This window comes from Panthera leo, chromosome B1 (genome assembly GCF_018350215.1).
Source record: "Panthera leo isolate Ple1 chromosome B1, P.leo_Ple1_pat1.1, whole genome shotgun sequence".
Taxonomy (NCBI): Eukaryota; Metazoa; Chordata; class Mammalia; order Carnivora; family Felidae; genus Panthera; species Panthera leo.
In genome coordinates, this window is record NC_056682.1 from 22,235,090 (window position 1) to 22,307,178 (window position 72,089).

The window sequence follows — 72,089 nt, forward strand, 5'->3', positions numbered from 1 at the left end:
AAAGTTAGGCTCAACTTGCCTCAAAATGTTTTCCAAATTAATAATTGAGTTTGATTTTTCATGCATGTAATTGTCACTTAATAACTCTGCACCAGTATACCCTTGGTGCTCTGGCCTTCGGAAAGAGTTTATTTTAACTCTTCCAAAACTAACTAATTTACTACCACATTATAGCTTATGCCTTGGGAGAAATCTGGATCATCATGCATCCCAATGACTACGTTATGTATTGCCAGAGCCAATGATGGATAGTTAAATTCCCTGTCTTCTCCCAGCAAGGCTATTTTGAAAGGAAGCTATGAGAAAAACTACCAATAAATCAGAAATTGCTTTTTTTATAAATAAATAAAAGTGTTTGTTACCCATTTTCCATTTACCATGTAATAAAATCAAACTTTATCATTCTTACTTTTTAGTTTTCTATGTAAGTGAGTGTATATGAGTTCTGTTTTGTTGAGAATTTGTATGATACCTGATACAGTGACAACCATACTGGTTACACATTTCATTAGAAGTGCCGCCATTGTGAAGTTCAACTAGAGTTGAAAGGATACCATGTCAATTGCCATTACATTTTGATGGTGGCAGTTAAAATGTTAAGAGAAACATTTTACCAAATGTTGTCTAACTTTAAAGATTTAAGTTACATTTCCCCTAATTTAAATGTAATTCGCGTATAATACTTAATAGAATTTAATAGTCAGAAGGGAATAGTCTTTACCCCTTCACTGAACTTAAAGTTTACAGCTAATTAAGGAGAGTTTAAATTCAAAGTATATTTCACAGGAGAATTTCTCAGAACATGGCAAAGAGTATTACAAACCCACATTTCTAATTTCTGATTAATCCTTGTTATGGTTTGACCGGAAACCAAGAGCTGAAAATATAAATACATTTTTAAAACAGCACCACTTATAAGTATAGTCACAAAAAACTAAATACCTAGGAAAAGACTTAAACAGATATATGCAGTTAAGTAATATCTTTATGAAGAAAGAGAGAGGGGGAGAGAGAGAGGGAGATTTTTACCCGTGGAATATAATAAAACAATTATAAATAGATTAAATGTTCTCTGCAGGACCTAGAAAAACACTATGTTTTATTCCAGGTGAAAAAAGAGAATGATTTCCTATCCAATGACTACTGTTTCAGGCAGTGGCTTATATGTACTTTGATGCCAGAGAGATTTGGATCATATCCAGGCTCCAGAATATGACAGCTACATGACAATGAACAAATTACCTACATTCTTTGAGCGTAATGCTCCTTCTATATTTTGCGAATCTCTTATCGTCCTCCCATTGTCCTGGTAGGAAAGATCTGAGCTAGCAGATGCCATGTGCTTAATACAGTACTTTGGACATGACAAATACTGAATTGTAATGAGTGTCAATCGTCTTCCTTTTTGCCTCGTGTGACTAATGTGAGTTTTCTGCATTCGTCGAGGAAATGTGATTCTATTAGAGAAAACGTGAAAACAAACCAGGATTTATACAAAATGCTAAATATAGTAAATAAATACTAAAACGGCAAGGAAATAACTAGAATGTGAACATGGACAAGATCCATGACAGATATTATATACAAGGAGTAACTTAGTAGCTAGAAGGTAAATAGAGTACATAATAGAACAAACTTGACTATTTATTCTGGATAAACGACCAAGTCACAAATGTATGACCTCTAGGTCTCTAAATCAGCCGTGTATTGGCTACAAAGAGTATGGTTCCTTCTGGCTCATTATGTGCCCTGTCCAAAAAATGCGGGTAAAACTCAGGCCTTTTTTATAGTTCAGTTAGGAGCTCCAGTTGTTAGTAAGTACAATTGCCCCCGTAGCTCTCTGAGAGCGAGTATGTGTTGGCCACAGGCATGTTCCTTCTGTTGGACCCTCTTACCTAGTTCTTTTCTGAATTATTTTTCTGGAAAATTACAATTTTGAGGAATTAATTCCATGATATTTTTTTTAAAAAATATTCTAAGTGAGGCCTATAGAATATTAAAATTTTGTGTAAGAAAGTAAAACATAGGATGAAATAAATAAACACATTCAGAACGTATGGGACCTCTATGTGGCTGGGATATTTTGAAGAGAAAATACTCTTCATAGTCAGAAGTATTAGTCCTAAACACACACAAGAAAAGAATTTGTAACATACACAGTAGAGGTTTACTACGTATCAAACATTTTGATGTCCATGATGAAAAAGGCAGATTCCAAACTAAAAATATAGGTCTTGGAAAATCTATTTCATACAAATGACTAAGAATATATGAAATATTTTCAACTGAATTAGGTTATAAGATAAATAGAATAGAAATAAAGTACCATTACAAGTATAGCATTGGCAAATGCGAGTAATAATGACAATACCCATTTTAAGGATTAGGCTTCTAGAAAATTCTTAGCCCAACTTTTCCATTTGGTAATGTGGAAATAGAATAAAAAATCTTAATCTTAATATTTGATGAAGCATCTGTAGATCTAAATGCATAGTCAGAAATGGTTAAAGCATTATTAAACTATAAAAATACTCCCCAAAGATTTCTTTTTTAATTATACAATTTTAAGTTCCTTGAAAGTACAAAAAAAAAAATATTGATTGGTTAATTAAACTATTTCCTTGCTATAAAATACAATGCAGGTATTACAAATGATATTGTAGAAATTTATTTTGCCTTGGAAATACTTGATTACAACGTGGTACTAAAAAGAATAAATGTATTATGATTTTATTTTATGGTAATCTCAACATGTTGGAGTGATTATTTCCTGGTGGTAGGATTATAATTACTGTTTTCATCTTTCTGTGTCACTCTGCTTGATTTGAGTTTTTCTGAAATATAAATCATTCATTCTTTTCGTCCTTGATTTTACATGTTCTAACATATACCAAATTCTTGCCCTTAAGTAGTTCTTAGAGTTTCTCTTCTAATTCCTTATTTTTTATTTTTTGTCTATTACAGAGTAAATAATATCAGGTAAGGCAAGTCTTCATTATTTTTTACTTTAAAAATATTTCTGAATGGTTTCTGATTCTTACTCTTCCAGATAACTTTATGGTTACTTCATAAAGTTTAAAAAAAAAAAAAAAACAATTATACACCAAGATGTTTCATTTCTAATCTAATTAGGAAAGTATTATAAATGTGGTACCTTTGTAATATTTACTCTCTTCAAGTACGTGGAATGCTTCGCTAATATTTCAATCCCTCTTTGAATAAGTTTTGGGACTTTTCTTATTTTTTCTAGAATATATCTTGCAATCTTGTCATCACTTTTTTTAAATTGTTTAATTCATATTGCAATTGTGAATTCAATCATTTACCTTAACATTTCTAACTCATCCTAATAGGTAATATATTTTGTTTCATCTTGAAAAAAATAAAAAGAAAAATCATACAGGGCTATTTTTTACATAAATGGAGGGAAGTGCTGTGACAATTTAAGTAAAAATACTCATTTCACAATTTAAGAATTAAATCGTGGAATTATTTGCCCACAGTTATGTATAGTTTACTGCCTAATGTCAGTAGACTGTAAACATCTGCCTCCATGACTTTTCCTAAACTAAAGATAATCGTTAACATATAACTAATTCCTAATTGAAAAAAAAATTGAAAACAAAACACGCTCTAATTATATTGTGCTTCCAATCAACTGTTTCCAGTGATGTTTTAAGCAACCGTTAGTAATCAAACACATCTGAAGGAATTGTATTTCAGTTTTGTTAGTCTCCAGCTGTCATAAAAATGTGAAGAATTATTACTATATCAATTTTAGGAAAAGAGAGATGTGTGGCCAGAGGCTGGAGATCCAAATGGCCAAAAAAGGCAAGAAATGCGTTTGGCTTGCTGGGAGGCCATCACTTCCTCAGCACAACCGATGAGCTGCCAGCAAATGTCATAATGAAACATGCCAGTACCTCCCACAGCCTTAAGCTGTAGACATCTTTTTCATCTGGCTTTCCATGGAATTTTGAATAGACCATTGCAAGACAAATTGCGCAAGCCTTTGTGTTTCCTTTTTATTATCAATGTGGTTGTTACATTTACAGAGAAAAAAAAACCTTTTATACAACATAAAGCACTTTTTTGTTACTTTCAACTAATGTTTTATTTGTTTTGCAGGCAATTCATCCTAAATTGAATATAGAGAGCCTAGAGTGCAATGGAAGAAATAATTTTGTCCAATTGCCAATTAATCAATAGTTAAAAGCACTTGAGCAGGGAATTGGCCAAACCCTCCAGTCAGAGGAAAGGGGGCGCCTTCTTTATCATACAAATGAAGACATTTCCCATTGAAGAAGACAAGTCAGAAAATGAATAGGCCTTATTGTCACATTACCCAGATCATTTAATTTTGTTTTCTCCTGTCTTATAAAATTTGTCACAGAACAAGTAGGTGACATTGGATGTTTGTTGGCTGCTGCTGGTAGCTTAACCATCACCGTGATTTAGAGATTCATCTATAGCATGATGCTGTGAAAAATCAAGCAGATCCCATCACTTCTCCTCCGTCACTGTCTTTGCATTTTAGTCTCCTTACTTATGTGGACTTAAATTTAGCAGAGATACTATTTCCAAGGTCAAGGAGAAACCGTCAAGATGTGATTTTGCATTTGCATAGAAATAAGTTGATTTCAACAGTTGTTCACAAGCACAACAAAAACTTTGGGTAAAGTGAGATGTCATCTTATACCAGGAGATGAATGTGGCCACAGTCTTATTATAATTCCAAATATAATTCGTATTCTGCCTAAAGCAGCTAGTGTCTTGTCTGTCATTAAACTCTGTTCTCATATAATCAGGAAGCGTATCTTTCCAGTGTCACACGGGCTTGTAGTGGTACCCTTGTCTCTCGAGCACTTGAAGAATGTTGTGGAATTTAATAATGTTTTGGAAAAAGTCCAAAGCGATGGGGATACAGGTAGAAGAAATCATATATGTACCTCTGTCCTTTGTTTTCAGACTGCATACTGTAGATGATATTGCTGTCACTGTGTGCAGGTCTGGTAAAAGGCCAGCCGAGGATGACAGGCAGTCGTGTCCAGTTGCAAACAAATGATGACTGATTTTGCTGCCTTATCCAACTGGTACTTAGAGTGTCCTTTCTTTTTCTTCCCTTCCAAGATTTACCCACAGTAAACCACCAATCTCTATGAGGCCTGTGGGCTGTGCTGTTCTGTTTGCTCCTGTTAGATGTGAGTTCTTATGGCAGCTGACATTGTGCCTTGCCTTATCGCCTTCTGGGGCTCCCTTTGCCCACCTTGTCTAAAGTAATGTCATCGTACCTGCAGTACAGCAGCCGGTTATGCCTCCTTTTGTCGTCTATCCTCCACCCCTTCGCACGAGTTCTGTATTTCACAGGAATAAAAAAGTGACTTTACTGCTAATAGAAGGGCTGTGTTCCAGGAATTCATTTGTAGGGAATCTACCTGGAACTTAAAAAAACTTTTAGGACACGGCTCAGAGCTGAAAAACTTCTGGGTTGTCCTTATTTTTGCCAAAATCGTCATCATCGTCGTCAACACAGACATATAATGGAGTGTTTACTTTTTGAAGGAAGATACTGAGCTAAGGACATTGCCAGAATCATGTCATGCCATTTTCTCCCTCATTAATAAGTAAGTAAGTAAGTAAGTAAATAAATAAATAAATAAATAAATAAATAAATAAACAAAAACCATAAAAGGTGAGAGAGGAATGATAAGGAAATTTGTAATTAGTGCACATGACTATCTCTCCTGGAGACATAAAAAAATATTGGTCGGCATGAAGGACAGAATTATGCACAGAGACCTAAATAACCTTTTGAGTTGTTAGAAATACAAATGAAATTACTAATGGAAGCAAATTTTTTCTTTTTTTTCCGTACCTAGATTTTCTCCTCTTTAAAATGCATATGATAGTAATAGTTTTTTCATAACCTTGTTTAAGATTCAAATAAGTTAATACATTTAATATGCTTACAATATTTCCTGGCATATAGTAATCGTCAGCTATTTCACTGCTTTATTTGGAACATGTAGCCCTCTATCTTTCAGATATCCGAAGGAGAACCCTAAGCACCGGAATTTTCTCTAAGTGATATATTTTAAGTGTTGTTAGCTAATTTTCCTTCAAGTGTAGGCACAAAGTTTTTGTATGTATTTGCTCTCTATATATCTTTATGCTCAGGCTCACTTTTAATATCGTTAGCTCAGCTCTACCTACAGAATGCTCTACTCATTAAATGAATGTTATGGTGGCCACATCAGCAATAATTGACATCTTGTAGAAGTTACAGTATTATTAAAAACTATGTGTGATCATCAAAATCTTCAACAGGAGTTAAATCAAATTACTTAGCAGCTAATGTATCTTTGCTTTGAGAAAGCACATGGCTAAAATATTCTGAGCTTACATTATTCTGATTTATTTTGCTGGAAACAAACAGTGAACCAGATGTGAATGAATTTGAATGGAGAGTCGCTTTAAGATACATCAGAATGTAGCAGAGTTTCCAGTTTTGCTTAAAAATCCCAGCGTTGCTGACAGCATCGAACATTTTGGTATCAAATGTGATATTTGAATCAAATGTGGATATTTATGTGGAAGAATAAAGTCCAGTAACACAGAGATTATAAAACACAGAGAGCATTTTTGGTGAATAAGATGACTGCTGTCTCATGGACAAAGTGGGCCATTCCAGCAATTTTACTTTGATATATACCTTTTTTTTATAGTAATATAAGTGGAATGTTAGATAATAATTCACACAGAATCATTTCTATTAAGATTAATATAAAATATTATTTAAAACATTCACTCTAATCGTCCTTACTAACCATCACTTATGTTTTAAACTACTTATGTATTAATTTTCATACTTTGAATAAGTAATTTTTTGAGATAAAAAGAATATTCCCATGCCTAGATTGATTAATAATTCTTTAAATTTCTGTGTGTGTGTGTGTTTCACCCAATAGATTTATGTTTCAGACTTGAAATAAAAATAGTTCCAATAATATGATTAAGAGAAATTTAGCTGGTTTTGGAAAATTCTCATCCATTTTCCCTTTGATATTGCCTTTCTCTTAAAACTCCAATAAGGAGTATATTAGACATTTTATTTCTAGTGTCTATTGGCAATTTCCACTTTCCTGCCCAATCCTACTCCTACTGAATTCTCCTTAATTTCTTCAGATAATTCTTTCTGTTCGGTCATTCTCTATTCAGCTGTGTCTCATCTTCTGTTGAATCTAGCTATAGAAGCTTTTTTTTAAATTTCGACCACTGCAGTTTTCATCGGGACTTTTTTATTCTTTTCATATATGCCTGTTCTTCCTTGATAATCTAACTGCTACCTCATATGCTACCTTACATTTTTATACATAATTATTCTACACAGCAGGTATTTATTCTCTGACACTTTCATCCTCAAAATTCCTTTGTGGGCCTGGTCTGTTGTTCAGTGTTTGTGCTGATGCTCACTCTTGGAGGCTGGCCTCCCCGTGTTCCTGGCGAATCTTGCGAGCTCATGTTTGCTTGTTTTCAATCTTTGTGAGCAGCGAATAGCTGTATTGGAAATGTTCTCTTTCAGAAAAGTTTTGTGGCCACTTGTGCTGGAAGTCAGGGTACTTCAAGTCAGAAGTCTTTGAAGGAGAATCATGGCAGAACGTTATCCTTCTTCTAGCGCCTTCCTGTAATGTGGACTCTCGGGTTAGTCCCTACATCTGGCTATTAGCCAGGGCTCAGTGTTTGTGTTGGAGCAGCATTTGTGATCAGTCCATCTTAGCTGTCTAGCCTCCTTGTTGCTGACCGCCACCGAATCCAGTTTAGGCTCATAGTTTGTTTCATATTTCATTTGTCTTTGGAGGAGGTCTTTGGAGATCTTCCTGCTGGTTATATGTCTCTAAGAATGAGAGCAACCGAAGGACTTCCTGGTTTCCATTTGTTACACAGCAGAATTCTTCCATAAAATCACATCTATTGGGTGAGCGCCATTGGACACTGTACCCTAAGGAATGACTGTACCAAAGAGCCAAGTCCTTCTGCAGGACCAATTTCTTCATGCCTTTTCTTGCCTGGATCTCTCTTTCTCTTTGCCCCATTCACCCATATCCCTTGCGGCTGAGACTGTGTAAGTCATGGCAACACACTATGCACTGGTGGAGACCAGTTCTTCAATAATCACGACAAAGTGGTATTTCTATTTGGTTCCATTCCACTGGCCCACCTTTCCTTGGAATTAAGCTTCCAGAAGTATTGTGTTATAAGCTAAATGTGCTGATATTCATGTAATACCACTTTATACTTTATAAAAGTGTATATATATTTATACACTTATGCTGATGTTAGCATAATACCCCTTTACACTTTACACAAAACACATTACCTACCAAAAAATACAAGCCATCTATTTATAATTGGAGTAAAGAAATGCTTGACTTTTGCTTACATTATGGCTTCCATCAGGATATAAAGAACAGCATATATGCAGTAAGGATGAAGGAAAGTTTCTAGAATTCTCATGTACCTATTTGGGAAAATTGAACTTAAATTTAATAAAGGTGTCACATTGATTTCATGTTTAATCATATATATACTGAGCTTTTTCTATTTTCCATTGTTTTGTGGCTTCATGACAGAAAAAAAAAAACCAATAAAGTGAAAAGACAGCCTTATTGAAATTACCTATGAGAAAAGCAACTATTTTTGAGCCTCTGTAGAGATTTTCAGAATCTTCCTACCTCTTCTTAATTTTCCAGAATTTTGAAGACATTAGTTTTGTAAACTGCTTCACATCTTGGTAAAATAAAGAGTTTAATAAAAAGAGACATGATACATTTCTCTGAGGAATGGTAACAAATAGGATATAAGTTAAATCTATCTGAGAATAAAATAAATAATTAAATGCCTTTCAGATAATAAAAGGAGATGAAAATATGTATTTTTGTAGCAATTCATAACATAGTGTTGAGTAAGTAAAAAACTAGAGACCCATCTTTGAATAAATGCATGCTCTTTAGAAAAGAAAATCCATGAGGACTTTAAGAGACAAAACAGAGGAACATAAGGGAAGGGAAACAAAAATAATATAAAAACAGGGAGCGTGCAAAACAGAAGGGACTCATAAATATGGAGAACAAACTGAGGGTTACTGGAAGGGGTGTGGGAGGGGGGATGGGCTAAATGGGTAAGGGGCATTAAGGAATCTACTCCTGAAATCCTTGTTGCACCATATGCTAACTAACTTGGATGTAAATTTTAAAAAATGAACAATAAAATTAAAAAATTAAAAAATAAATTAAAAAGTTAAAAAAAATCCATGATACAAAAGGAGCATATCCAATGTCTTGTCTCAAATCGTATTCCAGTACCTAAGCTGTACAGAGACATTTTTTCAGACATATTCATATTTCCATTGGACATTTTTCATAATGTGACTCAACATTCAGCATTTACTCTTATTCTCTATAGGACCAAAAGGTACAACTAACGAAACAATATAGCTTCATTCTCTTCCCTAGAAAATTTGGTACCTTCTACCAAGGTCACACTCAACTCCCATGACTAGTGATATTACAGAATAATGGTAACCACCGTGGGGAGACCGAAACAAGTATGGTGCTGTTAAAACCAGGAGAGCTGAAGTACATTCCATTCTTTCATTTCCAAGGAGTTTATGACCTGCAGATGAAAGTGTATTTAATCATATGGACGGACTTTAGTGCCTATTGAAATGGATGATAAATCACATGCTGGGGGAATACGAAGAGAAAATCATGAAAGACAGGGGCTTGGGAAACTTGAAATAGAGACATCAGATAAAGAATGAACTCATAAAGGAGACAAGAAAAGAAGGCCAGAATTGTTGATGAATTCCTGGAGCATGTGGTGTCACAGAAGTCAACAGATGTGGCAGAAGTGTTATAACTCTGTGAAATATTGTAAAATTACAAGTAAGGACGACTGGAATGTTTGAATAGGGATTGGCTGTATGTAGCTAACATTGACAAGAGGCATTTAGGTGAACAGTGAGGATAGAGGCCAGGTGGCAGTGAGCTGCAGAGGGACACGGGGGTAGGAAAGTGGCAAGTGAGCCAGTGTGTGCAACTCTGGAGAAATCTTGGATCTCAGTTGGAGCAGAAAAAAGCCTGACAATAAAGAATGCAGAATTAAGAGGAGCTAATTTCACTAGTACAGTCAACAAATGTTAATTAGTTGTCTGCTGTGTTCCAGGCCATCTTCCATGTAATGGGAATACAACACCGAACAAAATGGAGAAAGCCTGTCTTCACGTGGAGCTTGCGTCCCAGTGACGGGAGACAGACACTAACTAGGTGAGTAAAACACAGAATGTTTTATCCGGTGATAAGTGTTAATGAGAAAAGCAGAGAAACGAAGAGTAGTATGAAATGACAGTGGAGACTGGGGAAGGGTCTCACTTAGCAAGTGGCTTTTGAGTGAAGAGCTGAAGGAAAGAAGAGAACAACCTTGTGGCTGTTGGAGACAAGCATCGCGGTCAGAAGAAAGTTCACATACACAGTCCCTGAAAAGCGAGTGCATCTGCTGTCTTCCACCAACAGAAAAGTGGCTACTGTGGCTGAAAGGAGGGCAGAGTAAAAAGCAAGATCAGACACACAGCGCAGAACATGCACAAGGCCAGCAGTCCATTGAGTCACCGTGGAAGATTTGTCTTTTACTCTGAGACAAGAAGACATTGGAGAAGTGACACATCAAGACTTACATTTAAACAGAGTCCCCAGCGCTGTGGTGTCAGGGATACTCTCCTGAGGCTGGGACAGAAAGTGGGAAGACCAGGTGGGAACCTATCTCAGCAATGAACAGAGAGACAGGATTCACCAATAGAATGGATGAGTCTTTTGGGGCTCCTGGCTGGCTCAGTCAGTGGAACGTGAAACTCTTGATCCTGGGTCATGGGTTTGAGCCCCACACTGGGTGTAGAGATCACTTAAAAATAAAAATTGAAAAAATCTTACCAAAAAGAAAAAAAAAATGGATGAGGCTTTTGAGAGAAAAGGAAGAGTCAAGGGTGGCGTAAGGTTTAACATCGGTATAGAAAGAATTGAGTCATCATTAAATAAAACGTGGCTGGTTGAGAGGGAAGCTGGTTCAGGAAGGGATTAGGCAATATCTGGAGCTCAGATTTTGTGAATCAAAGATGGCTGTTAGACGTTCACGGAGACACATCAGTTTGACTACTATTGGATTTGTGGGCCTGAATTTCGAGGGACACAAGGGCTGGGGCATAAGTGTAGGGCTTTTCAGGTTGTGTATGACGTTTGAAGCAATGAAATTCGATGAAATCACCTAGGGAGTAAGCCTAAGTAAAAAAAAAAAAAAAAAAAAAGATCAGTAACTGAGTCCAGGATTTTACAGAAGTGAGAGGTTAACACATGAGAAGGAAGTAGCCAAGGAGTACAAAATTCGAATAACCAAAAGGCAGGAGGGAAGTTAGGTGACATGATATCCTGTGAAGGCAGTGTGTCAAAAGGGGCAAAAAAGGAGATACCTGGCTGGTCCAGTCGGTAAAGCATGATCTAGATCTCAGAGTGTGAGTTCGAGCCCCACTTTGGGTGTAGAGATTACTTTAAAAAATTAAATAAAATGGTTTTTTTTTAAAAGGCAAAAAGATTAAGTATATCAAATGCTATGCATTGAATGAGGTGAAGACTAAAAAATGGCAGTGGCTTCGTTGACTCAGATGCTACCTTTATCCTTGAGAAGAGCAGAGGTTGGTAGAATGCAAATTCGAACCATATAGTTACTGTAAACAAGAGATTGGCTTAAAAAAGATCTGTCATCATCAAGCATTCACATGCTCTTAAAACAGAGGCTAAAACTGAGCATTGCTAATAGGAATAAAACATGATAAACCCTTAGGAAGACAATTTGTCATTCTTTTGTAAATGTGGAGATGCCTATACACTATCCCCCTGCATTTCCCCTCTATCTTCTAGTTACATATTCTGGGCAAATGTTACCAGGAGACATATACGAGACCCTTAGTAACTGCCTATTCTTAACAGTCCCCAGCTAGAAAAAATGAAAATGCTCATTGAAAGGAAAATGGTTAAATAAATTAGGGGTTAATTTACACAAAGAAACAACAGTCTTCAGAGAATGAATGAATACATAAGAAGCAATATAGATGATTCTTAGATGATAATACCGGGGAAAAAAGGCAAATCTCTTAGAATCGTTTCTATTTAGATATATTTAATAAATTTAATAAAGTAAAAAGTATGAATGTTAAGGTTATAAAACTACAAAGAAAGTAATTAAATTATAAACACAGCATTCATGATAGGGTTTGCACCAAGGAAAAAGAGAAGCTTTTGGAACTGGAAAAGCACACATACAAAATTTGAAAGATAATGGTAATGTCTATTTGTGAACCTGCATAGTGAGTATATATGTACTTATGACTACTGTACCTTACTTATATCCTCCACACATGTTACAAACATCTACTCAATATCTTTTCAAATAAAAGTAAGTCCTTAGCAATGTGTTATCATTTTTCATAAAATAGATATAATTTATGTATAGGTCAATTCCCTATGTCATATAATCTCATGGTTCCATGTAGTTCCTCTTTATTACATTATAATAGTTATAATTCTACATTAATCTGCATAAATCTTTTGTTACTATCAACCCCTTTAGATAATATATGCCACAAAATCCAAAACTGGAGCTTTTAATCCTCTTTTTATCATATGTATCGCATTTAGTAGACTTGAAATAAATATTCCTGCATATATATGTATATATATATATATATTGCATATATATCTTACATTGTATGTATTATATATACATAGAAATGTATGAATGAATGAAATACTAACCTGCATAATATATTCATCTTAAAATTCCTCCTAATTTATGACTCCATGTAGTATTTTAGGGCTTAAAGGTTAAATTGTTTGCTTTACTTGAATATGCCCTTCATCTCCCCATAACCACAGTGTAGTTCAAGTATATGTGGAAGTTTTTATAGATGCTGCTGAGCAAAGCAATATACTTTCCGTCTATCTACTCATTTATTCAGCAGTTCTTTGCCAAGTTACCATAATGTGGAGGTCTGCATCAGGGGTGCCTGTGATGTGGTAGTGAAGCTAAATTTTAAAGGAGAGAGCCACACACAAATAAATTGATAGGAAAAGTTCTATAAGTGTTCAGCGTGGTAGAAAAAAATCAACAAGGCAATGGGATGCAAAGAACCTGAGAAGTCAAGAGCAGGAAGGACTCTTCTGGCGGGTTGTCAGAAATGCTTATATTTGAGGTAAGGCCTGAGTGAGGAAGAGAGAGCAGCCATGCAAGGATGTAGGACTACAGCTCAGAAAGAAAGGATACAAAAAATGTGGCAAAAATTAGGTCGGTGAATTCCAGGAGCGGTAAAAGGCCATATGCCTAGAGCAGTCTTAAGTGACAATAGTGAATGGCACAGACAGAATGGGCTGCATAGGTTTTACAGACATGATGAAAAATGAGGAAGATGTCCTAATTGCAGTGAGATGCCACTGAAGAATTTTAAGTAGGGAAATGACATGCACAGAAGGGACTATACGGGCACAAAAGAAAATGTGCTCGAGTCACATTTTTGGGAAGAGAGCATGAGAATGACAGTAAATCTTGGTTTGTTAGGGTTTGTCCAGGCTTATCCACATTTTCCCAGAAAAGTTACTGATATTTCCCATGCTGGGAAATAAATTTCCTGTTTTTTTTTTTAATTTTTATGTTATCAGTCACATATTGGTGAAACTTTCTAAGACATTTGTTAAAACTTCGCAGTGCAAAACATTTTCTTTTCCTTCTCTTCTGTGAAAGATGGAGAATAATTTTGATGAGAATGACTTTGGTATCCCTCCACCTGGAGATAAAAATGATTCTTGGTGCTAGATCTCTTTCTCAATTCTGCTCCAGTGTTAGGATTTTATGAATTATATTATTTCACATTAGGTTGAGACTTATGAGACAGTTCATAACTTGCTTCAAGAAATTATCCAAATGGACTATAAATCATCTTTATTATCCTCACAGTTGCTGCTGAATTGTTTAGATAGGAAAGGAGTATCAGACTCTTGTATTAGCTTGGACAAAAGTGGAAAGGCAATAAAATGCCCAGAAAAGGACCACAGAGGAGCAATAAAGTTGTGAGAAAAATGACTAGGGTTTTGTTATTCATATTTGCTGTTTGGGCATCCGGTGCTTAGAAGCAGATGAGGGGGCCTTTTTTTACAGGCAATAAAGTATTCAAAACCATCACGTTGTAAACGTTAAACCTGGAAGTACTAGGTATTCTTCCTTCTCTGCTGCTTCTCTTCCTTACTTTCCTTCACTAACATGTAGCTCGGGCTTTATCTGCTTAAAATGGAATCAGGAAAGGAAAAGCAAATACGGCGTGAGGTAGCCTCCTTCCACCACAGCAATGAACGGCACCAAAACTGCGGGCATTAAAATCTGGAGTATTTAAAAATCTCAGCGATCCAATCCAACTGGAATTTTCTAGGAGCCAAGCCACACGCACATGCTCTTGGCAATTTTTGATGTTTTGCTATTTACATATCCACTGCAGTCGGAGTAACCTAACTTCTCTTCTGAGTTTTGAATATTGTATCTTTATTGTTCTAGTCTAAACTATAAAACTTACGGATGTAGGGTCTAAAACACAAGCTATTTGGAAATAAACCGTGAACGTAGTTGGAAGTGCAAGAGGATAATAGAAATATCACCCTCCGTTTGCGCATCCTACAAATAACCCTTGGGTTTTGCTTGGAAATAATTGTTCTATTCCCACTTTCATTCCATTGGCACCACCATTTTCCTGCTGAGAGGGCACCTTTTCAGAACTTTCATTTAGATTCTGGAATGGCTTTACCATTTGGAAATTAACTGAGTGTAAATGATTATTTTTCAGAGAAGTCAATCTGAAGTGGGAATTATCTTTCTAAAACATTTTTTTTTCTGATCAGGTCATTGCTCTCATTAAAAAAAAAAACTAACTAAAAATCAATAATTTCCAGTTACCCACATGGCTGACCCTCTTACTCTGTTGTATATTATCAAATCATTTCACAGACCAGTCATTCTACCTTTAACTTCTGCTCCTACCCCCCAGTCGGCACCAAGTTCAGTCACGTGCATCTTGCATATTTCACACTTTTGCCCATTTATTTCTCTTCCGATGCTTTAAGACCATGATAAATGCCCTCCTTTCTTTGAAGCCTTCCATGATCGTGGACCCCAGGGAAGCATGACTCTCTCCCCCTGCCATTTTCCATAACACCAAAATTCAGGAAGGTAGCACTAACCTTCCTTGAGCACAAAGCACCAGCTTTGTGACAGAATTAATCCCCAGGACCACACCGTGTGGAGTAGACTCTGTTTCTGCCACCCTACTGTGAAAGCCATTGAGAGTCAGACATTTAAGAGTTAGACTCAGAGCATTCAAAAAGTTAAGCAGCACTATTAGGAGAGGGAGCCATGATTCACCATCATCACTTAACACTGAGGCCATGCCCTGCACAGTTTCCATTATGTGGTCTTACCTGTCATACCTTATTACGGTTCTTTTTATAGTCCCCTCAGTAGGCTCACTTAACATATCTGGCTGCAAAGAAAGGCCCACGTAGCTGTATCTGAAATGTGTAAAGTTCTAAATTATCTCCAAAGTCCAGCAAACCTTTTACCCCAGGGCCCTGCAGCCAGCTCAGCCAGGATCACTCTTGCTGCTCCCAGGCGAAAGCTAAAAGAGCCAACTTCCACGACCCCTTGTCTCACCTGGCGTCCCGTGAGGCTCAGAGCCACCCAATGATCTGCTGGGGTAGGGCTGGCCAGAGGTGGGCCTGATCTGCCTGAACTGGAACGAAGGGGTGGGGGGTGGCCAGTTTTCCCCCCCAAACCTCCCTTTTTAAGCAAGTTTTCCAGGCAATTCTAAATGCCTCCACCTGGGCAGAGAGGAGGGAAGGAACATGAGAATTTGCAGAACCCAACTGGTGCTGGGTGATTAGGAGTTGGCCAACTGTAAAAATAGCAGTCACTCTTCCTCTCGGCCAAGGTCCACATCCACCCAGGGGCATCCTCGCTTGCCTCTCCTCTGTGCCCCATCCTCTTGCCTGGGGGGCATACCTCTGCTCTCTGCATTTTCTCTTGGCTCACCACGTTGCCGAACTTCCACATAAGACTGCATGGAGTCGGGGGGAAGGAAATAAGTCCTTGTGTTTCCATGTTTGTGAAAGAAGTGGCCTTCTCAACTGAAGGGTGCGGGGTGGGAGCCTCTCGTGACTGGGCTTTATTCGTCTGTTCACAGTCCCTGGAAAAATTGGGACTGAATGATTATTTGCTAAATGAATTTTAATGAGGTAAAATATGTTTTCTATTTTATTTTATTTTTTTTTTTTTTTTTTTTTTTTTTTTTTTTTTTTTTTTAGAGGGAACACTTCTTTTTTTTTTTTTTTTCAACATTTTTTATTTATTCTTGGGACAGAGAGAGACAGAGCATGAACGGGGGAGGGGCAGAGAGAGAGGGAGACACAGAATCGGAAACAGGCTCCAGGCTCCGAGCCATCAGCCCAGAGCCTGACGCGGGGCTCGAACTCACGGACCGCGAGATCGTGACCTGGCTGAAGTCGGACGCTTAACCGACTGCGCCACCCAGGCGCCCCAATGTTTTCTATTTTAATCATCATTAACGGAGAAGTTGTATTATCCTCAGGGACACATACGTAGCGCATGTATAATTTCTGAGAAGTGTAATAGTCAATTAAAAATTCACATGCTGCTATCTCTGACTCCTAGGCTTTGTAAATTAATGGTGTATTTGGGCCATTTTCTTCCTCTTTTTACTATTTTCTTTTGTAAATTTTGCAAGTATGAGCGTTAACTGACAGTTATGTGCTCAAATCATAATTCCACATTTCCAGAAATGTTCATTACTCAACTGAGGTACCTTTAAAAACTGTCGATTTTTAAACATACATTTCCACAGACTTCTCACGCTTGCAACCCAGGAATTCATTCATTTCTTCATTTAACAAATGTGTTAGCCACTGAGAGTGCAGCAGTGAATATTCAGCTTTCTAACTGATTTCTGTCATTACATTTTCCCCCTTACAACCCGTTCTTCTCAGAGCAACCAAGATAGGATTTTAAAAACATAAATCAGGAAATGCCATTGCTGTATTTAAGTCCTCCAATGGCTTCCTAATGCACTTACTCCAGGCTCTTGGCCAGAACTTACTAGATCCTTCCTGATTGCTGGTCGTTTTTGGTCTGTGCTTGGTTTGTAACCATTTATTCACCACTCTCCAGGACACCCTGGTCTTTTTACCCTTTAATACACCGAGCCTGTTCCTACCTCAGGACCTTTATAGGTGAGATTCCTCAGCCTACGGGCTCTTCTCCCAAACTGTCACAGAACCCCAGACCCCCACCATAAAGTCACCTCCTCAGAGGTGATCCACAGGTTAAAAGTTCCTGTCCATGGCACCTTGGTCACTTGGTAACCAGTCCTGTGTCCTACATAGCAACTATACTTGTATGACAGTATCTTACTTACTTAGAAATAATTTTATGTGAATGCCTTTTAGTGTCTTTTACACCTGCCTTGTTTCTAATTCCAGACAAGGGAATGTATAGCCATGCAGGCATGAAATCTGCTAATGCACTTGCTTAATAAATAAAAGTTGAGTTGAAATATTCACACTGAGATGAAATTAAGGATGCATTTTACAAAAATATGCTATGACTCTAATGCCAAAACTTCAGGAAATGACATGCTCTATAGTTAATTGATTTCAGCTTCACTTTTCCTGTCTAAGTTACCCTGAATATGGGGTTCTTTTTTTTCCTTGTAGTTCCTTTTGTTGTGTTGTCTTTGTCTTGAGGTGTTGAATGCTTGTTTAGTTATTATTTGAGGATGGATGTGTGTGTGTATATATATATTTAAATCACATAGGGTGCAAGTCAATGTACATTTGAAATATCATTACCTAACTTTCAAAATGCAAAGCAGCCTGCTGAAGATCTCTAGTATACATTTAATGTTATCTGTTATGGTTTATTAAGAAGATATATCCTGAGGGAAGGCAGGAGAAATATTCAAAGGCACGTAATGTGCTAAGATTGTAAAAGCGAAAATAGTTTTAACTTGTTTTCTCAGGAGGATGCTACGTTTTGAATTTAGTTGCCCCTGGTTATATACTTTTTTCTTTATGTTTGTAATCTTTAACTTATGGAATTTTGTGCTGTTGCTTTTTTCTCGAAATACTTTGCTTAAGGGGCGCCTGTGTGGCTCAGTTGGTTAAGTGTCTGACTTCCGCTCAGGTCGTGATCTCACAGCTCGTCAGTTCAAGGCTCACGTCAGGCTCAGACCCTGGAGCCTGCTTCAGATTCTGTGTCTTTTTCTCTCTGTCCCTCCCCTGCTTGAGCTTTGTCTGTCTCTGTCTCTCAAAAGTAAATAATCATTAAGAAAAAATTTAAAAAGTACTTTGCTTAAGTACTTGTAAGTAATTATTCATGGATGATCCATATCTTCCTATATAGTCATGTTAATGGATTTCTTTTTGAATCCGGGCCTACACATCTTAGAAAAATACATAAAAAGTAAAATAACATATCTCAAAACTACCAAACTATTTGCAAGCTTCATTTTTGAAAACTGTTTACGTGTGAGAACTGATGAAAGGGTTTTTTTTGTTTTTTTTTTTTAAACAATGTATCATTTAAAACCCCTAGGTAAATTTCTGTGTTGGCTGTGGTCTGTGCTAGGACTGCAGCCACAGTGAACCACAAACCCGGCAGTTTAAACAACTGAAATTCATGGTCTCACAGCCCCTGAGACTAGCAGTCCAAAATTAAGATATCAGCGGGATTGTGTCTTTCTAGGGATTACAAGGGAAGGATCTATCCCAGGCTTCTCTCCTTGCCTTTTGGATGGCTCTTTTCCATGCCTTGTAACATCCTCTGTCTAAACATTTCTGTCTCCCAATTTCTCTTTCACTAGACTTAAGGGATTAGGGCCCACCCTAACAGCCTCATTTGAACTTGACTACCTCTGTAAAGACCCTGTCTCCATATGAGGTCACATTTTGAGTTACTGGGGGTTAGGGTTAAAATATGTGGACTTTGGTGTCCACAATTTAACCCATGACAGTACTCTATTACAAAGTCCTTGTTTTTAACATTAACTGACTTTTCTTAGATTATCAATACATACACACATACAGATATGTACACATACAGAGATATGTATTTTAACAGTTGCCGAATATATATACATGCACACGTATATAAGCATGTATATGTACACAGAGACATGTATCATTACGTTAATAATTGAATAACTTATTTTTGTTATGTGATAATAACAAATACGTTACTATCATTTTAATATATATGTTATTATTACGATAATAAATATGTAATCTGTATAATGAATAGAGTCTAAGTAATAATAACAAATTATTTGTATGTCCCACACACACTTAAAAAATAGATTATTTGCAATTGCCAAAGCTTGGAAGCAACCAAGATTTCCTTCAATAGATGGACATATAAACACTTATACAGTGACATATTAGTGAATAAAAAAAAAAAACAAATGAGCTATCAAAGATAAAAATACACATGCAGGAACTATAAATGCATATTGCTAAGTGAAAGAAGTCAATCTGAAAAGGCTACATGTGGCATGATTCTGACTATAGAACATTCTGGAAAAGACAAACCATAGAGTAAAAAGATCAGTGGTTGCCAGGGGGATGAGGGGAAGGAGGAGGGATGAATAGATGGAACAGAGACGAAACTTAGGGCAGTAAAACTGTTCTGTATGACACTGTGATAAAGGATACATGTCATTGTACTTTGTCAAAACTATGAAACAAAGAGTAGACCCTAATATAAACTATGAGAACTTCAGTTAATAATAATGGATCAATATTGGCTAACCAATTCTAACAAATGAGCCACACTAATACAAGATGTAAGTAATAGGGGAAACTGGGAGAGGGGGCAAGATTAGGGGCTTCATGGGAACTCTATTTATACTTAATATTCTGTGAACCTAAAAGCTGTATTGAATAAAAAAATCTATTAATAAAAAAAAAGGTGTATCACCAGCAAAAATAAACTTGAAATGGATTAAAAGCTTAAATATAATACCCGAACCAGAAAACTCCTAGAAGAAAACATGGGCAGTGAGCTTTTGATATCACTCTTAGCAATATTTTTTTGGACCACTCTCCTCAGGTGAGGGCAACAAAAAATAAAATGAACAGATGGTATTACATACAGCTAAAAAGAAAACATCAACAAAACAAAAAGGTAATCTATTAAATAGAGGAAGATATTTTCAAATCATACATCTGATGAGGGGTTAATATCGAAAATATATAAAGAACATACATAAATTTGTATATCACACACACACACACACACACGCACACACACACAATGAACAATCTGGTTAAAAAATGAGAAGAGGACTTGAATCGGTATTTTTCCAAAGAAGACATCCAGATGGCCGGCAGGCACACAAAAAGATGCTCGACATCACTCATCATTAGGGAAATGCAAATCAAAATTACCATGAGATATCACCTCACACAGGTCAGAATGACTAGTATCAAAAGAAAGAAAAATAGCAATTATTGGTGAGGATGTGGAGAAGAAAGAACCCTCGTGTACTGTTAGTGGGAATGTAAATTGTTGCAGCCACTATGGAAAACTATGTGGAGGCGCCTCAAAGAATTGAAAATAGAACTACTGTATGATCCAGGAATTCAGGATATTTATCTGAAGAAAACAAAAACATGAATTTGAAGAAATATATGCACCTTTATGTTTATTGTAGCATTATTTACAATAGCCAAAATACGGAAGCACTTAAGTGTCCATCATTTGATGAATAAAGATATATATATATAGGGAGAGAGAGAGAGAGAGAGAGAGAGAGAGAGAGAGAGAGATTTTGGCATTTGTGACAACATGGTTGGACCTAGAGGGTATTATGCTACGTGAAATAAGTAAAACAGAAAAACACCTATGGTATGATTTCACTTATATGTAGAATCTAAAATAAAACAAATGAGAAAACAAAACAAAACATAAACAGGGAAAAAGTTGTAGGTTACCAGAGAAGGGAGGGGTTGGGGAACAGGTGAAATAGGTGAAGGGAATTAAGAGGTACAAACCTCCAGTTATAAAATAAATAAGTCATGAGAATGTAATGTACAGCATATGGAATATTGTCAGTAATATTGTAATAACTTTGTATGGTGACAGATGGTAACTACCTTTATCAGGGAGGTCATTTCATAATGTATAAGAATATCGAATCACTGGGAATGCAAGCTGGTGCAGCCACTCTGGAAAACAGTATGGAGGTTCCTCAAAAAACTAAAAATAGAACTACCCAGCAATTGCACTACTAAGCATTTATCCAAGGGATAGAGATGTGCTGTTTCGAAGGGACACATGCACCCCCATGTTTATAGCAGCACTATCAACAATAGCCAAAGTATGGAAAGAGCCCAAATGTCCATTGATGGATGAATGGATGAAGAAGATGTCATATATATATATATATATATACACAATGGAGTATTATTCGGCAATCAAAAAGAATGAAGTCTTGCCATTTGCAACTATGTGGATGGAACTGGGAAGTATTATGCTAAGTGAAATTAGTCAGTCAGACAAAGACAAATATCCTATGACTTCACTCATATAAGGGCTTTAAGAGACAAAACAGATGAACATAAGGGAAGGGAAACAAAAATAGTATAAAAACAGGGAGGGGGACAAAACAAGAGATTCATAAATATGGAGAACAAATAGAGGGTTGCTGGAGGGGGTGTGGGAGGGGGGATGGGCTAAATGGGTAAGGGGCACTAAGGAATCTACCCTGAAATCATTGTTGTACTATATGCTAATTTGGATGTAAATTTAAAAAAATAAAAAATAAAATTAAGAAAAAAACCCACTTTATCTTGCAAGTTAGGCAATGACTACAAAAAATAAAACTACTCTTAGGAAAACAAAAAAGAATATCGAATCACTACATCTGAAACTAATAGGATATTGCATGTCAATTATACTTCAATTAAAAAAAAAAAGAAATTCTTTTGTTTTCTCCCAGATCACAAGTAAAAATTTATCCATTCATAATCCTGAATTTTGAGTTTATAATTTATCTGTTTTATTTCAAGCTTTTCCTGGTATCCTCCAAAATATAATATTTAGTTTTTCCAGTTTTTGAAATTTGTATAAGTGGGATCTAATTACATTCATCTAATTGCACTCATCTAGAATTAGCATTTTACTGTTCAACATGTTCCTGAAATTCGTTTATGTTGATAAATTCTTGTTTATTCATCTTCTCTTCTTATTCTTCGTATAGTAAGCCATTAAAACATTAGACCCGACTTAGTTATTCATTCTGCTGTAACTGGATATTTGGATTTTTGTTCTTGTTGTTGTTTGTTTTTGCTATAATTAACAATGCTACCATTAGCAATCTTATGCGTGCTTTTCCTAGTCTGTAACTTGTCTTTATATTTTCCTAACAAACATTTCTACTGCTGATGAAGTCCACTTTAACATTTTATTATGTTGTGAATCATGCTTTTGTTCTTACATTCTAAGAAACTTTACCACCTCCAAAACATTAGCCAACTTATTCAGCAACCTAATGACAAATAAAATAAATTATTTTTTTTAAAGTTTGGTTTACTCCAGGGTTGCAAGGTTTTTTGCCATGAGAAAGTTTATTAAACTAATTAATCAAATTAAAAATTAAACTGATAAATCATATTATTTTCTCAATAGCCCAAAATAACGGTATATGATACCATTCAAAGCATTTGTAGTGAAGACTGTTAGCAAACTAGATGCAGAGTTGAATCTCCTTCATTGTTTCAAAAATATAATTTGCAAGACTTGGAAAAAATATAATTGTGAGATGTTAAAATCATTATCGTTAATATCGAGAACAAATCCGGATGCCTCCTATAAATACTTATATTCAACATCATATTTGTAGCCCTTGATAATGCCCCAAACAGGATAAATGTATATATCCTAAATTATTTTCAAGGTAACAACACTGTCATTATCCACAAGTAATAAGTTTTTTTCCATAGAAAACCCAAAGAAGTAGAATCAACGAGAGAATTTAGTAAATTGTTGAATATAAATTCAATACATAGAAATAAATTTTATTTTTATACAAAGAATACATAATTATAAATGCTGTAGTAAAGATTTTATTTATGATAGCAAAACTCTGATATGTTACTTAGGAATGAATCTAATGAGATGCATGCAATCAGCTATGAAGAAAATGAAACCCTGAGTTAAAGACACTAAATAAATTTTAAATAAATGAATGGAGAAGCATACAATACTTAATGGGTAGAAAATTATAGCATCTTCAGAGTGTCAGTTCTTCACGAATAGATCTATAGATTTAATGAGATTCTAGTTAAAGTACTAATGGACATTTTTGGTGGAAATCATTTCTAAAATTTATATCATTTAGTCAGGAGCCAAGAAAAGATGCAATATTCATAAACATGAATGAAATTCAAAATAATTATGCTGAGTAAAAAGAAGCCTTAAAAAAAGAGCATATAGTATATAATTCTATTTATGTAAAATTCTAGAAAATGTAAGCCAAATTTAGTGACAGAAAGCAGATCACTGTTGCCTGGTAACCAGGCAGGGAGTATGGAAAAGGGCAGAAGGGAGGGATTGCCAAGGAGCATAATGCAACAGGGTGGATATGTTCTTTGTCCTAATTGTGGTCATTGTTTCATGGCTGTGTACAAGTCAAACATATCACATTTTACAGTTACATATTTGTAATTTATTATATGTCAGTGATGCCTCATTAACATTGCTAAAATAATGAATAATTCTTTATAAATTTTTCTTCTGTTGCCTTTGGCCTTTTTCTGCGCAAGATGAGTGGCCGTGGAGGTATGTAATTAATGCAAAGATTTTAAAACTTCACAATAAAGCTGCAGCATGCTGTCATCCTCAGAAACTTGAAAAGTAACGAATAGCATTTCTGTTTGTCAGCAAGAACATCAGAAACTGAAAGCAACTAAAAATACCTACCTGCTTAGTGGAGCCTAAGTGGAAGCTGACCATAGGTAGCAGGTGGGATGCATTGACTGTTGCCTGTAGTTCTGTGTGAATATCAGTGGGTCTTTACTACAACCAATTCTCATTCTTATTTTAGATTTGCGTGGCTAGTCATCAAGCAAAGTTCTAACTTACTTAAAGAATTATCACAGAAAACATTATTCAGTTTGGATCCTCTGCTTGCTTATATATCAACTGATCATAGAAACAATTTTCCCATAGGTGCACTATTACAATGGTTCCAGGAGTATCATATACAGTGGGCTTATCATATACCTCTCCATCCATAAAGAAGTGGATTGATTACAAATTAGATAGGTAGTTAAAATACCTACTTATGAAGACATCAGGGTAAGAAAAGACTGAAGAGAAGGCTTGCCCAATTGAATGAATGAATGTGTTAAAACTTAATGTGCATGGAAATCAAGAGGGATCATTATTGATTGGGTTGTTGAAATATTGTGGGCGAGATAAGAAAGAGGGGATAGGACATGATACAGGAACTTACATAAGCTTCTTTTCTCCTTTTTTTTTTCTATCTGCCTGATCTTATAGTACCAAGATGTGGTTATACTTATGGGTTCCAGATGAAGGATTGGTTGCTAAATATTACTCCTGAAACTTCCTCAAAAATTTACTATCTCAATTCTTAAGGGGGTGATAAGATGGGTTGTTTGTTCCCCCTCACCTGGTTAAGCCGGGATCAATGGTTTCTGCCTTTCTCCTACTCGGGAGATGAGGTAGTGCTTTAAATTTGAGCCAGATTAGCCAGTCACATCGCTGTCAGCTCTGTGGGTTAATCTTTTGGAGGAATCTGATGGCATTCCCCAGAGGCTCTGGGTGAAAATTAATGATAAATGGAAAGACAGGGAAATGACTGATGTTGGAAAGGAAACCAATAAATGATCATTCAAAAAGGAAAAGTCTAGAGGCCCCTGGGTGGTTCAGTCAAACGTCTGACTTGATTTTGGCTGTGACAGCTCTGAGCCTCCTTGGGATCCTCTCTCCCTCTGCCCCTCTCCTGTTTGCACTCACTCTCTCTCTCTCTCTCAAATAAATAAATCAACTAAAAACAAAACAAAAGTCTATATTAACTTAGTGCCTTGTGAGAGGCTGAGAACAAGATAATGATGTTATTAGACTTGTAGATAAATGGTGGATTGAATCAGTAATGAAGCATATGTAATAAAACACCTAACATGTAAGATCTTAGAAACCAATATATTAATATCATTTTCATGATTAAACAATTAGAATAAAAGCCAAAGCCCTATTCTTTTTTAAAAAGAGAATAATGTTGTCTCTTAGCCTTATTTACTCATGCCCCTAAGGGTATATAGCTAACTCGTTACAGAAATCACTTCATTTATTTTGAGCTGAAAATCTAGCATGGGCCTCCACTCATTTAAGAGGCATTTAATCTGGAGTCATCTATATGTTACATGTCAATGACACTAACAGCACCTTGTGAATAAACGCTCAGAAAAATTTGAATGTTGCTTCATCTGCCCAAGGGCAATGGCCTGGGGTCATGGCAGCAGAAGACAAGGAGTGATTTTATGAGAGACTTATGGTCCCTCCAGCCTTTGAAAGTTCATAATGGAACAGTGTGATTTGCATGGGTGCTTTCAAACTACCAATTTCCACTCATAAACAAAATTCTTATGTACTCAATTCTGCAGTTAAGTTGGAACTGGAAATCTATTAAAATTGATGAGACTTTTACCAGTGAGGAAAGGTGGACATTACTTAAAGATAAGGCCCACTGGGGACCCATATCAGTACAACTGGATAGCAAAAAACGATATGCCCATCAGAGATTTGGAATCCCAAATTAGCGTAAATTTCCCTTTTGACTTATAGCCTAACCCATGACATTTCTCATGTGGGCAATGGCTACTTTTGTTTCAAAGGCTGAGGAAATGCTATTATATTTAAAACTAATTTTCTAATGATCTTACTCTACCTCATAATGCAACTACCTTTTATAATATTGGTATGATTGGTAAAACTAAATTGGATTAATAATAATGACATTTATGATCCAATATAATGAAAGATTGAATTAAACTTCCACAAAATGTTCTTATGTTGGAAGCTGATTGGGTAGAGGAACAACTATATTTAGTTAATAATTAAATAATTGTTACTTAATCTATTGATATCATTTCCAAAGTTCAAATTTTGGTGATGAAATCAGGTTGAAAAGCTGTCAAGTTTTACACACAAGTTTGGGTTGGGCTGGAATATTTGGAAATGGAAATGTTTCTTTGAAGCAATATACATTTCATGGAATGGTACAAATACTTAGTATTTTGGTTGTTCTTTGCTTTTTCTGTTTTATAAATGGTACAAAAGATACAGAAATATGATAATAAACAGTTTAGAATTTAAAGAGTTTGAACCTGAGTCAGAACTAGAGAATGTATAAGTTAATGTTGTCTTATAGCTGGACTGGGACAGCTGTATGCTGATCCTTGGGGATGCCCAGAATGTTGATACTACTCCTTGGCCAAGATCAGGACGAGATGTGCTAACTAGTGATTGCTGGTGGGCTGTTCAAAATTCGGAACAATCCTTGGGGCACCTGGGTGGCTCAGTCATTTGAGCATCTGACTCTTGATGTCGGCTCCGGTCGTGATCCCAGGGTCGTGGGATGGAGCCCAACATAGGGCCCTGTGCTATGCGTGGAGCCTGCTTAGGATTCCCTGTCTCCTTCTACCCCTCTCCCCGACTCACATGCTCTCTCTCTCCCTCTAAAAATAAAAATAAATAAATAAAAATAAAAAATTCAGAACAATCCTCGATACACAAGGGACTAGCCTTTTTGCATCAATTTAGGATATAGGGAATGAGGACTTATACCTGGTTTCATGAGTTGTACTGTGCGGCTTGGCTACAGAACCAGTGGGGCAGAAAGATCCCTTGGAAACTTTTGCTGAGGCTCTCCTGAAACTAAAATTCCTAAGGCATATCCTGTGTTTCACAGCGTGGTGAGGACACAACCTGTGTGCCCAAGAGAGGCCCCTGTGGGGCTGCACCTGACAATCTCTTCGATTCCACTACTGCCTGAACTCTCTGGTTCCTCTTCTAGTCTATCCTTTTGTCTTTACCAAGAACCTTGCATAACTGTACATACTGAGAAGCCTGTGAGTCCTTTCAGTTCCCTCCAGAGGGTGGAGTCAACACACTTCACTACAATTTTATCTCTACAAAATTTGTTTTTTGCTGTGAACAATTACACCTATCGACAATTTTCTGGTTTCTGATTTTGTTAATATTAGTAACAGCTACTATTTATTGAGTGTTTATTATGTGTCCGACACTGTTCTAGATACTTTTAAAGACATTAATTCATTGATCCTCAAAGCCACGTTGCATTCCGGTAAAAAAGAATTTGTTTTCTTATTTTTAATTTTCACGAGAAGACTGAATTGTTAAAGTCCTGGGAAGCTAGCTCTCCTATCACTCTAATTTTTTTTTAAAGTTTATCTACTTATTTTGCGAGAGAGAGAGTAAGCAGGGGAGGGGCAGAGAGAGAGGAAGAGAGAATCCCAAGCAGGCTTCCCACTGTCAGCACAGAGCCTGACAAGAGGCTTAAACACTCACATGGGATCGTGACTTGAGCTGAAATCGAGCTGGGCACATAACTTAGCCACCCTGATGCCCCTTCCTAGTTAAGACATGAACTTACCAATTAAGAATTGAACTTAAGCAGTTGGACCCTAAGGTCTATGTACTTCCTCTCCATTCTTTGATGCCTAATATGGTATCATGATATCAGATATCAGAAAAGTTTTTTCTCAACCCAAAATCATTAAAAAATATTTGAAGATATTTTTTCTCCTGTTGCCTTTTCCCCCTTATTTAATTAGGACTCTCTCCTCCACAAGACAGGGTCACAACTAAATGTTCCAGTGATAATCTCTGTACCTCTGTGCTATAGGACTCTTCATGCTAGATTTTAATCTTATTTTTTTGCTAATATGCATATATTTTCCCTAATGTGTATTTTAACTCCAAAATGTAAGCTCCTGATATTAGAATTATGCCTTACTTTTTGCATCTATGAGGCATAGTAGTCATACCATATATGTGTTAACTAAACAAGTATGCCAAGGTTTCTATTTTTGTTAGAATATTCTGGCTTTTAGATCAGTTTTTGTGGCTTACCTTTATTATTTGATCATTTACTTTCCCTGGCTTCTACTCAATCAAATAAAACCACTGGTTTCCTTCAGTTTTTCTTTATGAAGATACCAATCACTGAACCATCAACATTCACTCTACTTTTTCTTACTGTAACAAATGTCATATGCAAGGATACACAAAAATAATTATCCTAACACTTTAAACAAAGTATAGCAGGATACATAAATTGATATTTAGCATACGTTAAAATTTGGACTTTTTTAAGAGAGAAAAAAAGATTCCACAGGTCCCGCTTTGGGGGTAATGCTGTTTTCTGGTACATCTCATCTAGCTCATTCCCAGAACAGGCACTCTGAATTTCCTAAAGAATATTACCAATTACATATTCTTTAAGAAAGGTAAAATGAGAATCTTTGTGAATATACGTTCATTTGTTAGGTATACTTGACTGAGAATGCTAGGTCTTCGATTAATAAGTTAAAGATAACTTTGAACAAGGTTTAATTAGTCAAGAGGCTGAAGCAATTCTGATCTGGTTTAAGAGTCAGTAAACCAGTGAGATTTTAGGCCCCTCTATTATTTGCCTGATGATGTTCCAAAGGTCTCTTAAGAGATCTTTACTTTTTAAAATTATTTTTTTCTTTTTGCGGTTTTGTCTGGGTGAGTTCCATTCTTTTGTCTGCCAACTCACTGATCGTTTCTTCTGCTTCATCCACTTTGCTGTTGAACCCCATCAGTGTACTGTCCAGTTCAGTTATTTTATTCTTGAAGTCTGTAACTTTAAATTTCTCCAAAATTCGGTGAGCATCTCTATCACCATGACTTTGAACTCTCTATCAGGTAGATTGCTTACCTCTGTTTCATTAAGGTCTTTTTCTGAGATTTTATCTTATTCTTTCGTTTGGAATATATTGCTCTGTCTCCTCATTTTTCCTGACTCTGTGTTTATTTCTATGTATTAGGCAAATCAGCTGCCTCTCCCAGGGCTGAAGGAGTTCCCTGTGTAGGAGATGTCCTATGGGGCTCCAAGTGCTATCCTTAGACACTCAACAGTGCTCCCTTTGTGATCTGTACATGCCATCTTTTTTGGGTGAGGCTCTGCCTGTAGTGTGGGTACAGGCAAGACTCCATGGGCCTGAGGTGGTGCTTGACTACAGCACACAGGAGGTCAGGGCTCTTGCCTAGCCTGGCTGATGCCTGGTTGTGGCACAGAGCTGAGCAAAGCCTTCAGTGGGGCATGCCCTCTGGCACTAACAAGTTAGAGGTAGAGTTCCAAAATGGTACTTCCCAGCACCAAAAGAGCACATTAGAAAGAGAAAGCAAAAATGGCACCCTCCAACTGTCTCTGACCCTGGAGAGAGAGTCACAACAAATTTCTGCCTCGCCAAAAGATCCTTTAAATCTAGGAAGTGAATCTCCTTCACATATATAATCTAGGCACTTTTCAAACTGGTGTTTTGGCACTAGATTCTGGGGCATGGGCATCCTTGTGCAAGCCCTTTAAGAGTAAGTTCTCCATCCCCTACAGTTTTATGGTTTTACTGGGCATAACCCTCACTGGTTTTCAAAGCCACACGTTTTGGGGGCTCATCTCTCCTGTGCGGGATCTAGGGCGTGGCGTGCCTGATATGTAGCAAAGACTCCTGTTTCTCAGAGAAAATCTCTGTATTTTTGAGATCCCTCCTGATTGTGGATTCTCACAGCTGGGGTGTTATTTGTTTGTTTATTTTGCAAGATAACATCTCTGCCTCTCCTTCCCATTTTGATGCTGCCCTTTTATCCTTTGTTATGGAAGGTCTGTTTATCTGGTTGTCATGTCTTTCAACAGAAAAAAAATATTCTATATGTAGTTGTAAATGTGTCGTGTCATGGGAGGAGGTGAGGATCTTCCTATGCCAGCATCTTGAAATCCGTTCCTACAACACTGCTACTCATGTATTCTTAACATAAACTATATTTTATCAAAGCTAAAAATTTGAATGAATACTAAATTTTGAATCAATTGATAAAATAATAGAAAGTAGAATTATGCTGGAAGTTTCCATTTTAGTAAAAGTATGAAGGAAGAAATCCAGATTCTTCTACTGCCTTGGATCAGTTCATTTTTCTGTATCATTTTCTCTCAATTACCAATTGCTTGTTCTTGATGACAAGAGAAGTGAATGTATAAAGTATACATAAAGTGTATGTATAAATCACATACAAGTTTGTCATTTTCTATAAACATAAAATTACATTATGATACACTTTTGACTCTTTATATTTAGATCATCACATTAATGTTTTGCATGCAGAATCAATCAAACAGCTAATAGGCACTCTAATCACTACGTGAAGACATACTTTGGTCTAAATAACAGATCTTATGAAAGTTTTGAAAGGTTTTTCTAGATTTTTCTTTACAGAAACTTGCATAATAATGTTAAAAGCAGATACAACAAAATGGGAAGGGAACCATTCAACAAAGGTTGGGGTCTGGATTGTGCAACAGGGAAATTTTCAAAAAGGAATTATTAGTGGATCAAGGACTTGGCACTAAAGAGCAGATTTCAGCTATATTTAAATGCAAAGGAAAGAAAAAGAAGCATTAATAACTTCTTGCCCTCCCTACCCTACCTGAATTTCCTTCACTGTCTGCTGAATTATTTATGGTTCCACAATAGGCTCCGCTTTGGCTTAAACCATCCATCCTTCACCCTGCACTCCAGACAGACAATAGGCTGAGGAAATTATGGGGTTCATCTTATGGTTTCCCTTCTCTCAGAAATCATCGTCTTGTGCTTCTTTGTGTCCAATGTCTGAAAATTATTTTCATGTATTTTTATCTAGTTTTATGGTTGTTTTTGCAAGACGAGAAATCCAGTCTGTTACTCCATCTTGACTGGAAGCAGAAGTTCTATTTACTGTTAATCTTAGAAAAAGAAACCAAAATAAGAGAAAATTAAAATTGACATTTATTTTTCTGTTCATACTGAAGCTAGAAGTTTCATTTGGTCCTTGTGTTAAATGCTGCATCAGGAGTTACCTTGATGGGTGGGAAGATGGGCTAAATGGGTCATGGCCATTAAGGAGGGCACTTGTTGGCATGAGCACCTGGTGTTTATGGAAGTGACAAATCACTAAATTCTACTCCTGAAATCATTATTACACTATATGCTAACTAACTTTGATTTAAACAAATTTTAAAAAAGGAGTCATCTTGAGATAAAAGTCTAATTTCTTAATGCAGGCAGGTTAGTAGTAGTATCATTTCCTTTTCAGAGTGTTGAAATTAACATAACATATCTAATTAAGCATATCTGGAGTTCCTATTGTGTAGTTTTAACTAAGTGAATAATCAAGTGTTCTAAAAAGTTCACCAAGACAAACCATATTTTGAAGATAATTAAGAACCAGAGACGCATAAGAAAATTGTTTAGTTGTCATGTCTCCTCTAAGAATGGACTCTTCATTAGTTACATTATGAAGCAGAAACTTTGAAGACCTAATTGAATATGAGAAGTTATAAAAAATGTAAGTTATTGAGTATTCTGAAATACAAAATTCTACTTATTATGAAAAATAAATTGCATTGTGAAGGTATTGTATGTTTGAGATATTAGCTAATAATACAGTGAAAACTGTATGGTTATCAAGACAGTTAGAATACAACAAAAAGACTAATAAAACAGAACAAAAGCCCAGAAGCAGACTCATACCCAGAAGGTCATTTGATTTATGACATAGGTTACATTGAAGTGCTGTTGGGAAGGGAATGTCTTTTTAATAAGTGGTGTTAGGTTAATTAAATATCTACATGGAAAAGACCAAACCAAATTTCTATTACACAAAACATAAAAATCAGTTCAAACCAAAGAGGAAAACGTAAGAGAATATCCTCAAGACCTTGATGTAGGCAAAGATCTATTCAAAAGGGATAACATTAATGAGAGCTAAGAAAAGTCAGCTACCATCCTGAAAGAAGATATTTGGTATATATTTTTGACAAAGGACTCATAAAAATATAGAAAAACCTCCTGAAAAAAAAAATATATCAACCCATAAAAAAATAGACCAAAAACTCAAACAGCATTTCACAGGTGAGGATATCTAAAAGGCACTACACATATAAAATGCCACTCAAATTTATGAATCATCAGAGAAAGGCAAATTAAAGTCATGCATATAACAGAATGGCTAAAATGGTAAAGGCAGACAATACCAAATTAATAAGAATGAGGAGCACCTGAAAACAAATTTCCTGATAGTATAAATTGGTAAAAATACTTTGAAAGATGGCTTATCGTTATCTACTAAACCTGAATATTTGTATACTCTATTATCTATAAATTCCATTCTTTCCTACTCACCTAAAAAATGTTAACATTAAGGGGTGCTTGGGTGACTCAGTCAGTTAAGCTCAGGTCATGATCTCATGGTTCGTGTGTTCAAGCCCCGCATCAGGCTCTGTGCTGACAGCTCAGAGCTTGGAGCCTGTTTTGGATTCTGTGTCTCCCTCTCTCTCTGCCCCTCCCCTGCTGACACTCTGGGTGTCTCTAAAAAAAATAAATAAATAAAACTTTTTTAAAAATTTAAAAAGAATAAAATATAAGAATTCTCTCTGTCAAGAATAAATAAACATTAAATTTTTTTTATAGAATGTTAACATTAATATGGACTTTTATATAGTACAAACATACCAAAACACATATACAATAATGTTCATAGCAACATTATTTATATTAACCAATATGAAAAACAACCTAAAAGCCAACTTACAATAAAATGGACAAAGAAATTTTTTCCTCATATAATAGAATACTATGTATCAATTAGAACAAATGAACTACAGTAGTTTGCTTCAGTAATTCACAAACATAATAATGTATGAAAAAATCTAAACATAAAGAATACATGATTACATTTATATAATATTCAAAAACAAGTTAAACTAATGGATAGTGTTAGAAGTCAGAATTATAGAAATTTATTTTCCCCTAATATTTGCTAAATTCATTGTATAAAAAAACACATACCTTTGATAAAAAATCTCTAAACAGATCCAAATAATTTATCACTAAGTGCTGCAGCTAGTTTTTAATTAAATATTCAAATTATTCATAAAGAACTTATTTGACAGAGATTTAAGGATAATTTTAATTTTGTCATGAATATATAATCTGTAAGACTCCATAAGAGCACTAATAAATACATCTACAACAAAAATACATAAAATCAAATTCTTAACTTAGAATTGTATTCATTCTTCTGAAAGCATTTGATCCATTTTGTATTTCCTTGTTGTCTTTAAGCCAACACTTAAGTATTTTTTTTAAATATCTCTAATGATTAAAAAAAAAACTGGTAACTATAGACAACTTAGCTATTTCAAAAGTACATAGAGACTTGTCTCTTACCCAACTTATTGCATACTGTTCTAGATAAGACAGTGAAAAACCCAAAACCAAAGTCAATGTAAATTCTAAAGGCCTCGGAATGAATCTGTGCACACATAAAATATGCAGGGAGTGCATATTTACATCAGTTATTTAGAGACTTCAAGTATATATGGGCTTTCATTCTATTTCCTATGTGGTTTTGGAAATAATACGCATCAAAACAGCATTTCAAGCACTTACCGGGGCTCCATTTTTTTATGTATTCAATCATGGCAGTCTGTATCATGGGCACACCCAGCTATATGTTTTTAGGCAGAAGAACATAGGTTGGAAACTGGAGGTTATTGTGTTATTGAATTGGTGTGTAAAATAGCAAAGGGAATCTTTCCATGGGTGAAGAGTTGGAGGTCCTTCATAGATACAACCCAAAAAAGGTCACCATCAAGCGGTGGCACCTGAGCTGAAGTTGAAAAATGAGTTGTATTAAAATGTGAGCTTGAAAAAAAGGTTTTAAGAGAAACATATAATATTTTTTAAATGTCATAAATGTCATAATTAGGATAGAAATACATAGGAAATAAAAGTTTTTGAACTTAGATTCTAGGTTTCCCCAAAATGAAATGTTTAGTTGGTTTGCAAAGAAGAGATGAGGAAACAAAAAGGCGAAAGGTGGTGTACTTTCGGGCATGGATTTCAGAAACAAAAATCTGACCCCCTAACACGTTTGGATTATAGCCCACATTCAGTCAGATCATATGCAAACATGGAGTGAACAAAAAATGGACGAGACAACACCGATATCCCCAAGATTCCAGGGAAGATCTACATGCAAATGAATAGTTTGGTACTCCATACATTCTGATTTCTTGAGCACATCACCCACTGCCAGTTCTGTTTTGAAAAACAACATGTAGTACAGCCTGGAGAGGATACTGTTTACGTGAACCGTAGAATAAGCTGAATTATCAATTTCCAATGTTAATCATTCCCTCTTATACCTTTGCCGTGATTCTTGCTAATAGAAAAATGATCTGAGACAAAGGACTTGCCTTGCCTCTGTTCTTTCATTTTGTGTACTTGAGTTCAAGAAGATTTGAATCGGGAAGTTGTGTGAAGATGAGAATATAAATCATGAGTGAGCCCAAAAAGAGAAAAGTTCTAAGGATGAATTCGGGGGGAAATAATCCAGAAACATCTGACCGACTGAAAATAAATGTATTTGTATGAATGTAAAATTACCCAAAGTACATACAGCGTTAGTTGCAGTAGTATTCTTAGAAGTTCTATGGATAATTTACATTTCCGTCTTTATGTATTTCCCTCCTTTCAAATTTTCTTAAAGAAATGAAACAAAAAGTTTACAAATGTTATTTTCTTTTCTCTTTCATTCATTGTATATGAAGCCCTAAAGACTTGGAATAAATATTAATATATAATTTCTTTACCATAAGAGAATTGTTGAGGGAATAAAATTTTGGTGTAGATACAGATACCATTTTATATGACTTAAAATAACATTTTCATTTATTTTAAATTACATTAAAGTAGTAGCATGTGCCATTGTAGTGTTTTAAGAATATTAAGTCATAATAAACTACAAATAAGCAAAAAGATGAAGCCTTCCACTCCCATCCTAAATTTTTGTGTAGAGTTGCCTCATTGTTTAGGTTACTTTGAACTTGGTAATCTGTCCTCCTATGCATAAATACATGTTTTCATAAAGCTATATATGTATATGCATAATCACTACAACATAGTCGTTGTACTTCTTTGCAAACCTAAAAACTTTCTCAAAGTTTTCATGTGGTAATTCTTTTTTTTTTTTTTAAGGTTATTTATGTATTTTGAGAGAGTGCTCAGGCCATGGCAGGTGCAGGGGTTGGGGGGAGAGAGAAAGAGAGAGAGAATCCCAGGCAGCCTCTGTGCCATCAGCACAGAGCTCAATGCGAGGCCCACACTCACGAACTGTGAGATGATGACCTGAGCTGAAACCAAGAGTCTGACGCTTAACTGACTGAACCATCCAGGCGGCCCCCCATGTAGTGATTCTTACATACCATGGAGTGCCACTCATTCTGCAAAAATCTGGAAGTTTTCCTGTTTGTACCTTGTAGTTGCCATATGTGATCTACTAAGTTTAATATTAAAATGTAATCCATACTAATATTTTAAAGTATGGTTTTCTTAATTGTTTACCACATATTGCTGTCATGTTTCTATAGTGATACTTAATCCCAAACAGAGGCAATTATCATGAAACCTACTGAAACTCATCTTGCAATATTCAAGAAAGAAGGGGGATCACGGCGGTGGGGGGTGGGGGACATGCTCTGTGCTCTCAACTTCTCAGACATATCCTTCTATCTAGATTATCGTTTGGTGGAAGAAAAAATTAAATTAGCTCCTGGCCAGCTGAGTGACTGTGTAAGACTAGTACAATTACGTATTCATCCATTCCTTCAAACATTTGTCATTAACGTTTACTCTGGCTTGTACATAAGGAAAGGTGAAAGATGTGAGATATGGGACAAACAGCTGACAGGCTACTGTGTACCTCGAGAAAATATCTCCCTACCTCAGCAAGTGAAGAACCGCTGACACAGGCCAGATAGAAGTGCCTGGAGGGTTTCAAACAGTGGGAGACGAGGGCACGATAGGAGATGTCCAGTGAGGAAAGGTTTGTTTTGGCGAATGGTTTGTGGTCATTCTTATTGACTCTTTAGTTTCAGCTTTACTGCAGGCAAAGGAATGAAATGTGCACACTTTATTTTAGTTGTCTTCCCTTCCTGCCTCCAAGAAAAACCTGGTACAAAGGCTCACGTGCAGATAGTTTTGTCTTTGTTATTGGTTTTGTTTTTAACTGATCCAACGGTGAGACCCAAAAAGGAGAGAAAGGAAGGAAGGAAAAACAGTACAATGATATTTTATTAATTTGGCCAGTGTTATGGGTGACTTCTACTCAAGCCCAGATGTAAAGAAATTTAATTAAATGTGTCTCAGAGTGGTCAATTTGGAGAAAGGAAAAAAAGCATCTATCTACCATTTCTATTCCCCGTTGGTCAAGGATAATTCTACTTCTTTATTTTATTTTATTTTATTGCACAAGCAGGAGAGAGGGGCAGAGGGAGACAGAGAAAGAAGCTTATTTTAAAAAATGTTTATTTATTTTTAGAGAGAGAGTACAAGCAGCAGAGGGTCAGAGAGAGAGGGAGAAAGAGAATCCCAATCAAGTTCCACACTCAGCACGGATCCCAATGTGGGGCTCGATCTCATGACCCTGAGATCACGACCTGAGTTGAAATCAAGACTGAGCCACCCAGGCACCCCCAACTCTACATCTCTAAATCACAACCTTCCAGTGTTCCAGGTAATTCTTTTAAGAGTGACATCATGAACAAAACCCCAGAGTAGGGAGCAAGGGATACATGAGGGCTTTGGGCACACCTGGGTGTTTCTCAGATTCTAGGTAAAGCCCGCTGTGAACTGGTCGCTCCAGTAGCAGCCAGAGTAAAAGTCAGGGCCCAGACTGTGCAATGGTGCACAAAGGGTATCGAGTGGAAGCTTTAATTATTGTACGATGAAGCATTACTTTTAATAGTACACATCTCTCATTCAGAAAAGCCTGATTGACTATTGTTTGAGCTTAATATTATTTTGTCAACGTGCTCATTAGGGTGGAGGAAGCAGCAGAAGAGAAATAAGCCCTATTTCCACCTCATAGTTTCCCAAAATTGTGCCTTATTATTTTTGAGAATAATTTTCTAGACTAACCTGAGTGTCCCAACTGGGGTTTAGAATGTTGAGCAAATCAGATAGTGGCACACATCTCAGTTTTACTTTAAATTTAGACAACATACACGTGTTTACAAATTATAATCAATTTCAAAACAGAGATTAAGCCAGATAGAATTGCAAAAGCCTAAGATTCAGTCTAGTAAAATGCATTTTCAAATTTTAGTAGGGTTAGAAGGAATGCGAGTGAGCCAGAGAACCGGATTGAAAAAAAAATGCTAAAAATTTTAGGGCAATGTCTATGATCGAGTAAAGTATGGAAAGAATGGCTAGCACAAAGCAAATCTGTTAGCATTTTAACAAAAATTCATTGGAAATTAATATGGCCAGATAGTAAAAGTTCATTTGAATTCTATGAAGCTACATTTAAAATCACGTTCTTACTCAAATGTTATCCTAGGAAAGTGATTGTTTGCTTTCTGATAGATCAGTGATGTTGAATTGTGTATACTTGTTTGTAAAAATGGACGCACGGTAGAGATATTAGGTCAGTACAAGAAATGCGAAGCATTACCTTCAATTCAGCAAAGCTAATAGTGATACAGTTTTTAAGATAAAATGGAAGTTAGGATTTCCTTTCGCTGGACACCTGGGTGGCTCGGTAGGTTAAGCATCCAACTCTTGATTTCGGTTCAGGTCGGTCGTGATCTCACGGGTTGTGGGTTTGAGCAACACACGAGGCTCCAGGCTGACAGTGCAGAGCCTGCTTGGGATTCTCTCTCTCCCTCTCTCTCTCTGCCCCTCCTCCGTGTGTGTGCGTGCTCTCTCTCTCTCTCTCAAAAATAAATAAACTTAAAAAAAAAAAAGAATTTCCTTTCTCTGAAGATGTATAATACATTTTTGAGAGCTTTAATATTATATCATTATATTTAAAAATCACATTTTCCAGCTAAAAAGGTAATGAAAAAATATTAAAAACAAGCTTAAACTTCCTTTCCCCAAAAACTTGAAAACAAGCAAAATATTAATTATTTCTTTCTGGAAAATTGCAGCAATACAAATGCGAGAAATACAAAATGTAAAAGATGCCTCATTTTTATGAAGGTCAAGATCTTGTAAAGTTAATCTTTGCTTATAGATGTCAGAACTTCAGTGAGGGGAGGCATATTGATTGGAAAGAGGAAAGAGGAGGCCAAAAATCTTCCTAATCCCAATCTAAGTGATATGTTTAGAATGCATACGTGTGTAAAATGGCTGTATACACATGCAAAACTTCACTGACTTGTATGCTTAATATTACTGCATTTTAGGCATGTTATTTTTAAAGAATAATAACAACTTGAGGTAAGACCAATGCTATTCTTGCAGGCAATGTTACAGTCTAACCATATTTGTCATTAAAATTAAATGAAATATTTATTAAATTTAACAATTTAGAAGAGAATATAAAAAGCAAACCACAAAGGTAAGAGAAAATAATACAGATGGGAGCATGTGTCAATATATCAAAATCAAGCCAAGATTTTATCTTTGAAAAGTGGGCAATGTGCATTTTGCCATACAAAAGCTTTCCTTCCTTTTCTTGGTGACATTTTACTTTGTATTTTCTCTCATTGCATGAAATCTTGCTGCAGTGTGTTTATCAAATTGCCGTATCATTTTCTAACCGGAAATTGAGTACTCTGATTTGTTTCTGGTGGTTTAAAATAAGTTCTCTATTGATTTTTTTTATTTTGTTTATTTTTTAATGTTTATTTATTTATTTATTTATTTTTTTTTTAATATATGAAATTTACTGTCAAATTGGTTTCCATACAACACCCAGTGCTCATCCCAAAAGGTGCCCTCCTCAATACCCATCACCCACCCTGCCCTCCCTCCCACCCCCCATCAACCCTCAGTTTGTTCTCAGTTTTTAACAGTCTCTTATGCTTTGGCTCTCTCCCACTCTAACCTCTTTTTTTTTTTTCCTTCCCCTCCCCCAAGGGTTTCTGTTACGCTTCTCAGGATCCACATAAGAGTGAAACCATATGGTATCTGTCTTTCTCTGTATGGCTTATTTCACTTAGCATCACACTCTCCAGTTCCATCCACGTTGCTACAAAAGGCCATATTTCATTCTTTCTCATTGCCACGTAGTACTCCATTGTGTATATAAACGACAATTTCTTTATCCATTCATCAGTTGATGGACATTTAGGCTCTTTCCATAATTTGGCTATTGTTGAGAGTGCTGCTCTAAACATTGGTGTACAAGTGCCCCTATGCATCAGTACTCCTGTATCCCTTGGGTAAATTCCTAGCAGTGCTATTGCTGGGTCATAGGGTAGGTCTATTTTTAATTTTCTGAGGAACCTCCACACTGCTTTCCAGAGCGGCTGCACCAATTTGCATTCCCACCAACAGTGCAAGAGGGTTCCCGTTTCTCCACATCCTCGCCAGCATCTATAGTCTCCTGATTTCTTCATTTTGGCCACTCTGACTGGCGTGAGGTGATATCTGAGTGTGGTTTTGATTTGTATTTCCCTGATAAGGAGCGACGTTGAACATCTTTTCCTGTGCCTGTTGGCCATCTGGATGTCTTCTTTAGAGAAGTGTCTATTCATGTTTTCTGCCCACTTCTTCACTGGGTTATTTGTTTTTCGGGTGTGGAGTTTGGTGAGCTCTTTATAGATTTTGGATACTAGCCCTTTGTCCGATATGTCATTTGCAAATATCTTTTCCCTTTTTGTTGGTTGCCTTTTAGTTTTGTTGGTTGTTTCCTTTGCTGTGCAGAAGCTTTTTATCTTCATAAGGTCCCAGTAATTCACTTTTGCTTTTAATTCCCTTGCCTTTGGGGATGTGCCGAGTAAGAGATTGCTACGGCTGAGTTCAGAGAGGTCTTTTCCTGCTTTCTCCTCTAAGGTTTTGATGGTTTCCTGTCTCACATTCAGGTCCTTTATCCATTTTGAGTTTATTTTTGTGAATGGTGTGAGAAAGTGGTCTAGTTACAACCTTCTGCATGTTGCTGTCCAGTTCTCCCAGCACCATTTGCTAAAGAGACTGTCTTTTTTCCATTGGATGTTCTTTCCTGCTTTGTCAAAGATTAGTTGGCCATACGTTTGGGGGTCTAGTTCTGGGGTTTCTATTCTATTCCACTGGTCTATGTGTCTGTTTTTATGCCAATACCATGCTGTCTTGATGATGACAGCTTTGTAGTAAAGGCTAAAGTCTGGGATTGTGATGCCTCCTGCTTTGGTCTTCTTCTTCAAAATTACTTTGGCTATTCGGGGCCTTTTGTGGTTCCATATGAATTTTAGGATTGCTTGTTCTAGTTTCGAGAAGAATGCTGGTGCAATTTTGATTGGGATTGCATTGAATGTGTAGATAGCTTTGGGTAGTATTGACATTTTGACAATATTTATTCTTCCAATCCATGAGCAGGGAATGTCTTTCCATTTCTTTATATCTTCTTCAATTACCTGCATAAGCTTTCTATAGTTTTCACCATACAGATCTTTTACATCTTTGGTTAGATTTATTCCTAGGTATTTTATGCTTCTTGGTGCAATTGTGAATGGGATCAGTTTCTTTATTTGTCTTTCTGTTGCTTCATTGTTAGTGTATAAGAATGCAACTGATTTCTGTACATTGATTTTGTATCCTGCAACTTTGCTGAATTCATGTATCAGTTCAAGCAGACTTTTGGTGGAGTCTATCGGATTTTCCATGTATAATATCATGTCATCTGCAAAAAGTGAAAGCTTGACTTCATCTTTGCCAATTTTGATGCCTTTGATTTCCTTTTGTTGTCTGATTGCTGATGCTAGAACTTCCAACACTATGTTAAACAACAGCGGTGAGAGTGGACATCCCTGTCGTGTTCCTGATCTCAGGGAAAAAGCTCTCAGTTTTTCCCCGTTGAGGATGATGTTAGCTGTGGGCTTTTCATAAATGGCTTTTATGATCTTTAAGTATGTTCCTTCTATCCCGACTTTCTCGAGGGTTTTTATTAAGAAAGGGTGCTGGATTTTGTCAAAGGCCTTTTCTGCATCGATTGACAGGATCATATGGTTCTTCTCTTTTTTTTTTGTTAATGTGATGTATCATGTTGATCGATTTGCAAATGTTGAACCAGCCCTGCATCCCAGGAATGAATCCCACTTGATCATGGTGAATAATTCTTTTTATATGCTGTTGAATTCGATTTGCTAGTATCTTATAGAGAATTTTTGCATCCATATTCATCAGGGATATTGGCCTGTAGTATTTTTTTTTACTGGGTCTCTGTCTGGTTTAGGAATCAAAGTAATACTGGCTTCATAGAATGAGTCTGGAAGTTTTCCTTCCCTTTCTATTTCTTGGAATAGCTTGAGAAGGATAGGTATTATCTCTGCTTTAAACGTCTGGTAGAACTCCCCTGGGAAGCCATCTGGTCCTGGACTCTTATTTGTAGGGAGATTTTTGATAACCGATTCAATTTCTTCACTGGTTATGGGTCTGTTCAAGCTTTCTATTTCCTCCTGATTGAGTTTTGGAAGCGTGTGGGTGTTTAGGAATTTGTCCATTTCTTCCAGGTTGTCCAATTTGTTGGCATATAATTTTTCATAGTATTCCCTGATAATTGTTTGTATCTCTGAGGGATTGGTTGTAATAATTCCATTTTCATTCATGATTTTATCTATTTGGCTCATCTCCCTTTTCTTTTTGAGAAGCCTGGCTAGAGGTTTGTCAATTTTGTTTATTTTTTCAAAAAACCAACTATTGGTTTCGTTGATCTGCTCTACAGTTTTTTTAGATTCTATATTGTTTATTTCTGCTCTGATCTTTATTATTTCTCTTCTTCTGCTGGGTTTAGGCTGCCTTTGCTGTTCTGCTTCTATTTCCTTTAGGTGTGCTGTTAGATTTTGTATTTGGGATTTTTCTTGTTTCTTGAGATAGGCCTGGATTGCAATGTATTTTCCTCTCAGGACTGCCTTCGCTGCGTCCCAAAGCGTTTGGATTGTTGTATTTTCATTTTCGTTTGTTTCCATATATTTTTTAATTTCTTCTCTAATTGCCTGGTTGACCCACTCATTCGTTAGTAGGGTGTTCTTTAACCTACATGCTTTTGGATGTTTTCCAGACTTTTTCCTGTGGTTGATTTCAAGCTTCATAGCATTGGTATGCATGGTATGCAAAAGTATGCATGGTATAAGTATGGCAAAAGTATGCATGGTATGCAAAAGTATGCATGGTATAATTTCAATTCTTGTAAACTTATGAAGGGCTGTTTTGTGACCCAGTATATGATGTATCTTGGAGAATGTCCCATGTGCACTCGAGAAGAAAGTATATTCTGTTGCTTTGGGATGCAGAGTTCTAAATATATCTGTCAAGTCCATCTGATCCAATGTATCATTCAGAGCCCTTGTTTCTTTATTGACTGTGTGTCTAGATGATCTATCCACTCCTGTAAGTGGGGTGTTAAAGTCCCTGCAATGACCACATTCTTATCAATAAGGTTGCTTATGTTTATGAGTAATTGTTTTATATATTTGGGGGCTCCGGTATTCGGTGCATAGACATTTATAATTGTTAGCTCTTCCTGATGGATAGACCCTGTGATTATTATATAATGCCCTTCTTCATCTCTTGTTACAGCCTTTAATTTAAAGTCTAGTTTGTCTGATGTAAGTATGGCTACTCCAGCTTTCTTTTGGCTTCCAGGAGCATGATAAATAGTTCTCCATCCCCTCACTCTCAATCTAAAGGTGTCCTCAGATCTAAAATGAGTCTCTTGTAGACAGCAAATAGATGGGTCTTGTTTTTTTATCCATTCTGATACCCTATGTCTTTTGGTTGGCGCATTTAATCCATTTACATTCAGTGTTATTATAGAAAGATACGGGTTTAGAGTCATTGTGATGTCTGTATGTTTTATGCTTGTAGTGATGTCTCTGGTACTTTGTCTCACAGGATCCCCCTTAGGATCTCTTGTAGGGCTGGTTTAGTGGTGACAAATTCCTTCAGTTTTTGTTTGTTTGGGAAGACCTTTATCTCTCCCTCTATTCTAAATGACAGACTTGCTGGATAAAGGATTCTCGGCTGCATATTTTTTCTGTTTAGCACACTGAAGATATCGTGCCAATCCTTTCTGGCCTGCCAAGTTTCAAAGGAGAGATCAGTCATGAGTCTTATAGGTCTCCCTTTATATGTGAGGGCACGTTTATCCCTTGCTGCTTTCAGAATTTTCTCTTTATCCTTGTATTTTGCCAGTTTCACTATGATATGTCGTGCAGAAGATCGATTCAAGTTACGTCTGAAGGGAGTTCTCTGTGCCTCTTGGATTTCAATGCCTTTTTCCTTCCCCAGTTCAGGGAAGTTCTCAGCTATAATTTCTTCAAGTACCCCTTCAGCACCTTTCCCTCTCTCTTCCTCCTCTGGGATACCAATTATGCGTATATTATTTCTTTTTAGTGTATCACTTAGTTCTCTAATTTTTCCCTCATACTCCTGGATTTTTTTATCTCTCTTTCTCTCAGCTTCCTCTTTTTCCATAACTTTATCTTCTAGTTCACCTATTCTCTCCTCTGCCTCTTCAATCCGAGCTGTCGTCGTTTCCATTTTGTTTTGCATTTCGTTTAAAGCGCTTTTCAGCTCCTCGTGACTGTTCCTTAGTCCCTTGATCTCTGTGGCAAGAGATTCTCTGCTGTCCTGTATACTGTTTTCAAGCCCAGCGATTAATTTTATGACTATTATTCTAAATTCACTTTCTGTTATATTATTTAAATCCTTTTTGATCAGTTCATTAGCTGTTGTTATTTCCTGGAGATTCTTCTGAGGGGAATTCTTCCGTTTGGTCATTTTGGATAGTCCCTGGAGTGGTGAGGACCTGCAGGGCACTTCCCCTGTGCTGTGGTGTATAACTGGAGTTAGTGGGCGGGGCCGCAGTCCGACCCGATGTCTGCCCCCAGCCCACCGCTGGGGCCACAGTCAGACTGGTGTGTGCCTTCTCTTCCCCTCTCCTAAGGGCGGGATTCCCTGTGGGGTGGCGTGTCCCGTCTGGGCTACTTGCACACTGCCAGGCTTGTGTTGCTGGGGATCTGGCGTATTAGCTGGGGTGGGTAGGCAAGGTGCACGGGGGCTGGAGGGGCAGGCTTAGCTCGCTTCTCCTTAGGTGATCCACTTCAGGAGGGGCCCTGTGGCAGCGGGAGGGAGTCAGATCCGCTGCCGGAGGTTTGGCTCCGCAGAAGCACAGAGTTGGGTGTTTGCGTGGAGCGAGCAAGTTCCCTGGCAGGAACTGGTTCCCTTTGGGATTTTGGCTGGGGGATGGGCGGGGGAGATGGCCCTGGCGAGCGCCTTTGTTCCCCGCCAAGCTGAGCTCTGCCGTCCAGGGGCTCAGCAGCAATCCCTCCCTTTGTCCTCCAGCCTTCCCGCTTTCTGAGCAGAGCTGTTAACTTCTGACCTCCCAGACGCTAAGTCGCGCTTGCTGTCGGAACACAGTCTGTCCGGCCCCTCCGCTTTTGCCAGCCAGACTCGGGGGCTCTGCTTGGCCGGCGAGCCGCCCCTCCGCCCCGGCTCCCTCCCGCCAGTCCGTGGAGCGCGCACCGCCTCGCCGCCCTTCCTACCCTCTTCCGTGGGCCTCTCGTCTGCGCTTGGCTCTGGAGACTCGGTTCTGCTAATCCTCTGGCGGTTTTCTGGGTTCTTTAGGCAGGTGTAGGTGGAATCTAAGTGATCAGCAGGATGCACGGTGAGCCCAGCATCCTCCTACACCGCCATCTTCCCTCCAACCCCTGATTTTTTTTTTCAAGAGGTAAAGCCTAAATCTTCTCCGCTTGAGTGGGAACTGCACGTACAGACTCATTCTCAGTGTATAGAATAGAGCAAAAGTAGTGGATTTTGAATAGTGATAGTGTGGATTTTGACACTAGGTCATAAAATGTGCTGTGACTTTACTCTCGCTCTTCTTGCAACACTAGATCTGGGGAAAGTCAGTGGCCTTATGGTGAGGACAGTCATCTTTGGAACTGGGAGGTCCAGGCAAGCATCCTCAATGGAGGCAAACTAAAATGGTTCAGTATTTGCTGTGCGTGGATGTCACTCTTTCCCTTGTCACTAAAACTGACCAAATTCAACACCACCATTCCCTCCGAGTGGGCCCAGGCCTTCACTACCTTTGCTGACACCCAGCCTGGTGTGCTCATTCAGGTTTATGGAGGTGAGCATGCCGCACCCCAGGATACCAACCTATTTGGCAAGTTTGAATACACAGACACATCTCCTGCACCCACACCGTTCTTTAGGTGGAAGTCACGTTTGATACTGATAAGCCAGTGGCATCCGCGGGGCCTCTGCCTTCCAAGAGCTGGCTTGCAATCTGTACACGCAGCGTGAAAGCAACAGGTTGAAGATGAAAACCTTCGAGGCAAGATCTACTTTGGACAAACAAAAAATCCTCAACACGTGTAATGACCCATTAACTGGCTTGATGAGAATCAGACGACAGAGAGGGATTCGAACATCAGCAGAAAGGGCTGGAGAAAGCCTGCAGCCTCAGCACTCCCACGCATCACCACAGCGCAGGAGGCATGTCTGGGAGGAATTCCTGGGGCTCCCCTGGGGGTGGAGCACCTCGGAACAATGGTGCCTCTCTCGGGCCCTTCACTGAAGAGATGGATTCCGCCAACCTGAGCAGGGGTTTACCCTTGTTCCACGCAAGGACCCAAACGTGTACCAAGTTCCACGATAATTGTAAGGTTGAGCTGCCATAGTAAATAACCAGACATTCTTGATACTTAAATACAGAATACGTACACGGGGAGAGGAAATACCGCAACGTATAAGCACACTATCCTACGTGGAAAATGCAATGTCTTCTATAAAACCGCATTTAAAATTGGCACAAACGAACAACAAGCCATGTGGGTGAGCTGAGAAGCTGCTGCTCCAGCGCTGGTCAGCCTCTTGACTGCAACCCGGTTTTCTGACCCGTAGAGACTGGGGCACAATAAACACTGGTTTCTGAAGCCACTAAGTTTGGAGGTGATATGTTGTAGAGCAATAATAAATAATATAAAACTGTATTAATGAGACCCTTTTTCAATAATTTGAATATTGAGGGACACGGGATGAGAAAAGCTTGGAGCTCACCTTCTGTTGGGGAGGGAGCCTGAAAGAAATGCCCTTCACTCTGTTGTCCACACCACTCCCCTGATTCGTGTCCTCCTGGAAGCCCTCTTGCCTAACTTCTCATTTGAGCTGCTCCATATTTTTCCAAGGAATTCCTTTGTACTTCATGTTATCCGGAACATATTTCTCGCGTACCCAGGACAATATCCAGAAGTACCAGATGTTGCTAACTGATAGCTTTAAAAGAGATTAACAATTTTTCTAAGCAAAAGAGAGAGAGAGATCGAATAATAGGAGAAATGAGAAAGACTTTATAACAATAAAGAAATTTTATAAACTAGAAGCAAATATAAAGCTCCTACTAAAATACTTGGATAAATTGAATGGAGGACTATCTGGAACAAATGAAACAGTCAAAAAGGCTCAGAAAGAATTCAACGCCTAAATGGTTAAATAACTGGCCTACAAGGTCAGATCATTTTATTGCTAAGTTATTTTAAATTTAATATTTTCCTTAAAATTCTGGCTGATTCCATAAACTCAAAGTATTTAATAAGGTAAAACAATTGGAAAATGGGAAAGAATTTTTAACTCATTGTATAATTATCTAAAAATCCCAGGAGAATATTAAGCCTAAAGAATATAAATAAAAGATCTACACAGACACACAATACACGCCCCAAACACGCCTCTGTGTGAATGCCTGTGTTTTACTCAATATCTTTCCTATCATGAAGCAAAACAATAGTTGGAAGATATTTTATCAAAGCAAAACAAACCTTACATTCAGATTTTAAAATAACGTGCATGATTGCAGTGATAACAAGTTAATGCCCAGGTCTAACGGGATTCCAAGCAAAATTCCAATTACCTGAAAATTAACAAAATTATTTTAAAAATTTTTAAATATTTATTTTGAGAGAGAGAGGCGGGGGGCGGGGTGGGGGGGGAGGGCAGGTGTGAGGAAGGAGAATCCCAAGCAGGCTCCAAACTGACAGCACAGAGCCTGACACGGGGCTCAGTGTCACCAATCATCATGACCTGAGCCAAAGTCAAGAGTCAGATGCTTAACTGACTGAGTCAACCAGGCACCCCAGATTCTAAATTTTATCATGAATAAGAATACCTATAATTTAGAGTGATTACATAGTCTTAATAGTTTAAAAATATATAAAACTGTAATAATAAAATCATTTGTTGTCAGCACATAAACTAGTACATGAATTAATTGGGACAAATTTATATTATTATTAATATTGAGTATTATTTTATTATTTAATATACAACATAACCTTCATAGAACCAACTTATTTATTTATATATTTATTTATTTTTGTTTACTTTTGAGAGAGAGGCAGGGTGTGAATGGGGGAGGGGCAGAGAGAGAGGGAGACACAGAATCCGAAGCAGGCTCCAGGCTCTGAGCTGTCAGCACAGAGCCTGACGCGGGGCTCGAACTCAAGAGCTGTGAGATCATGACCTGAGCCGAAGTCAGGCGCTTAACCGATTGAGCCACCCAGGTGCCCCAAACCAATTTAAAAACCACATAATAATCTCAAACAAAAGCTGACATTGTTTCTGATAAATTGTATATGGCAACAAGACTTTCTATAGAATAACCATAATATGACACTCTTAAAATCAACTTCTTAGTTTTGAACGGGTTTAAGAAAGCTTCACAAACTGAGGAGGAAAAACAGTGGTACTCAACACTTTTTCTTCTGAAAAAAAAAAAAATGTGCCCACCATAAAAGAGGAAAATTCAAGTTAGTTCTTGGCTTGCCACTATATTCTAAAATATCGAGGTGGATTAAACATTTAAATGCACTGGTAAGCAGAAGCCAGCTTCCACAGGCTTGCAAATGCTGATGGTTAAATTTCCAGAAAGGTCATGAATGGTTTTGTTAGTAGCTTGGAATCCGTCAGGAGGGCAGTATTTATACCATGGAATCAGCAACCGCTACTAATCAGCCTACACACCAAAGTCAGTTTTTAAACATTTGCCAGCATCCCAACCTCATCTTTCTATGTAAAAAGAGGAAATTGTTATTTTCTTAAACGTGGAAACACACCCAAGTAATTTTAGGAGCAGTGAAAAGTTGTTGAAGTGTGAAATCATAATAGAAATGACAATAGAAAATACTAATAGATTTGTAAATATAAAATTGTTTAAACTTTTTGGATGCTAAAGAATGGCAAGCAGTAGGTAGCAAGGAAAGCAATCTGTAAAAACATATTTTGTTAGTTTTTTGAAAGAGAAGAGAGTGCCAGCAGGGGAGGAGTAGAGAGAGAGGGAGAGACAGAATCTTCACCAGGCTCCACACCCCGCACCCGGCATAGGACCCAACTTCGGGCTCGATCTCATGACCGTGAGATCATGACCTGAGCTGATATCGAGTTGGACTCTTGACCGACTGAGCCACCCAGGCACCCCAATACAAAGCATTTTGCATTTAAGAGTTACTATAATACATGAAGATATCAGAAAAACACTAATCTTAAAAAATATTAAGCAAACAGAAAAATACTGAAAGTTCACATAATTAAAGCTTCAAATTAAATTTAAATTTGTGAAATATGAGGCACTGCATAGTAACCAATAAATATAACTTAAATATGGGTCACCCATCAAATTGGCAAGTACTGTTTGTAAATAATTCATGGTGTGAAAAACTGCTGGGTAAAACAGGCAAATCATATCTTGCTGGTTGAAATGTAAATTAACCTGAATATTCTGACATGAGGTCATGGCTTTAACCAAGAATTCAACTTTTAGGATTCTGTCCTAGTAAAATAACTAAGTGTATGTATGAGAATTTATGTGTAATAATTTTTATCAAAAAGCAATATTTATGCCCCAAAGCAATCTATTTATCAAAAAGAGAGGAATGTTAAGTAAATCAATAAAAATAGTGGCATAATAGCCAATAAAAATGTTTTTTTCTACGACTATTTAGAGATGTGGAAAAAGGGGCACAGTGCAGGATGAAATATAAAAAGCAATTATACACATACTGTGATCTTAATTAAATAATATCTTATGAACTAAAAAACGATGAATGCCAGAAAATATGCCAAAATATTAATCAAATTTATTTTTAAAGGAATGCAAATGAATATATAATATACACATTTGCAAATTATCTGTGATGTTCACATATTACATTCGGAACATAAAAATACAAGATAATTCTCAAGTTTTTAAAAAATACTGTCAGTTGAATATATACATTTCTATCATTTGCTCTTATACATAATTACAGAGAATTTTTCCATGTCAATTACAGTATTACTAGTTGTGAAAACATTACTCACAATATATGTAGTCTGTTAGATATCATAGCAATAATAAAATTTATCATTCTGCAACTATCTTATTTTCAACAATTTGTCTTAAAATATTGTAGTTTTGAGGCACCTGGGTGGCTCAGTCGGTTAAGCGTCTGACTTCAGCCTGGGTCTTGTGAGTTCGAGCCCCGTGTCGGGCTCTGTGCTGACAGCTCAGAGCCTGCAGTCTCTTTCAGAGTCTGTGTCTCTCTCTCTTTCTGCCTCTCCCCCACTTGTGCTCTGTCTCTTTCTCTCAAAAGTAAATAAAATGTAAAAAAAAAAAAAAGTTTAAAATATTGCAGTTTTAATACCATTTTCAAAACTTAAACCTACTCATTGTTTGAGGCCTATCTGCACACCAAGATTTGGGGAAGGAGGACGTTACTTTTTAACTTAATTTTGAGGCAAAATGTTTCAACTCAATATTTGATAAATGGCTTGAATATTGCCCACCCAGAATAATCCCCCTCCACACTTCTTGGGATGTTAGTGACGGACGGCAGGTGAAGTTTTTTGTGATGCTCTCATGTGGACTTCGGAATCTGAGTTTCCATGATTGTATAAAATATCGTCATACTATTTCTCATAAATAAGATATGATCCTGTAGAACAATTACCACTAGAATGATGATAGAGGGATACATGTCTTTATTGCTTCTTAATGAAAGAGGGTATAAGAAATAAACTTGAAGCCATGGTGACAAGGAGAGTAAACATGTGTTGAACTAAATACAAAATAGTCTTTTATAAAAATGATGTGTATAAAAAGACAAGACATAAAACAATTTAGAGGAAAAATCAGTGATACTTGGATATTTTCAAAATAGATGTCTGAATGAAAATTAAGACAAAGTATAGTTGTTTAAATTTTTTTAGAGGTTAGATCTTAAAAGAAACAGAATCAAAACAAAACAAAACAGGGGCACTTGGGTGGCTCATTCAGTTAAGCATCCTACTCTTGATTTCAGCTCAGGTCGTGATCTCATGGTTGGGTCTGTGAGATCAAGTTGGGCTGAGTTGGGCTCCGCGCTGGCCGTGTAGAACCTGCTTGGGATTCTCCCTGCCCTTCCCCTGCTTTCTCTCTCTCAAAATAAGAAATTAAACATTAAAAAAAATTAAAAACAGGGGCACCTGGGTGGCTCAGTCGATGAGCGGCCGACTTCGGCTCAGGTCATGATCTCGCACTTTGTGCGTTCGAGCCCCTTGTCAGGCTCTGTGCCGACAGCTCAGAGCCTGGAACCTGCTTCAGATTCTGTGTCTCCCTCTCTCTCTACCCCTCCCCTGCTCACACTCTGGGTCTGTCTGTCTCTCTTTCTCTCAAATAAATAAAAATTTAAAAAAAATTTTTATAACAAACCAAAAGGAAAACTGATGTGTTTAGCATCTTTTGCAATTAATGAAGAAGATTTAGAAGAAACTGATTACCTGTGAGAGTGCTGTAAACATAGGACTGTCATAAGAGAACATGCAGTTCTTACATTGCCTTAAATTAACTTATTTCTGAGCAATTAAAAATATCTAAATTTTAAATTTAGAGGGGGGAAAAAGGATCTTAAAATTTCCATTTTGTTTAAGTTCATTAAAAATAGAAAAAAACAATGAAGACAGGAAAGAAGAAGACAAGGAGATGTCCTGGAGCTCACAGGTTTCCAAAGTTATTTCAGGATTCTGTTTTAAAGTGCCACTCGAACAGGAGATAAAGCACAGGATAGAACTCACTTCCTACATGGACAACCACATCGGACTTTACAACTAGCTCAGGGTCTAGGTAAAATTCTAAAGTGAAATGTGTGTTCACCGTCTATTACGGCCTTTTAAATAGCTTCTTCTCCCATCAGGTACCCAAAACCATCTCTTGTTAACCCATTTATCCTATCTTTACAGCAGCCACAAGGGGGAGTCACTTACCTCTTGGATCCAAGGTCCCCAATTTGCCGTTAACTGCCTAGATCCCAACCGCTGCTGCTTTATTCAGTCATCCTGTCGCTCGCCCCGAGTTCCCTCCTGTTGCCTGTATTACTGATGCTGAACATCAAACATGCTGCACCTACTGTCTGTAGGGATTGTCTGTTGAATGTCTTCTGGGCTCTGAATTCTGTTTTTTATTGTGCGCGGTGTTCTCTTAGATTTTGATCTCTTTCAAGTTCTTAATTGCTTTTTGAGAGTGTTTTCCTTCCTCTGTTTTGAGTTATTTGTACGGATTTGGTGTAGGAAGAGGAGACTTCAACATATGATCAGTCTGCTGTCTTGAATTGGAAGTATTGCCTATGTTTCTTGAAAAAGACACACCTAAAATAAGGCGTGGTAGCCCTGAGAATGTACCTCTCAGATCTCTGACTACAATGATCAGAACAGACTGGGGTCTGAACTCCTCCGAAATCCCAGTGCTTACTCTGAGGCCATGCTTCTTGCAGGCTGTTCCCCATAGTCACTGGGCATGATGGTGGTACCCAGGCAGCTGTTCCTGGGAGAGACGCAGGACTTCTCTGACACACAAGGTTGGCTTCATGTTTGCACCAATGGCCTCGTTGAGTTCTCTTCACAACAGCACTGTAGTCTCAGATGTTTCCATTCAACCTTCCTTCTCTGTCTCCTTCTCTGGGAGCCCTTGCAAACCTCTCTTGGCTTTCTTCCTATATTTTTCTCACAGTTGTTGACATAATACATTTTTTTAACAGGATTAAATCCTGTTTTGATGTCTATTTCTCAAGGATATGGACTAACACACAAGGAAACAAACTACACACACATATGTGTATATGTATATATGTGTGTGTCACACACATAGATATATACACAGTTTTTACAAGGGCTTGTTGGACTCTTAGTCCAGAAATATGCCATCAAATTTGGTAATGAGTAGTAGGGACCAAAGGTTCATATAACTAGTGTCCTAGAGAAGCCAGGCTTCTCTACTACAGGAGACTGAAGGCTGAGGAAAAGCTCCTCTTACGTGACACAGACCTGAAAAAAGCTGGAACCACTGCCCTGGCCTGTGACTACAGAGAGCTGTGAGCCTCATCGGATGGAGAAAGAGTAAATGCCTCAGACAGGACTGAAGTGGGATCACAGACCGACAAGGTAAATGGATCCACTGTTGTTTGGATGAGAGCCCATGGCTACCAGCCAAAGGTCAGGTTTCATACTTTCTTGCTGGTTTGGAGGCAATGAGGGGACTTTTAGACAAGAGGGGAAGGTAGAAAAAGAAGAAGAATGTTCCAATCCAGATAAACTTTCTGGCTGAAATTACAAATCATGTGAGAAGACTAACACCAGGGAAGACAAAAAATCAGCAACACGAAGTCAAATTATTTCAAAGTAAAAACTTTTAAAAGCACAATGCTAAACAACTTGAAAATAAATGCACTTAAAATCTTCAGAAATACAAAGGTAAGAATAACATCTATGAAAATAAACAAGAAGATGTGAAAAATTACCCTGTGTCCTGTATGTTTTTATTTACCCCATATTTGTATAAGAAGATAAATAAATACGAAATAAATTAAAATGAGCAAACTTTAAAATTACATGGAAGATAGACTTAGAAGCTCCGATAGAAGCCTAAACGTAGTTCCCAGAACCGAAAAGCAAAATTGGAAGGGCAAAAGTTAGGGATTTCCAGAAAAAAAAGAAAGATGTGAATTTTCCAAGAACACACCAAGTAATATTAAGGAAGGATTAAAAAAAAAATGATAACCAGACACATATCATTGTCTACGAAACACCAAGAAAAAAGAGACAATGGTAAAAAGCTATCGAAGACAAATGAGAAAAAAAAAAAAAAAAGGACTGCATATTAGTCATCTTGGGCTGCTATAATAATAAAATACTGGGTGTCTTAATCAACAAACATTTATCCTCACAGTTCCAGAAGCTGGAAGGCTGAGGTCAGGTGTCAGCATGGTGGGCTCTTGCCGAGGGCCTCCCTCTTGGTCTGTCATCACATGACCCAGAGCTATGGTATCTCTTCCTCTTTCAAGGACACTTATCCCATCTGGCAATTAAGCCAAACTTTCTAGCGGTTTAAAACTCCCAGATTTAGGACATGGTAGAAAGCAGTATACATTCTTTTATTTGAGTTCTTTTTTTTTTTTTAATGTTTATTTATTTATTTTGAGAGAGAGAAAGAGGGAGCGAGGGGAGGGAGCAGAGAGGGAGAGAGAAAATCCCAAGCAGGCCCACTGCTGCCAGGACAGAGCCCAATGCGGGGCTCAATTTCATGAACCATGAGATCATGACCTGAGCCAAAACCAAGAGTTGAAAGCTTAACCAACTGAGCCCCCCCGGGTGCCCCAGTAATACTTGAATTCTTAAAGCCTCCAATGAAAAAAATAAATTTTATATCCTTGATATGTGTAGACTTCCCGAGTCTACCTTGAATGTTTACATGAAAAGGAAATTAATTTTGTAATTGAGTGGGTGCAACATGTAAGAAATCAGAAGGAAGGAGAAACCTGGAAAACCACTACCACCTGAGCGAAAATCAAAGCTTGGCAATTCTGTGACATAAAGGGAGTCTAGGGCCAAAGCAATCTTAGAAGCCAGGGGATTAAAAGCCGACTTTTGTCTTTTAATCTACGTGCACACATCTGCAAAATGTTGAACAAATGCTGTAGTGGTGCCATGAGAACTGTCAAGATTGATCTTGCTTATGGATAAAGGGAGATCACAAAGTAAAACGGACTAAGCAAACCAACTTCACGGGGTCAAAGAATTCCAGCATTTTTGTACCCCCATGCAACGATCTATTCATTACGCCTTTCATTAAGTGTATCATTATATCTGTATCATTTTGTTCTCATTATAAATTGTTTGATTTTAAAAGTGATGTATTTGTATTTAGTTTCTTGACCATGCTATTTCAGATCACAACTTCTACCGTGATCCCATCTTGCTGGCAGAGTGCCATCAGACAGAGCAATGTGTTTAATTAGTTTTCTTCGTGTCATTCTGTCTGATGTTTTAGAAGGAAATTGTCTACAAATAACATTTTCGTTCACATAGATTGCCGTTATATGTTAATTGCTATTATGTGTTATGTTCACACAATATGTACAGACTGGCGGTTAGATAAGCCATCATCCCACTGTCATAAAAGCACCTGCTTTAAATATAAGCAGTCCTCACTTTGAATGACAGTGTGGGACAGTGAAAATGACCATGCCAGTTGAAAATGCGATAGACAAGTTTAGTCAATGAGAAAAATTAGCATAGTTCCATTAACTTTAAAATTAACTTTTGTCCAAACATTAACTCTGTTACCAGAAGCTACAAATATACAGGAAAATTAAAAACAGAATAAAACTGTTATTTCTTTAATACACTGTAATTTTAAAAATGAAAACGAAGACTTAAGTGTTTTGCTCCTTTATAAAAAGGAAATATACCTGGAGCAGTATCAATAATGCTTGCTCCTTCTGATTGCCTAACATTCTACAGAGGAAGCATCTTTTTTTATATGTTGCCAATTTTTAGTATCGTTTTCTATGATGGAATAGCTTCATGTTATCTTTTGCTTTCAAGCCATGAAATATCTCTGAGAGTTCCTTTAATGTGAAGTTTGAGCCAGTATCAGTTTCTCTAGAACATCGTAATTATTTTTGTCAAAAACCACTTTCTGAAGTTTTGTTAGTAAGTTGGCCTTTGCTGTGTCCCTCTAGCTGCATCTCTAGTCTCTTGAATAGTAGCTGTTTGAACCCTCCCTACTCAACTGTTTCTCCTACAACTCTTTTTACACTTGATTTGAATTTGACTTCTAGCCTGAACACCTTTCATTTTCCTGTTCCTCCTTTCGTCTTTCTTGGCCAGTTTCCTCGTCTGATATCCATTTTTGTAAACTGTCACGTGGACTTATCGCTAGGGAACAAAGAGGCAACACAACCATGTGCTTCGCTGCCTGTGCGTAAACCTGATACCAGATGTGCGGGGATCGACAAAGACATTGTGGGAGATGTGCCTGTTATTTGATGTAATGGTATGTGGGCTAAAGATTTATTTATTTATTTTGAGAGAGGGAGGGGCAGAGAGAGAGGGAGAGAGAAAAATGGTATTTGGATTAGAGAGCGAGCCTTGAGGTGGTACTTTACAAAATTACTAGGAGTGAATAGACCACCGTAACTGACAGCTGAGCCATGTAGTTGAGGGAGTAACAACAAGTGTATTTAAGTCAACTGTGGTGCTAAAGAACAAAATTTAACTCGGTAAATTTCAAAGATCTTATCAGCTTTATTCAGTGAGTCATAAATTGTGCAGTATCCAAAGGATGGAAAGGAGCTCTAGGGATCTGTGCAAGATTAGAGATGTTTATAGACCTAAAGAAGCAGGAAGAATACTGGGCATTTGCTGGTATGTTAAAGCAGAGTTACTTTCATTATAGAAAGCAAAGGGAAGTCTTGCAACAGAGTTAGATAATATGCTGAGCCCACAAGCACTGATTTATTGACACAGGCCTTCCTTTCCTGGAAGATCTGAGCATGGAAATTCAGTTAAGTTTTGATTTCCTGATGTGGGGCTTAGAATGAGCAAGCCCATCGTGTCCCCACCTGGTTACTTCACCAACGGTAACTGAAAATTACTCATGTCAGAATTATTTAAAGTCAAGACAGCCTGTACAAGGACACAGACAGGTTAAAAGTTAAAGCATAGAAAACAATATTCCACGTCAGCACGCACACATAATGCACACGCACATATGCACATGCATATGCATGCTGGCTGTACTGATATCAAACAAGTAGATTTTAAGAAATATGAACAGGTTCAATAAAGCTCCTTCATAACAACATTTTAATACTTGTTTATTTGCTTGTCGTTTTTTTTTATTAAAATATTTTTATAGGCCAAGGAGCAGGTGCTAGAAAAACTGAAATAGTTGAAAGAACAGACAAGAGAGAGCACCAGTGATGGGGCAGAACCCAGGCTACAAAAAGGGATTGGATACAAAGATGAGATGCAGATATACTTGTTTAATATCAGGGATTGGAGAGACAAAGCCACCCTCTGCTATGAGGGGCAGTAGACATCTATTGCTGTAGACATCTATAAGGAAATTTGCATGTGGGAGTCAGTAACTGGAGGAAGTTCAAGCTTCTGTTCACGTTTCTATCAGGGATGCATGAGTGTAGATAATTTGCTAGAATTTGCTAGAAGTTCATTAGACTCGGAGGGGAAAAATAAGAACAAGTAAAAAGATTGAGATTTGTAGTACAGCCTTCTGCAGCATCTTATCTGTCCCTCACCAACCCCACAGCCCAGGAAAAGGAGCTGAGGAGTTAGGTCATAGGTTTGATTAAAGAAGGAGATTCGAGGGGCAGCCACTCAAAGGATAAAGGAAAGTTTGTTGAAAGTGTTAGCGATCAAGTAGTTCTAATAGTTTTTTTTTTTTTTCCCTCCTGATCATCCACAATGATAAAGGCAGTGGAGACTAGTAAAATAAGGACCAAGGACAGCATTGCCTACAGAAGTGACATTAAGTCATGGGTGGTCTTGGGTTAACTTGACCATTTCTTTCATTCTTAATTATGCCCGATTATATTGATGATATCTGACAGACATTTTTAAATGAAGATCTGTCCTCTGAAATATTACAGAATTCTATTTTAAAACTTTTGTTTCATATCTGGAATATTTACCCTTGAATTATGAGATTTTTTAAAAAAATCACAGCTCTATAATTATTATATAGTCAATATAACTCACATGCAAATACAGTAAATTTGCACACAGGTGTCTCAAATCTCTGAAGGGCATTAGTGAATTATAAAATAAGAAATTTAGAAGTTGTCAACCCTCTAAGACTTAAATGAGAGCTTGAAACATGATATTGCAGTTTAGGAACAGCTAAATTGTTTATGTTTAAGAGTAGTTGAAGGCAAAGGTAACAAACCATAACAGCCCTTTCTTTATGTTGAATTATGGAAAAGTACTCATTTTTCTCTTTATTCTAAATCTGAAGTTTCCATTTCTTTTTTTTTTTCTTTTTTTGAAGTTTCCATTTCTTAAACAATTCTGAGAGTCCAGTGATTTAATTCAGAATCATTGTAAAACAGGTCTTTGTCCTACCTGGAAAGAAAGAAAATGTGTGTATTATAATATGAGTATTATACAACTATTTCAGCTTCTGACTTCAGAAACTGACTTTCAACTATTATTCAACTTCTGACTTAAGAAACTTTATATTTATTTCTGATATTGATACACATCATATGTCAACTTCTAGAAAAAAGGCTATTAACTTTATTGCCTCCACTTTAAAAGTCCGCAGTTTTTCAGTGTGTTTTTCAGCTTTCATATAGATTTACAATATGTCTTAGTAAGATATAAAATTACTACATTCAGGCAACAACCTAAAAGGAATCAGTATTGTTTATTAATGCTTGCAGAAAAAAAAAATGAGATTATAATAATGAGAAGATTGAATTATCTGTTAAAATACTTTTTTTCCTCAGCCAGATTTTATTTCTAGATTTTAAAATATATCAAGAAATCACAATATATTCTCATAATTTGAAACTCCACAGGGTTTATGACATGACATAAAACTTGATATAGTTTGATTCGATTTACATTTAAATACAGAAAATTTTTCAGAAATATTTACTTACTATCTTTACCAATATTAAAATAGGCTAGTTCATGTTTAATATAAATTTAAAACAGTGAGAATATTCTCTTCTTTAGAAAGACTAATGGCTCACTAATTTCAAGCTTGACATAGGTGTTAAAGGAACGATAACCCTTTTTGCTCAACTTCTGACTTATTAACGTTGAAATTCTCCCCTAACTTGAAGGTTAACAGGATCTAGCCAAGTTGTTACTCTCAGCGTCAGCTGAAATTTCAGTTTCAAAACGTTACCCAGGAATTATTTAATTAAAAACTCTTGTCAAATTGTATAATTAAAAGAAGACAAGTCACTCCTTTTCCTTCACTTAGAACAGATTTCTTTCATTTATACTAGGGATCTCATGGTAGTGAAATGTTACAGAAACTAGCGAAGGGATTTCTTTACATGTCCAGGAAATATTTTTAGTGACTATCACAGGACCGTGATTACTCAGCTTACTACAAAATCGCAGGGTGTGACGTCTCCACAGCAAGTGCACATCTCTGAAATCTTTCATTTTCCTCCTAATATTTTGATGAGTCCCTTCCTGAATCTCCATAGCCATCCTTTCAAATTGAATTGTTGAATTCGTTTCACAGCCTTATTCCAGAATCAAATGCTCTCCAATTCACTCTGTCTACATTCTTGCCTCCCTGCCTTCATACTATTGTCCTCAAGAAAGTCTACCTACTAGGTAAGAGTCAGTAACTGCTCATGCTTTGGTCTGGCCTTCTTATCAATGATCTCTTTGTAGCATGTTCTATGTCAACTAACATGGCAATAATCATATTTCTATTAATTCTATGGAAATGCTCCTACATTAATATTATTTTTTACTACTCAAGCTTGCAAGGGGACTTTGCATGTTTTCTGATTTGATCAGAATCAAACTACTTTTAAGTAAAAGCTGTCATGACTCTAAGTATGAACAAAGGTACCAATGGATAGCATCACTGAAACCAGTACATATATGCCAATCATTTAGATTAGGATTATTTGAACATAAACTGAGGTAACGTTTAATGTAACCTAATAAATTCCAAATATATTACTGTTGAAAAGTAAGCAGGAACAAAAATGACAAGATCCAGTCCCTACCCTCTAAAACATGTTAGTAACTAAATGGTAGTAAAAATCATGGCGCCACATTTAGGTTTAAACCCACTAAGGTCACCGGAGAACTCTCCTAATTAAACACATACATTGGTTTCCTTCTCTGAAATAAAATTTCTCATTTCTTTTTTAAAAAAAATTTTAACGTTTATTTTTGAGAGAAAGAGACAGAGCCAGAGCATGAGCCAGGGAGGGGCAGAGAGACGCGGAGACAGAATCTGAAGCAGGTTCCAGGCCCCGAGCTGCCAGCACGGCTCGCGGGGCTGGAACCCATGAACCATGAGATCATGACCTGAGCCGAAGTCAGACCCTCAACCAACTGAGCCACCCAGACACCCCTAAAGTTTCTCATTTCTAATGAATTAATGTTCAGGTGGACTTTACAAAAAATTAATAAGAATTAAAAATTCACAGCAAAACCATCTTCATATATTATCTTTTAGTTTTAATATTTATTAGTTTGACATTCACTAAAATAATTTTGCACTATTACCCAAGTTTTCATTTTATATACCCGGCATCACTTTTCCATATGAGCTCCAATAAAGTACATCGTTTTCAGGGATCCTGTTTAATAAAATGAAGAGTACATTAGACATTTGCAGTCCTGAATAATTAAGTCACAATGATGATGTCACATTAATGTTGCTATGTGATCCGTGAGATTTTCTCATTAACTAAGATATGTTCCTATACAACACCCTCCCAGCCATGTGTCATCTAAATTTGTGCCTCTGCTAATTTACAAATTACTACATATTCTGAACCCTCAGGCTATTTATAAATTGCCAAACCTCAAATACCAAAAGTCTACTGTATCTTTTCTTATACAGGCCAGCTTTCTCTTGATCTTTATAATCTATCTCCAGAGAAGGGTTAAAAAGTAAGCTTCTTTTTTAGACACGCAAACTTACAGAACATATGGTTAAGGGGCCCTCATTATGCAATCTTTGGAACAGACAAGAAGAATATATGTGGGCTGCAATGGCCCATGATGAGTAATAGGTCAAACAAATTAAGCAATAACTCTCTGGGCAAAAAAAAAAAAAAAAAAAAAAAAAAAAAAATTCAACGTGAAGTAAGTTGACTACCACAACTATATGAAATTTTACTCCACATGCAGTGTTAGACATTGCTTTGGAAAAGGGAAGAGTTACAAAGATCATAAATGTTCCTTATGTGACTTTTCAAATCAGTAGAGAAAAAATAAATCATCTAAAAAGGGGTGGTGGGGCATATGACTAATATTTGGGAAAGAAAGGCTAGACTCCTTCTCTACATCAACAAAGATTAGAAAATAAGAACAAAAAAAATGAGAATAAATGAGAAAAATGAGAATAAATGTCCATGCACCAGTTGTGTTACTTAATTTTGCATACGCTGCACATACAGAGAAGTAAATGAAATGGTATATATAGTTTAATAAATTATTAGCAAATGAACACGCAGAGCCACTCCTCAAATTTGGAAATGGATCGTTTTACAGCCTTTGAGAAGCCCAGCCTATTCCTGTCCCCATTCACAACTGCATCACTTTCCCAGATGTACAGAGGTAACTACTATGACGACTTTTGTGATGAACGTGTTTCTGCTTCTATTTTTTACCTCATGTATGCATCCCTAAAATAAGGGTTTACTTTTGCTTGTTCAAAACTTTATATGACTAGAATCATATGTGTTATTTGGATCTTGCTTCTTTTTTAAACAATGTATAGGAGGTATACGATTAATCTCTACTATTAACCTACATCTTTAGTTCGCCCATTTTCATGGCCGACTACTACACCATTATGGTAATGCACTAAAAGAGTATACCACTTCAAAGTGTGGTCTGTGGATACCTGGGGTTCCCAAATCCCTTTTAGGGGGTCAAAAAGATCAGAGCTGTTTTCATGGTAATAATATGATGCTACTTGACTTTTTCACTGTGTTTCATTTGCATTGATATGTCAAAGTCACAACTGGGCAAAAGTGCTGGTGCCTTAACATAAGTCAGTGCAGTGGCACCAAACGGCCCTACTTCCCATTGCTTTCTTCACTGCCCCACATTCACAGGAAAAATAACCCTGGCAGTTTCACTACAGCGTATCCTTGATGAAGCCCTTAATGTTATTATTTTTTTAAACACAAAGCTCAAGTACACTCTTCAAAATATTCTACATGTTAAAATGGGAATATGTGAAGCACTCTTCCAGATACCAAAATATGAAAGAAAAACACTTGTGCAGTTGTCCGTGTTGTTAGCTAAATTAGCCACTTTTTCATGAAATACTTTTTTACTGGAAAGAACTATCGGCAGACAAATTATGGTTGTTGAGACTTGAGTATTTAACAGACATGTTCTCAACAAAGAACAAAGTGAGCTTATACTTCAAGGGAGAAGGGGGGACATATTTGTTGCCAATAATATAATGAATACTTTAAAGCAAAAATTAGACATTTTGAAAATGTGAACTTGACAGATTCCCCAAACTTACCGACTTTTAAAATGAGACCAGCCGTGTGCTCGCTTCTGCAGCACATATACTAAAATGAGATCAATAGTGATCCTTTTAAAATATATTTTTTTTAGAATACTGTATGAAGACAGGTATAGATATTTGGAAGATTTGCATAATAAACTATATTTTCCAAATCACCTTACCTAATGTTACAAAATCAGGCAGAGTAAAAGTTTTGTTCAAAGGACAAGACAGGTCGATCATTTTTAATGTAACAGAGTTAAAAAAAAAAAAAAAAAAAAGCTCATTCCACCCTGCAGTTAACCATCAAGGAACCATCACTTATCAAGGATGTCTGGGTAGCTCAGTCAGTGAAGTGCCCAACTCTTGACTTCAGCTCAGGTCATGATCTCATGGTTCATGGTTGAGCCCCACATTGGTGTCAATGTGAAGCCTGCTTGAGTTTCTCTCTCTCTCTTTCTCTCTCCCCACCCCTTTCAAAATACACAAACAAACTTAAAAAAATGAATCATCACTTGTCACATTTTGGTGTAGTATCAACATAGGATAGCAACAATAGTCTTAACAGTTTTTAAAATACTTTTCACTTTTCAAATGATATATCTGTAGGAGACTGGTCTTTCACATACTTTATTACATGTAACATATTGCATCAGTTGAATGCAGAAGCCGATATGACAGTCGCCAGCTATCTTCTAATAATCAGGCATTAAAGAGATTTATATTTGCAAAGATGTAAAACGATGCCAGTTTTTTCCTGTGTGGAAAATATGCTTATTTTACATAAAATAAAATATCAATATGAGTGCATACGATGGATTTATTGCTATTTTAAATCATTTTTTAAATCCTCAATTTTAATTTCTGATATGATAAATACTGATAGATATAACTCACTAAAGGAAGCCCTGAGGTGATCAGTAATTTATAATAGTATGTCATAGACTCTAAGTCTAAAGTTCTCTTTTGGCCAGCAAAAGAGCGGTCGCAGGATTAAAGCGAGAGATGGCTAATGTCCGGGAAATGACAAGAAACCTGAATAAGGGTCCTTGCCCCGTATTTATTCAGATCAGAAGGCTTACAAACGTGATGGGTGTGTACAAAGAGACAAAGAAACTAGGAACATTAACTTGGGGACATGAGGGGGGATAAGGGGATTTTGAAGATATACAGTGTTTGGGGTTTGGGTCAATATAAAACAAAATCCGGGAGCTGGGCAGATGGGTAGGTGGTTGTTCACAGCAGACAGGAGGCGCCATGCCTGTTTATCTTTGCTGGCCTAAAGGATAAGACAGATAGGAGGGTAACCTCAAGATTAATAAGGCACCTTTTCTTTTGTTAACGCTCTCCACTCCGGGCTGCTTTGCCTGCAGCACAGCGGTCCATAGTCCAGTTCACCAATTTACCTAACTGGACCTATCTTCCTGTGAAAGCAGCTTTCTGCCATAGTACTAAATTGGGGGTGCTTCCACTCTGAATATCTAATCTTGTTTCTTTCATATACCTATATTGGGCACCTTTGCACCATACCTATTTTAGGCCTTTGCCTCTCCCTATCTATTCTGGGAGCTCTGTCCCCCTCTCTATCTGGGGGTGCCTTTGTACCTCCCTATTCCTGGCACCTTTACACCTCCCTATTCTCGGGGTGTCTTTGCACCCCCCTATTCTTGGAGTGCCAATCTGGTTTATCCAAACTCAGGTGGGAGCATCTTATGACTTTGTATTTCTTTATGCCTTGTTAACCCGGCATAAACCCGGGGGATTCCTAAATTTATCCCCCACAGTAGTATGAAAGTTTCCTGAGATGAAAGGGTTTGGGAATCAATGCACCACGATATCTGTTCATTTTATTCCTAACGGATGTTTCAGTTGTTTCCAGTTGGAGCGGTTACAAAACCACTTATTTGAAGATTATGGGTAGTTACATCTCTTTGTGCATATATGCAAGAATCTCTTTGAGGTATTGGGATGGTTAATTTTATGTGTCAAGTTGGCTGACCACAGGGTGCCCAGATTAAAGCTTATTGCTGGGTGTGTCTGCAAAAGGGTTTCTGGATGAGATTAGCATTTGAATCGTGAACTCAGTAAATTGCTCACCCCAGTGTGTCAGCTGGACATCAGCTAATCCACTGGGGACCTGAATAGTATTTGCACAATTGGCTCCCCTCTTCTCAGGCCTTCAGCCTCGGACTGAATTACACCACTGGCTTTCATGGATCTCTCGCTTACACGTGACAGATCATGGGATTCTCACCCTCCGTAATCACATGAGCCAATTTCTCTTAATAAATCTCCTTTACATAGCCATGTTACATCTATATACAGAGAGATCTCCTACTGGCTCTGTTTCTCTGGAGAACCCTGATTAATACAGGTGTATACTTAAAAACGAAATTACTGAGCTAGAATATCTTCTATTCTTTCATATGTTTTATTTACCAGGTAATTATTTGTAGGAATATTTCATATGGTCTGGATATCATTTTTTTTAGTTTTTAATGTTTGTTTATTTTGGAGAGAGAGAGAGAAAGAACATGATCAGGGGAGCAGCAGAAAGAGAAGGAAACAGAATCTGAAGAGCCTGATGCAGGGCTCAAACCCTTGGACCGCAAGATCATGACCTGAGCCAAAGTTGAACACTCAACTGACTGAGCCACCCAGGCACCCCTGGATATCAGGTTTTTTATATTAGGTACATTACAAGTATTTTTCTCTCATTTTGTGGCCTTTCTTGTCATTGTCCTTACTAAAACATTGTTTATATGACAATGAGTTAAGAATCTTTAAGAAAGAAAAAAAAAAGCAGAAAATAAAATCATAAAGGACTGATAGATTTGACTACCCAAAAAGTTTTAAAAATCATATTATAAAAATACCACAACAAGCATAACCAAATGCAAAAAAAAAAGAAGGAAATAATTATAATAATAATCAAAACACAGGAAGTCATGGTCCTCAGTACATAAGATCTCATAAAATCAATAAGGCAAAAAGAAAAACTTCAAAAGACTATCCAATGGTCAAGTGATTCATAAAATAAATGTAAATAACCAATGCACTGAGAAAATCATCTAAATGCACAAGACATATTAACAAGAAGAAACCTTACTTGTTAAGTGGCAAAATTAAAAATAACAGAACAGTGGCGCCTGGGTGGCTTGACTCTTGATTTCAGCTCAGGTCACTATCTCACGGTTTGTGAGTTTGAGCTCTGCATTGGGCTCTGCACTGACAGTGCGGAGCCTGCTTGGGATTCTCTTTCTCCCCCTCTCTCAGACCCTCCCCTGCTTGAGCTCTCTCTCTCTCTCAAAATAAATAAATATTTTTTTAAAAAAATAACAGAACATGGGAACGCAAGCTGGTGCAGCCACTCTGGAAAACAGTATGGAGGTTCCTCAAAAAACTAAAAATAGAACTACCCTACAACCCAGCAGTTGCACGACTAGGCATTTATCCAAGGGATACAGGTGTGCTGTTTCGAAGGGACACATGCGCCCCCATGTTTATAGCAGCACTATCAATAATAGCCAAAGTATGGAAAGAGCCCAAATGTCCATCGAGGGATGAATGGATAAAGAAGATGTGGTATATATATATATATATATATATATATATATATATATATATATACACAATGGGGTATTACTCCACGATGAAAAGGAATGAAATCTTGCCATTAACAACTATGTGGATGGAACTGGAGGGTATTATGCTAAGTGAAATTAGTTAGAGAAAGACAAGTATCATATGACTTCACTCATCTGAGGACTTTAAGAGACAAAACAGATGAACATAAGGGAAGGGAAACAAAAAGAATATAAAAACAGGGAGGGGGACCAAACAGAAGAGACTCATAAATATAGAGAACAAACTGAGGGTTACTGGAGGAGGTGTGGGAGGGGGAATGGGCTAAATGGGTAAGAGGCATTAAGGAATCTACTCCTGAAATCATTGTTGCACTAGATGCTAACTAATTTGGTTGTAAATTTTAAAAATACAAAATTAAATTAAAACAAAAACAAAAAAATAACAGAACAAACTTCAGAGCAATAAAGATTTAAGGAAACAGGTATTTGCTTCCATGAACTGCTAACAGAAAACAAAATAGTATAATTCTGGAACACAACTTTGGTACCTACCAAATTAAGTTTTAATCTTAACTCAATGAAAGCTATTCTTAACTATATACATAATGTGATTAAATGCATGTTTTTATTTCATAATGTTGAAAGGTAGATGAAAACCAGCAATAATTTCACCACATAGGCATAATCATTATAAATATTTTGGTGTATTTACTTTTATTGTATATGTGTAATTTTCAGTGGAGGTAGCATTGAAACAGTATGGGGTGAGAAAAAAAGAAGGAAAAAAAGTAAAAGTGTCAGAATTGCCTGGGAAAATTTTAAATTCACATCAACTCTCCCTTTGCTTTGAGATTTTAATCTGTTGTGAGCTAAAAGCACTACATTAACTGAAAAAAAGCAATATGTTAACCAGAATATATGATTGCAATCCCACTGATGGAATATTAGCATTTGACTATTTATAGATGTAGGCGTGTGTGTGTGTGTGTATAATTTTAGATATGCATTCTAAATATCCTGTAATATTTATCCTCTAATTAGATAATTTTAATGAGTATAATTGTTTTTATTATGTTATCAGGTGAGTTCTCCGTATTGTCTCTTTCAACAACTGTCCATTCCACCCTTCTTCTAGAAGGAGAGATTGAAAGCAAAAGACAAAAAAACAAAAAAGACACATTTAACATTTTCCAGACTCTCTTGCCTGGGTGCAAATTTCCCAATTAGAACAATTCTTTTGCAAATAAAGCAGAAGCGAGGTAGAGGCTGTCTTCCCAGTGTCCTGACCCATTGCTTCCGGCAAGCAGATACATGGAGCTTTGTACCCCATTCCTGAAGCAACGTTCTGAAGAATGGTGTTTATTCTTCAGTTCTCTGAGTGAGAGAAACAATTGAGGAGGCAGAGGCCTGCGCCTATTTCTTTGGGCCCAGAAACCTCCACTGGACACCTCCAAGGCAGTAGGTCCCCAGGGAGGTCGTTTCTAAATTGTTCTGGGAGAGGTTCCATGAGCCCCTACATAGACTTTTCCCTTTCAGCTCTTCTGGCAATTTTGTGGATACCTTATTTCTTGAATTAAATACTTTTCTGCTTGGGGGTGCCTGGCTGGCTCAGTATGGTAGAGCATGTGACGTTTGATCTCAGGGTCATGAGTTCAAGCCCCACATTGAGGATAGAGCTTACCTAGAAAAAACAAAAAAAACAAAAAAACAAACCGTTTTTTGCTTAAAACTCCTAAATACACTAAAGAATATAGGTTTCTGTTTTAGTGCATCGAACTCTGAGTCAAATTAAAAATATTTAAAAGTTGATAAATTAATTAAAATTCTAACTCTATAAGCAGGGCTAGTAAATTTGTCTCATGAAGGGTCGGTCATACAGCAAATATTTTCAGCTTTGTAGGACATACACTGTCTGTCACAAATACCCATCTCTGGAGTTGTAGTAAAAGCAGCCATAAATAATATGTAAGCAAATTGTCACACCTGTATTCCAGTAAAATTATATTTATAAAAACAGGGAGTTGGCCATAATTTCTTGACCCATACTATAAGGATAAGATCATTCAGGTTATAATAAAAATTTGAGTAAAATGTCTTGAGAAACTTAAATCTGTTTTTAAATGAGATTATTTTATTAAATTCCATGACTTAATATAGATACCCACATTTCTATAATTTTCCTTTTGTTTCAGTAAATAACAGAAAATAAGATTTTGAGTTCCTGTGATTCATGAACAAGATGGCATTCTTTTTCACAGAGCCTGTAAATATAATGAAGTCGCTTTCATTCTGAAGATATTTCAAAACATTTCTGAGGGTTCTATAAAACTCCTTTTATTTGGATTTTTTTAAACTATTCACAGTGACATTTTGCAAAACTAAGATTTTAAGATGTTCCATTTTTTTTTGAAAAGAGACAAAGTTGCTACTCTAAGAAATGGTATTTTTAATACTAACATAAATGAATTGTATTTTTATATGACATGTTATTTTTGATGTCATGTCATTTTCTTTGCAATGTGTAATTCATTATTGAATAACCTTTGCAACTGTAAGATTCTAGTGTGCTTTCCTACCTGAACTCACACTTTGCATTGCCTTAGTCCAAAAGTGACTCAGATGAAAGTATGATCTCCCAAGGAAAGTAAGGAGAACCTAGTGTTGATGAGTGCTAACACTGTCTTCCATGTACGTGTCTCCCTTCCAGCTTTTCAACCTAAACACAAGGGTGTTTTATGGTTACAAGTATTTCACCCACAAGTCTTTCAAAGTGTCTAACTCATAAAAGATCCTCAGTAAACATATTTTTGAAATGCAGGTGATGTCAAAGAATTTGACATCTACCAAAAACTACAGCAAATATACATTCCAAAGGTCCAGGAGTGCATAAATCACACCAAGAATTATTATAATGATGCCAAAGTATGGATTATTCACTCTGTGAAAGTGATGAGGGCAGGCTGAGTCCAAGAATCTAGGGGAGGACCCCACAGGACCAGCCAGGAGGGTCCTTGGCTTCACACAGGAAGAAATCAAATGTGAGCCAGAGAAAGGGAAACAGAGTTTACTGAATGCTGTAGGTGACAGGTAGAGAATCGAAGCCAGTGTCTGGGAACTCTGAAAGGAAAGGAGAATGGGTCTGGTTACTGCTTGGGGCTAGGGGTTTATATTAGAAAAGGGTCTACAGTACACGCTCCTCGAGGAATCCAGGGTGGGTTCCAATCAAAGGGTAATGTCAGGTGAACGATAGGTGGTTCCATACCAAAGGTAGGGGTGTTCATGCCAGCATCAGGCAAGATTTGTTTGAAGCTAATGTCCCGGGACATGTTTGGGATCTGGCTCTTCTTTGTCATCTGGTTTTGGAGCCTGAGAAAAAATTTTTCACTTCCACCTTGAAGTGGGAACATAGCTTCTTTGGCTACTTTATAGGCAAAATAAGGAACATGGGTAAATGGGGCCTAGCAGAAACATAGCAGAGACCAAATGGAGTCCCTTCTAAAGTGGGATTAAAATGGAGTCCCTTCAGATTCTCTACTTCAAAAGCACAGCTGTAAACTTATTTATTATTTTTTTTTAACGTTTATTTATTTTTGAGACAGAGAGAGACAGCATGAATGGGGGAGGGTCAGAGAGAGAGGGAGACACAGAATCTGAAACAGGCTCCAGGCTCTGAGCTGTCAGCACAGAGCCCGACACGGGACTCGAACTCACAGAACGCGAGATCATGACCTGAGCTGAAGTCAGACACTCAACCGACTGAGCCATCCAGGCGCCCCGTAAACTCATTTAATTTTCACAGCACACCTATGATAAATTGCTCTTTTCAGTAGTTTCCATTCCCAGCATGAAGCCCAAGGTGAGGCCGAATTCAGGACCCTGAGATCAAGACCCTGAGTCAAGACCTGAGCTGAGATCGTGGATGCTTAACCTACTGAGCGCCACCCAGGTGCCCCAGGAGCTTGCTCTTGTATTATTTTATTTTAATTTATTTTTTAATTTTTTGTTAACGTTTATTTATTTTTGAGACAGAGAGAGAACATGAGCGGTGGAGGAGTAGAGAGAGAGAGGGAGACACAGAATCCGAAGCAGGCTCCAGGCTCTGAGCTGTCAGCACAGAGCCTGATGCAGGGCTTAAACTCACAAGCCATGAGATCATGACCTCAGCTGAAGTTGGACGCTTAACCTACTGAGCCACCCAGGAGCCCCTCTTGTATCCTTATTTTATAGATGAGAAAAACAGAGACACAATGAAGTTAAATACATTGCCCAAAAGCACATAAGTAATAAGTAGTATTTCTGGAATTTGAAGCCATATAATTTGGTTCTAGAATCTGTAGTTTTTCCCATCACGCTAGATTTGATAAGCACATAAATCATGATGATTTACATAACAGGAATCTTTTCAACCATTATAAGATTTAAATCATTAATTCAAATTGCTGAGTTATCAAGGACAAAAAAAATTCTGTCAGAGGATAAAAGTAAATAAGAGAATAGAAAATACAACAACCCTTCATTTATAATTTTTTCAGTTCAGTTTACTCGGTAAAATGGCATGTCAATATTAAAAATCAGCTGCTGAAATTAAAAGAATATGACTAATTAGTTAATATTTCCTGAGAAATTGCTCTTTTGGGGAAAAATGTAATATTAATAAAGAAGATTCAATGCTGGTGTTACATTTTCAAATTTTAACAATTCAACAATGCACTTAGATAGGAGGTTCTAGAAGCCAAGCACTACTATATGTGCTTTACAAATATGAATTTATTCAATTCTAATAGTTTGTTTTAATCCTCATTTTACTGCTAAAAAAACCAGGTAAAATAATTTGCCTGATGTCACGGTCTGTAAATTCCAGAGGCAGGATTCAACTCTTGGAAGCCCATATTAGCATCCACACTTAATCTTGCATGCTATTTAAATAAGAATTCTGTGTATGATAATGAGTAAATTAGCATAAGAAAATAAAAATATTTAGGTCCTGGAAACAGTGAGGATTTCATAATGTGTTTCTTGAATAACTAACACCATATTTCTTTATTGACTAGTTTGTTACTAGCTGCTTTATATAATTTTGTCATTAGAGGTCTCACCTTGCTCCTTTTTTTCCTATGTTGTGTGAATATAGAAAGTTATCTGAATGCAGGGAATATATTTCTAACATAAATATAATGTTACTAATGAATTTCCTAACAACTCTCCTTAATCTGTGTTAGCTGGTCAATATTTTTAAATGTAAGTACTGTAATGCAATGTTTTTTAATGTACTTTTAAAGACCAGCTGGAATATTTAAAATGCCAGTGTCCAATGTAGTTGAAACACACACGCACACATACATACATACATACATACATACATATAAACGGAATCTCTTCCATGTGATGTAAAAACCACCAGGGAAGATTGTTCCCTTTGGTGAAGATCAATGCCATGTGAAGTCTATGTAAATTTGTTGTAAGCATTATGACAGATGAGAAAGAACTCATTTAAATTTCAAAAAACTTTTGCCTCACAAAGGAATTTTCCTGAGATAATGTGTATTCGTATCTAAATAATAGAAGGCTCAAGATTAAGCACTGCAATTGCCATTTATGTTACAAAGAAAAATGCAATCTTGAGCAATTTACATTAGTTCTATTTCTTCATTTTTCTGAATCATCTGCTTCTTTGAACTATTATTCAAAAGATGATGGTGCTTTTTGTCCTTTGTGGGGTATCCTTCACTTTGGCTGATGATAAAAAATTGCTATTTCCTTTCATCCTTATTATCATATTCATGGTTCCCCTTAGTTGGGTGCTTTTTAGATGACATCTGTGTCCCACAGAGAGCTGCAGGACTCCATCAGATCTGTTCAGGCACCTGAACTAATTAACACAATTCTAACTATTCTTTTTATCATAGATTTGGTAAATTAAAGTGTTTACCTCTATGTTGCTAAGGATTGAGTATTTTTAAATGGATCGTTATTAAAGATCACAAAGCATATCTCATATTCATATTATGTTTCTAATGAGAGGAAATAGAATATGACCAGTCTCCATGTAGGAAATCCATTTTTTTCAAACTTGCCTATGATTCGGGAAAGATAGCATGCCGTTTATAAAGCTACAATTAGAATAGGGTAAACTATTAACATTTTAACTCTTTACAACAGATTGAAAAAAAGGAGAAGAAAGAAAAAGAAACAAAGAAATAAAGAAAGAGAGAGAGAGGAAAAGAAAGAAAGAAAGAAAGAAAGAAAGAAAGAAAGAAAGAAAGAAAGAAAGAAAGAAAGAAAGAGGAGGAAAGAAGGGAAGGAAGGGAGGAAGGGAAACTTCTGGACAATGGTGATTACCCAGAGAAAAGTAATCAGGATTCTTGAGACTATCTGGTTTCTCTACATCAGCTTCTATTTGATTACATCAAGTACCATCACCATTGTAGTAGTAAGAACTCTGTTTAATGTAAGCAGCAATGAACTTTACTGGAAGACTATCTG